Raw genomic sequence first — 71035 nt, 5'->3', positions numbered from 1 at the left:
GGAAGAGAAGCAGGAGGAAGAGCAGGAGGAGAAGCAGGAGGAGGAGCAGGAGTACAAGGAGGAGCAGGAGGAGGAGGAGCAGGAGGAGGAGGAAGAGGAGGAGGAGGAGAAGCAGGAGGAAGAGGAGCACGAGGAGGAAGAGAAGCAGGAGGAAGAGCAGGAGGAGAAGCAGGAGGAGGAGCACAAGGAGGAGCAGGAGGAAGAGGAGCAGGAGGAGGAGGAGGAGAAGCAGGAGGAAGAGGAGCACGAGGAGGAAGAGAAGCAGGAGGAGGAGGAGTAGGAGCAGGAGCAGGAAGAGGAGCAGGAGGGGATTGGATTTATACCCCGCCCTTCACTAGCCAAAGGAGTCTTAGAGCAGCTTACAATCTCCTTTCTGTTCCCCTCCCCACAAGAGGCCTATATTTCTGTGATCGCCCCATGTTTGTATATGTGTGTATACACACACATATATATATATATACATACACACACACAAACACACACACACATATATATGTATACACACAGAGAGAGATGAAGATGAAGATGAAGAAAGAAAGAAAGAAAGAAAGAAAGAAAGAAAGAAAGAAAGAAAGAAAGAAAGAAAGAAAGAAAGAAAGAAAGAAAGAAAGAAAGAAAGAAAGAAAGAAAGAAAGAAAGAAAGAAAGAAAGAAAGAAAGAAAGAAAGAAAGACATATATAGGGTGTGTGTATACACACAGATACAGATAAATACAGATGCAGATATATACAGATAGAGATACATATATATACATACAGATACAGACAGGGCTTTGTTTGTAGAGCAAGCCCAACAAGAACTCATTTGCATATTAGGCCACACCCCCTGATATCACCATCATTTTACATAGGGCTTTTTGTAGAAAAACTCCAGCAGGGACTAATTTGCATATTTAGACACACACCCTGGCACCAAGCCAGCCGGGACTGCGTTCCTGCTCAAAAAAAGCCCTGGATACAGATACAGATATATACAGATACAAATGCAGACACAAAGTTCATACAGGCACAAAGATCTGTATCTATATGTGTGTGTGTGTGTATATGTGTGTGTGTGTATACATACATACATATAGAATCATAGAGTTGGAAGGAACCTCTAGGGTCATCTAGTCCAACCCCCTGTACAATGGAGGAAACTCACAGACACCTCCCCCTAAATTCACAGGATCTTCATCGCTGTCAGATGGCCATCTAGCCTCTGTTTAAAAACCTCCAAGGAAGGAGAGCCCACCACCTCCCGAGGAAGCCTGTTGCACTGAGGAATCGCTCTAACGGTCAGGAAGTTCTTCCTAATGTTGAGCCAGAAACTCTTTAGATTTAATTTCAACCCGTTGGTTCTGGTCCTACCTTCCGGGGTCACAGAAAACAATTCCACACCATCCTCTATATGACAGCCCTTCAAATACTTGACGATGGTGATCATATCACCTCTCAGCCTCCTCCTCTCCAGGCTAAACATGCCCAGCTCCATCAACCTTTCCTCATAGGACTTGATCTCCAGACCCCTCACCAACTTTGTTGCCCTCCTCTGGACCCGTTCTAGCTTGTCTATATCCTTCTTAAAATGTGGTACCCAAAACTGAACGCAATATTCCAGGTGAGGTCTTACCAGAGCAGAATAATGTGTGTGTGTCTGTATATATTTGTATCTGTATATATCTGTATCTGTATCTCTATGTATCTGTATATATATATGTATCTGTATTTCTGTATATATATATGTATCTGTATCTATCTGTATATATCTCTATCTGTATGTATATGTATATATATCTAAAAAGAGCCCAGTGGCGCAGAATGGTAAAGCTGGAGTAGGAGCCTTCTGCTTATGATCTGAGTTTGATCCCAACAAAAGCTGGTTCAGGTCGACTCAGCCTTCCATCCTTCCAAGGTCAGTAAAATGACCGAGGGGAAAATGTATATATATACACATATATATACAGATACAGATAAATACAAATATATATAGATACCAATACGGATATATACCAATACAGATGCAGATATATACAGCTGCAGATACACACACACACACACACACATACACATATAGAGTGGGTTCAATGCAAGGCAGAGACGCGGTTGCAGTGATCATGGCTCACTTTATTAGTTACAGCAAAATAGCGTGCAAAGTGGAAGACTGGTCTCCTGGGCCAACTATATACAGTTCAAATATGTATATACATGCCTGGAGCATTGCTAATATGCATTGCTAAAGCATTGCAAATGAGCAGACTTGATAGGATCCTGCACGATTGCAGCAAGGTGTTTTCCGTACAGCATTCATGAAGCACCACAGAAAAGCAGTTCCAATGCAATTCTACATCTGTTGGTATTGAGATTTCCCCCCCTTTTTGGCCACTGTGGGAGAATATGTGCTCCTCAGCAAAACTCCACACACTCCAAACTTGAAACAATTGACATATGATCCCATCCAGACTGAACAAATACTGCAAAAGAAGAAAAGAAAAGCATCCGGAACACAGAGCTTTCCCCCACATTTCCCTCACATTGTAAGTTCCTGTTTCTTCACGGGGGGGGGGGGGGTCTGCCCTGCATGTGTTTTGGCTCCTCTAGTGATCAATCATACATTACATTGGTTTCTGTCTGGCATGTCTCCCTGTGGATTTTATCTGTGGGGTTTTATGCTGGGCATAAACTGGTGCAATATCAAATTGACCACTACGGGAGCAAAACATGTGCAGAACAAGAAGAAAAAAACCCCAAAGAAACAGAAACACACAAGTCAAGAAAATGAGAATGAGGGAAAGCACATAGAGAGGGGAAAGGGTAATGAAGAAATTGAAAACTGTCATGTTCCAGTTACAGGATTAATCTCAGAAATTGTCCCAGTTAAACCAGATCTCTGGTGAGGTAGAATGCAAGAAAGAACCAATAAAGCCAGTTTGGTGTAGTGGTTATGTGAGCAGACTCTTATCTGGGAGAGCCGGGCTTGATTCCCCACTCCTCCACCTGCACCTGCTGAAATGGCCTTGGGTCAGCCATAGCTCTTGTAGAAGTTGTCCTTGAAAGGGCAGCTGCTGTGAGAGCTCTCTTAGCCCCATCCACCTTGCAGGGTGTCTGTTGTGGGGGAGGAAGATAAGGGAGATTGTGACCACTCTCAGACTCTGAGATTCAGAGTATAGCGCAGGATATAAATCCAGTATCTAAAGGAATGGAACAAGGAAAGGCATTCTTTCCTAATCTCCCACTGCAGCCAAGAATGCTGTCTTATCTGTTGAGGTTCTTATACTGAGCGGAGAGACTTAATTTTTAAAGCCAAAAATCCTGATTTTACATCTCTCCACATGAGTGCCTTTTCACACTCCATTCATTTTTATCATCCCTGCTTCTCTGAAGGTTGGAGAGCTGCAGCACCCCACTGAGCATCTGTACGTCAGGACTAACCTTTTACAAAGAGGTGGCAAGGGGAAGGGCTGACCCTTATGGGGCACCATAACCCACCAGGCATTTTTTCCTTCAGTCTGCTTCCCCATTTGAACACTGTGGGGTTTGCATGCCACCTGCCTCTTTCACAGCTTCATTCATTTCAATCCTAGCAGATTCTGCCTTGCGGAGATTTGCACGGGATAAATTCACGGGGTGTGCGCTAATTAGTGAGTGGGGATGCAATTTGCATTTTCTGCCCCAGAGACCAAAGCGTTTGGAGTGGACTTCAGCTTTTTAGAGTCCTCAGTCACAAAGCAGGGGAGTGCAGCAATCTGGCAGTGGAAGAAGAAGAAGAGGAGGAGGAGGAGAAGCAGGAGGAGGGGGAAGAGGAGGAGGAGGAGAAGCAGGAGGAGGAGCAGGAGCAGGAGTAGCAAGAGCAGGAGGAGGAGGAGAAGGAAGAGGAGCAGGAGAAGCAGGAGGAGGAGGAGGAGCAGGAGAAGCAGGAGGAGGGGCAGGAGGAGGAGGAGCAGGAGAAGCAGGAGGAGGGGCAGGAGGAGGAGGAGCAGGAGGAAGAGGAGCAGGAGAAGCAGGAGCAGGAGGAAGAGGAGCAGGAGGAGGAGCAGGAGGAGATTGGATTTATACCCTGCCCTTCACTAGCCAAAAAAGTCTCAGAACAGATTACAATCTCTTTACTCTTCCTCTCCCCACAACAGACACCCTTATTTTTATTTATTTAATTTTAGGCAATTTATAGTTCACCTTTCCCAAGGATGGGCTCAGGGCGGATCACAACATTCTAAAAACAGTATCAAAACGACAGTTAAAACCAGAGCGATGTGAACAATACAGTTTGACAGATCATACAAATTATAAAGGGCGGCTCAGTTGGTCACATGTTATATGAACCGAAGATAGTAAATAAAATAAATTTATGTTACAGCAGAGATGGATTGCCACATAGGGCCATATGTGCCCCGGAGATCACAACAATCTAGCACACGACATCTGCTGACTGTCCCTGGCTCAAACGATGGTCTTGCCTGGCAGAATAGCTCCGTTTTACAGGCCCTATGGAAAAATAACAATTCAGTGAGGGACTGGGTCTCTACAGGGAGCTGATTCCACCAGGCTGGGGCCAAGGCTGAAAAGACCCTGGCGCTGGTTGAGGCAAGACCATCCTTTGAGCCAAGGACGGTCAGCAGATGTTGTGTGCTAGATTGTAGTGATCTCTGGGGCACATATGGGGAGAGGCCGTCCCATAGATATGTCGGTCCCAGGCTGTGTAAGGGGTAGGTGGGGCTGAAATAATTCTCCCAGAACTGCTCTTGAGCACGACAGCCCTGAGAGAACCTGTGGCTGACCCAAGGCTATTGCAGCTGCTGCAATTGCAGGAGTGGGGAATCAAACCCAGTTCACCCAGATAAGAGTCCATGCACTTAACCACTACACCAAACTGGCTCTAGTCAGTAGAGCACTCAGCTGAAGTTCTAAAGATCCATTCCCAGCATCTCCAGTTCAGAAGAAGAGCATGGAAACTCAGCCTGAGGATACCCGAAACCTCCTTATGCCAAATCATACTACGAACTTGTCGAGTTCAGTATCGTCCACTTGGAGGGCTCTCACTACAATGTGGTACGAATTGCATCTGCACAAGCAACTTGATACATCTCAGCATCAAGAGCTTTGCTTTCTGCCCTTCGGCCCTGCAATTCTGGGCAAGCAGACAGCTGAAAAAATTTGTCTCTGTGAATGCAAATCCCCCCCACGCCCAAACACACACCTACCACGCAAACGCACACCTTTGTTCTTTCTGAACCAGAACAGGGGAAGACTGAATCCGGTACCCCACCCTGCCAGTGCCCTAGGCAACCACCTAGTTTGCCTAGTGGGCGAGCCAGCCCTGAGAACAGAGATAGTATTTCATTAATTCACTGGAGCAGGATGAATTCACATGTGACCTATGAGCAGAAAGGGACACACCCGAGACCTTCCCCATACAAAGCATCTGCTCTGCCACTGAAAAACAGAGTCACTGAGACACATCTGGATCCAGGGTAGCCCAAGGGTTTTGGAGCCCCAGAGGGTTTTCAGGAGATCTCCAGCCACATCCCCTGGGGAGCCTAATAGAGACCCAAACTGGCTTTTATCATTTCACTGGCCTCTATTTTTGTCCTCACAACCCTGTAAAATAGATTACTATCTGGAGCAGAAGTCCATCAGTGGCCATTAGACTCAACATATTGCTTCTAGTCTCCTGGCCCCACTGGTGGACCTCCTGATGGCACCTGGGTTTTTGACCACTGTGTGACACTAAGTGTTGGACTGGATGGGTCATTGGCCTGATCCAACATAGAAGACATTAAATTTATAGAAGACATTGGATATATATCCCAACCTCCACTCCAAATCTCAGAGTCTCAGAGCAGCTGACAATCTCGTGTATTTTCCTCCCCCACAACAGACACCCTGTGAGGTGGGTGGGGCTGAGAGGTCTCTCACAGCAGCTGCTCTTTCAAGGACAACCTCTGTCAGAGCTGACATTGGCCTGATCCAACATGGCTTCTCTTATGTTCTTATGTCTGGGGCAGTGATGCTCTGTATTCTGGGTTCTTGGGGGGCAACAGTGGGAGGGCTTCTAGTGTCCTGGCCCCACTGATAGACCTCCTGATGGCACCTGGGTTTTTTTGGCCACTGTGTGACACAGAGTGTTGGACTGGATGGGCCATTGGCCTGATCCAACATGGCTTCTCTTATGTTCTTATTAGGCTGACAGTGTGTGACTGCTACCCAGCAAGCTCCCTGACAACATTGGGATTCAAACCTGGATCTTCTAGATCTTAGTCCAATACACAAACCACTACACGCACACTGGCTCTCATATAGCCCATAACAACAGCTAGAGCAAATCCTTTATTAAATGACACTGAAGATATAGAGCAGAAACTACACAGCAGACTTGTGAGTGGATCTTGCAATCCGTTTCAAAAGAAGTTTCTCTGGAGATACTTTTAACCCTTTCAAACACAGCACTCACAACTTACTGCAGATTTTAATTTTTTATATATATTTATTTTATCAAATGTATATCCCTCCCTCCCCTAACGGGCTCAGGGAGGCTCACAACAATTAAACATAAATTTTTAAATCTGAATATACAATAAAATAATTTCCATACATTTTACAATTGTTGCATCCAAGTAATTAAAACCAGTGTTCCCTCTAAGCTGAGTTAGCGTGAGCTAGCTCACAGCTTTTTAGCCTCCAGCTCACACATTTTTGTCTTAGCTCAGGAAGGATGACCCCAGACTACACTGAATGTATGGAGTAGCTCACAGCTTTAATGCCAGTAGCTCACTGTTGTGTCTTGCAATTCGGTTCCTGAATTTACAACACAGTGCAAAGATCTATGAAGATCTGTGGCGGGAAGTTTAATTGGCCAGGATTGGACCTGGCTGGATAAGGGAGTTGTTCTGGGAGATGTATATAATCAGAGGACCCTGTCCTGCCATGTTGTCTTTGTGATGTACTAGCCAATAAAGCATGTTGACTTCTAAATGTCTCGGAACTCAGTACATTACATTGGCAATGAGGATGGGATCCTAGCTAGGTCCGTGGGCAGCTAGTTCCCCCGTCAGGAAACTGCCAACCTGGCTGGAGACGAAGAAGGCATGCAGCCCGGAGGAGAAGGAGCGCCCGCCGCTGCTGGAGCAACCACTGCTGCCAGAGTGCCCGCCGCCACCATAGCCACTCCAAGCGGGATGACGGGCCACATCGCAGAGTTCGACCCCACCAAACCTGAAAGGTGGGAGATCTATGCAAAGCGCATCGACGGGCAAACGTGATTACAGATGACAGCAGGAAGCGAGACATGCTCCTGAGTGTCCACGGGGATACTACATTCGAGGTCACCAAAGATCTCTCTACCCCCGCAAAAGTCACCGTGAAGACTTACGAGAAGGTAGTCACACTCCTGACCGGGCATTTCTCACCGCAGCCATCCATCATCGCCCACTGGTTCCTGTTCCACAAGAGAGACGGCTGCCATCTATCTGGCCACTCTCCGCCAAATCACTAGAAATTGCAGCTTCGATAAGCTGAAGGAAGCCTGGGATCGATTTGTCTGGGGCCTCTGGGACGAGCAAAGGAAGAGCTGACCCTCCAACTCGCTTTCAATGAAGCCACCGCATTTGAGAGAGCTGCCAAGGCTCACTCCAGCCCTTGGACGGAGGCTGTCCACCACGAGGAGATGGCATCAGATGAATACGAGGAGGAAGAGGCACACCAACTCTGCCATCAGCCACAAAATGGGCCAAAATCATCCACCAGGCTGCGAGCTGCAAAGAAGCAAGCCAGCACAAAGTGCGCCAGTTACAGAGACCCACACGAGCACAGAGACTACCCCCACCGCAATGCCGAGTGCAGGAACTGTGGAAAACTGGGCCATATCGAGCGAGCTTGCCAGGCCAATTGCAGGCACCAGTCCATGCACCACGACTCGACTGATGCTCACATGACTGCATCGACCAGCATCCAGGTAATGAATTTGCCCTGGACACCCCCAATAAGGTCAAGGTGTCAGTCCAAATTGAGGGTGCTCCCTGCATAATGGAGCTGGATTCGGGATCCTCCATCTCCATAATCTCAGAGGAGTCCCTAAGAAAACTCTGCCCCCACGGCCAGCCACCCTTGCGGCCTGATGATTTCATACTACGGGACTTTCAGAAAAGCCCCATACAGATTTTGGGGTGGGCCAGTAAAGTTCAAAGATTTTAAGGGTGCGCTGGACATACTCGTGGTCAAACGCCAGCTCACCACATTACTGGGTCTGGCCTGGTTCAGACCACTGGGCATACAAATAGTCGGAGTGCAGCAGATACAAATGCACAATTTTGAAAATGTGTGCCAGGAATTCCCGGAGGTATTTGATGGGACCCTGGGGTGCTACAAGGGACCACCTATCACCTTACAGCTTCACCCCCATGTAAGGCCCATAAGACTGAAGGCCAGGCGAGTTCCATTCGCTTTAAAACCAAAAATCAAAGCGGAGCTGGACCGACTTGTGGCCCAGGGAGTACTAGAGCCGGTCTCCTACGCTGCATGGGAGACCCCCATAGTCACTCCGGTGAAGCCAAATGGGGACATGCACATATGCGCAGACTATAAATGCACAATCAATAAAGCGCTCCAGGACAACCCGTACCCTGTTCCAGTGGTCAGCCACGTCCTCGCAGCCTTGGCCGGCTCTAAGATTTTTGGGAAGCTGGACCTTGCCCAAGCATATCAGCAGCTCCCAGTGGACGCTGAGACTGCTGAGGCCCAGACAATAGTGACACACAGGTGAGCTTTCAAGGTGTGGCGGTTGCAATTTGGGGTTAGCGTGGCTTCGGGAATTTTTCAGAGCATAATGGACTCTCTCCTCAAAGGGATTCCTGGAGTACAACCCTTTTGATCGCCGCCCCGGACACCGAGGAGTTCAGCTACCATTTGCGAGAGGTACTCCGCTGCTTCCAGACTGCGGGACTTAAGGTGAAGCGGGAGAAGTGCTCACTCGGGGTGCCAAGGGTGGAGTTCTTGGGGTTTGCAGTGGACATTGTGGGAATCCACCCGACGGCCAACAAGACCTGGGCAATTGGCCACACCCCAGCACCCACATACAAGGTGGAATTGCAAAGTTTTCTGGGACTCTTGAACTTTTATCATTCATTCTTGCCCACAAAGCCACCCTTGCCAAACCCCTACATAGGCTCCTCGATAAACACGCCCTGTGGGTCTGGGGGGGAAAGCAGGTCGCCACTTTTCAGGGAGTCAAGGACATCCTGGTTTCCAATGCTGTGCTCCACCATTTTGATGAGTCCCTTCCAGTGATTCTAGCCTGCGACGCTTCCCCATACAGGGTGGGCACCATCCTGAGTCACCAACTTCCGGACGGGGGGGAGGTTCCCGTGGCCTATTACTCTCGGACCCTGACCCTGGCGGAGCATAACTATGCCCAAATCAACAAAGAGGCTTTGGCACTCATGGTGGGCATGTACAAATTCAACAACTACCTGTACGGCAGGCGTTTCACGATTGCCATGGACCAAAAGCCATTGCTGGGCCTCCTCACCCTGGACCACCAGACGCCACTATTCCTGTCACAGAGCATCCTGCGGTGGAACCACTTCCCCAATTCGTACACGTATAAGCTCGTTCATCGCCCCGGCAAAGCAATGGGACTCATAGATGCCCTCAGCCGTCTTCTACTGCCCTCAATGGACCCCAACCCAGCCCCTGCCCACCACATGATGCTATTGGAGACTCTACCAGAGAGGCCCCTCCACACGGCTGAGGTAGCTCGGGCCACGGGCAGAGACCGCATCCTTGCACGCATTTTGGACTGGGCGGGGAGGGGGTGGCCCACTGGCAAACTGGACGCTGATTTCAGGCCATTTGCATCTTGCCAGGATAGAATCATAGAATTATAGAATCATAGAGTTAGAAGGGACCTCTAGGGTCATCTAGTCCAACCCCCTGCACAATGCAGGAAACTCACAAACACTTCCCCCTAAATAAATTGAGCCGGAAACTCTTTTGATTTAATTTCAACCCATTGGTTCTGGTCCTACCTTCCGTGGCCGCAGAAAACAATTCCACACCATCCTCTATATGACAGCCTTTCAAGTCCTTGAAGATGGTGATCATATCACCTCTCAGCCGCCTCCTCTCCAGGCTAAACATCCCCAGCTTCCTCAACCTTTCCTCATGGGACTTGGTCTCCAGATCTCCGCCGCCACTTTGGAAGCAAGTGCTTGGAGCCTTGCACGAGACATACCTGGGGATAGTGTGTATGAAGGCCCTGGCACGTAGTTATGTATGGTGGCCGGGGATAGACGAAGAGATAGAGGGGTGGGTTAGAAGGTGCCAACCCTGCCAAGAGTCCTGGCCAAATCTGCCCAGCGCCCCCGTCCACTGCTGGGAGTCCAGTTGCATGCCGTGGTCCCAGCTATACCTAGACTTTGCGGGGCTATACCAGGGCCAAATATTCTTTATCCTGGTGGATGACTACACGAAGTGGTTGGAGGTGATTCCCGTAGCTTCAACCTCCACTGCGGCTGCGGTCAGAGCCCTATGAAGGGTCTTTTGCACCCACGGGATCCCCGAGACCTTAGTCACGGATAACGGTACCGCTTTTACCTCCTGGGACTTCCAGGAATTCCTGAATAGGTACCTCATCCGACACAAATGGTCCACTCCCTTTCATCCAGCCACTAATGGCCAAGCAGAGCACATGGTGCACACCACTAAGGAGGCCCTGGGTCACATAGTGCAGAAGGATTGGGACCACTGCCTGACAGCCTTCCTTTTCGGGAACCGAATCACCCCCAACCCAGTCACCGACCTAAGCCCTGGAGAGCTGCTCATGGGTAGAAGGTTAACCACTAGGCTAGATAGGTTGCATCCCGACCAGACCCCAGACCTCCGCAGCTCCTCCGAGACAAGAGAAGCCACTAGGGGGTTCTTTCCAGGGGACTTGGTCTATGCAAAGAACTTTGTGAGTGGGCCGGAGTGGCTTCCAGCCCGGGTGCTGCGGGTTACTGGGTCCCACTCATACAAGGTCTCGTCAGAAGGGGGCCAGCTCCTCCGGAGACACATAGATCAGCTGCACTGTTGCATCTTGCCAGAAGAACCGGCAGAGCCTGGGGGAGTGGGTGATAGCGGTAACGCCACCAGAAGCCACCCAGCCTATGACGGCCTTGCTGGCCCTGCCAATGGAGGAGCCCCACAGCGGCTGGAGCGATCCCTCTCCAGCGGGGGTGCAAGGAGAGCCCCCAAAGCAGCTGCAGGCACAGGACAGCGCTCTTCCGGCTTCGGCCCACAACGAGGAACCTGCGGCCCCTGCAGCAACAGCAGCCGCTCCAGTCCCCCAGATCTAACCTAGGAGGTCGAGCAGGGAACGAAGGCCACCGGCTTATTTGAAAGGCTATGTTTCTTGAACTAGGGGGGGAGGAGTGTTGTGTCTTGCAATTCGGTCCCTGAATTTACAACACAACGCGAGTGCGCGTGCACGGAGGTGACCAGTGGGAAACCGCAGGTTGCCGGATGTAAGGACTAAATGCAATCCACCTATGAAGATCTGTGGCGGGAAGTTTAACTGGCCAGGATTGGACCTGGCCAGGGAAGGGGGTTGTTCCGGGAGATGTATATAATCAGGGGACCCGGCCCCATTGTGTTGTCTTTGTGATGAACTAGCCAATAAAGCATGTTGCCTTCTAAACGTCTCGGAACTCAGTACATTACACTCACCAAGTAGAATTTTTGCTCACCTCACAAAACTGCAGTTTAAAGGGAACATTGATTAAAACAACACATTTAAAAATGAGAACTGGGAAATGTCATGTGCCAAGCAGAAAGCGAAATAAGGAGCAACAGTGAAATCCAGGGCTGGGAAGTTGTATCCTTTACAATCGAGTTTTATAATCATCAGAATCTCTCTGACGTTGATCCAGTGACAAGGATTGGCAAAGGTCACTTCTTCGCCTTTTATACTCCTCTTATTGCCTTCATCTCAGGCACTCTCAGGCCTCTTTGAATTGGCCAGATTCGAATCCGTTCTAAAGACCAAGCCAGGTATTTATCTCAAATACTCTTATAAACCAGACAATCCATCAAACGGTCTTCCCCCGTTTTCCTGAAACCAGGATTATGGAAGGCATTGGTTAGGTCTCCATTTATTTACTTGTTTTTGCAGCCATGCCAGTGACACAAGGAAATTACAGCTTGTTCAATGGCTCCCGGCCTGCCAAAAGGAAGGCAGAATTACAGGCCAGACGGCTCTTTCAAGGAGGTTATGTTGGAGAGCTGGCCAGTGAATGGAAACGATCCCTTTTGGTTAACAGACTCGTGGGCAGCCCAGGTATTTGACCCATCCAGACACCAGAGAGGAAAGCAGCAATCTGCCTTCCCTCCCTCCCTCCCCATCAGAGTTCAAAAGGGTGGGAGCAGGAAACTCCCAGCTGCCAAAATCACTCTCTGCTCTCCAAAAGAAGCCTATTTGGTTGCTTGTCAACACAGCAGATGTGCAAGCCGGCTTCCTTCTTGCAGCTCCCACTGTTTTTAAGGGCAGCAAGTGCTAAGGTTGCCAGGTCTGCGTTGGAAATTACCTGGGGATGTTGGGGGTGGAGCCAGGAGAGGGCGGGGTTTGGGGAGGGGAGGGGCCTCAGCAGGAGACAATGCCCTAGAATCCACCCTTCCAAGCAGCCATTTTCTCAATGGGCAGAGAAAATCAGCAGACGGGATTGTTCCCTTCCAGTTTCTGAGTAATTATATCGCAGTTATCTTGAATTGGCTTTAAAATTATTTTATACAGCTTGTATTTACCTGTATTGTATTTACTTGTTTTGTTTGTCTTATTGCATATACCAACCCACCCTCCACTGTATTTTAATGTCTTCCTTTTTTTTCTAATGGCAAACTACAATGGATGTTATAACCTCTCGAGAAACCAGGCCCTCTATTTAAACTAGCAAAGCCTGATTATTACCTAGATGTATGGTACTTCGCACCTACAACAGCAGTCTGCTTTTTATCGCCCTCCAGTGTTTTTTCAGCCCTGCTTTGTCCTAACACTAACAAACACAGATCCCTATTTGCGATTCTTTTAATCTGCTAAAAACATTCCCATGGTTCTACACTGTCCACTTACATTAAGAATGGCTGCTTCCATTCCCATTTTGTCTGATGAAGTCTGCTTAAGAGCATACGAAAGCTTACATTCTGAATAAAACTTAGTTGGTCTTAAAGGTGCACTTGTCTACTGCTTTGTTCTATTGCTTCAGACCAACACGGCTGCCTGCTGGGATCTATCAGCTTGTGCGTCTTTTTTTGATTCTGTTATACATGGTTTCCCCCCTTCCTTTGCCTTGTGATCCCTTGGAGGCTAAAGCCTTCCTCTTATGAAAACTTGTGTCCAGTGACATGCGTGGAGTCCTCCAACTTCCAGTAGAAAACTTGTCGATGAGAGAGTAAGGGACCATATGCCTGGGGTTCCTCACAGTTTTGCAGATTCAGTCCCTTCATCAGCCTTTTCTCCCACAAACTTAACTCCTGGAACCAAAATACATATCTCAAATGTGGATCAACACAAGTCAATTTCATTCTCTGCTCCAGGCTCTCCCAGCTTCTTAATTGCCTTCATAGAGTGATCTCCAACTTTCTGAGCCTGCAGTCACCTCTGGAATTCTGACACAGCATGGTTGGTGCAGCCACCAAATGGTCCCTGCAGCTTCGCTTCCGTCCTACTTGTGCTGCAGCAGCCACATTTAAAAAAAAATTATCTGCATGGCCAAATCAAATCTCTAGTGACCAATCAGAAGCCTTGCTGGGCAAGAGCCCCACCTGGCCTTGCCAACTGACCAAAACACTTGGCAGGTGTCTGAAGAGGTGTTGATGGGTGCCTATGGGTACCACACTGGGGACTCCCACCTTAATAACGTCTTATTTAAATGGTGGGGTGTCAGATCTGAGACTATCCTCAATTAAAGAAGGCTTCCAGTGTAGTCAGAAAGCTGGCTTTATTGATAGATGGAAACAGTAGCAATACACATCTGTGTCAGAACTGGTCAAGTTCACCTTTAAGACCAACCAAGTTTTATTCAGAACATAAGCTTTCATGTGCTCTCTAAGCACACTTCATCAGACGAGGGGATCAGGTATTGAGGGCTGAAATACATGCGGTTTGTTGATTAAGAGGGCAAACTGGCTGTGATCACATGGGGAAACAGTGTGGCTTGGCCATTTGGCCTGGATACCTGACCCCCTCGTCTGATGAAGTGTGCTTAGAGAGCACATGAAAGCTTATGTTCTGAACAAAACTTGGTTGGTCTTAAAGGTGCACTTGACTCTTGCGTTGTTCTACTGCTTCAGACCAACACAGCTGCCCACTAGGATGTGTCAGAACTGGTTCACCTTTGGGGTGGCCAATCCTTTATACCTTATCTAGGGCTGTTATGTAGCCTCCCAAGACTAGAATCATAGAGTTGGAAAGGACTTTCAGGGTCATCTATTCCAACCCCCTGCACAATGCAGGAAACTCACAAACACCTCCCCCTAAATTCACAGGATCCTCATTGCTGTCAGATGGCCATCTAGCCTCTGTTTAAAAACCTCCAAGGAAGGAGAGCCCACCACCTCCCAAGGAGGAAGCCTCTTCCACTGAGGAACCACTCTAAATTCACAAACACCTCCCCCTAAATTCACAGGATCCTCATTGCTGTCAGATGGCCATCTATCCTCTGTTTAAAAACCTCCAAGGAAGGAGAGCCCGCCATCTCCCAAGGAGGAAGCCTCTTCCACTGAGGAACCACTCTAACGGTCAGGAAGTTCTTCCTAATGTTGAGCTGGAAACTCTTTTGATTTAATTGCAATCCATTGGTTCTGGCCCTACCTTCTAGGGCCACAGAAAACAATTCCACACCATCCTCTCTATGACAGCCCTTCAAGTACTTGAAGATGGTGATCATTTCACCTCTCAGCCGCCTCCTCTCCAGGCTATACATCCCCAGCTCCCTCAACCTTTCCTCATAGCACTTGGTCTCCAGACCCCTCACCATCTTCATTGCCCTCCTCTGGACCTATTCCAGCTTGTCTATATCCTTCTTAAAATGTGATGCCCAAAACTCTTCTGATTTAATTTCAACCCACTGGTTCTGGTCTTATTTACATGGTAGGTGTCAGATCTGAGACTATCCTCAATTAAAAAAGGCTTCCAGTGGAGTCAGAAAGCTGGCTTTATTGATAGATAGAAACAGTAGTGATATACGTCTGTGTCAGAACTTGTTCACTTTTGGGGTGGCCAATCCTTTATACCTTATCTAGGACTGTTATGTAGCCTCCCAAGACTACAATAGATTACACCAGTTTGGTGTCGTGGTTAAGTGTGCTGATTCTTATCTGGGAGAACTGGGTTTGATTCCCCACTCCTCCACTTGCACCTGCTGGAATGGCCTTGGGTCAGCCATAGCTCTGGAAGAGTTGTCCTTGAAAGGGCAGCTTCTGGGAGAGTTCTCTCAGCCCCACCTACCTCACAGGGTGTCTGTTGTGGGGAAGGAAGATAAAGGAGATTATGAGCCACTCTGAGACTCTGATTCAAAGAGAAGGGCGGGGTATAAATCTACAATCTTCTTATTCTACAGTGCAAAAACCCCTTCCAACACAGCACAAACTAGTTCCCACCAATACCTTTAGTTCACTACCAGTGTTCTCTCTAAGCTGTGGAGTCTTGTGAGCAAAAATTCTACTTTGTGAGCTACTGGCATGAAAGTTGTGAGCCAGCGCTTCAATTAGTTTGTTCTGAGGCTATTTTTCCTAAGTCTGTACCTTATCCCCTCGTCTGAAGAAGTCTGCCTGCATACGAAAGCTGACATTCTGAATAAAACTTTGTTGGTCTTAAAGGTGCTACTGGACTCCTACTTTGTTCTAAGACTAAAATGTGTGAGCCAGAGGCTAAAAAACTGTGAGCTGGCTTGCCCTAACTCAGCTTAGAGGGAACACTGTTCATTGCACGTTTAGCAGTTTGGCCTGTCTCTGAGAAGAGATGAAGCAGCCTTGAGACACAGGCTTCACTCCCTTCTGCAGGGTAGAAACAAATACTTGTTGTGATTGCTACAATGGACAGAGCCAAGCCCAGGCGAAGCAGGCATAGTGCCCCCTGCCCCACTCCGAAGACAGCGAGGACCCTTGACTTGAGCACCTCCTGCCAAAATTCAAGATCCCTGGGGGAGCAGGGGTGCTTCCACCCGGAGACGCTACTTAAAAGATCTTCCATGCAGAGGCGTTCTTCATAGCAATGGAGCACCTGCTTGGCAGGATCCACCAGCTGCACTGCCCCGCTTGGCTGCCCTTTCTCACCACCCCATCACTGGATGGCTTTTTACAGCCTTTAACAAAAATCAACAGAAGAAGAAGAAAAAGATGATGATGATGATGGTGATGGTGATGATGATGATGATGATGATGATGATGATGATGATGATGATGATGATGATGATGATGATGATGATAGAATCCTAGAGTTGGAAGGGACCTCCAGGGTCATCTAGTCCAACCCCCTGCACAATGCAGGAAACCCACAAATGCCTCCCCCTAAATTCACAGGATCTTCATTGCTGTCAGATGGCCATCTAGCCTCGATTTAAAAACCTCCAAGGAAGGAGAGCCCACCACCTCCCCAGGAAGAAGCCTATTCCACTGAAGAATCGCTCTGACGGTCAGGAAGTTCTTCTGAATGTTGAGCCAGAAACTCTCTTGATTTAATTTCAACCCACTGGTTCTGGTTCTACCTTCTGGGGCCACAGAAAACAATTCCACCCCATCCTCTATATGACAGCCCTTCAAGTACTTGAAGATGGTGATCCTATTACCTCTCAGCCGCCTCCTCTCCAGGCTAAACATCCCCAGCTCCTTCAACCTTTCCTCATAGAACTTGGTCTCCAGACCCCTCACCATCTTCGTCACCCTCCTCTGGTTCTGGTTCTACCTTCTGGGGCCACAGAAAACAATTCCACCCCATCCTCTATATGACAGCCCTTCAAGTACTTGAAGATGGTGATCCTATTACCTCTCAGCCGCCTCCTCTCCAGGCTAAACATCCCCAGCTCCTTCAACCTTTCCTCATAGAACTTGGTCCCCAGACCCCTCACCATCTTCGTCACCCTCCTCTGGACCCATTCCAGCTTGTCTATATCCTTCTTAAAATGTGGTGCCCAAAATGTGGTAGTGGTGGTGGTGATGGATTTATATCCCACCCTCCACTCTAAATCTCAAGAGTCTCAGAGTGGCTCATAATCTCATTTATCTTCCTCCCCCACAAGAGACACCCTTTCAAGACAGAGATGAACAACAACCAGCACATAGATGCAGGCAGGCAACCGTGGTGGTCTGAAGCTGTAGAGCAAAGCAAGAATCAACAGTGGCGGACTGGCCAGGCTGTCGGCTTGCCCGTTGGCAAGTGGGCCCCCTTAAACATTAGGCAATATGTTAAAAATGTTAATGACCTTTTAGTAGCTTGAAAATATACTAGAAGTCCCAGTATTATTACAGTAATGCAACTAAAATGTACATTGTATTCAGGGTTGCCAGCCTCCAAGTAGGGCCTGGGGATCTCTCACTTTTACAACTGATCTCCAGCTGGCAGAGATCAGCTCCCCTGGGGAAAATGCAATCTGGATTTACATTTAGTATCTACTGTATGCTGCCAGTAATATGTACAATATATGTACACTGTAATTACATATATATATTTCACAAGTTTTTATTGTACCTTTTTCACATGTATTTTTTGAAATTTTTATTTATGTCTTACAAAAATTAAACGATATCCTTCTAGTTGTGGGTAGGCCCCCTACGTCTCCGGGCAACCAATATTTTTAGACCCAGTCCGCCACTGAGAGTCAAGTTGCACCTTTAAGACCAGCCAGGTTTTATTCAGAATGGAAGCTTCCGTGTGCTAGAAGCCCACTGCATCAGACAATAGGATGGGATGGCGAGCAGTCCTCAATATAGAGAAAGTGGGCAGTGAGTTCGTATGCAGAGTCATGGGAATGTTTTTTAGCAGATAAGAAGAGTCACAAGTTGGGGTCTGGTGTTTGTTAGTTTATGTTAACTGGCCTGAAAAAACAATGAAGGGTAATTAAGTTGGAATAGCAGTTTGATGTCCATGTACTAAACCCATTAAGTATCCTGGGTGCGAAGTGCAAGAAATGAGAATCTGTTGTAATGTTCGCTCTGGGTTAAAATGAGGGCAGAGGTTTCTCAGAGGTTTGATTTAAACTTGTAACACACATATAAACATCATTCCAGTTTTCCATATAAAAAATGTATCGGCTAAAATACATTTCCGTGACTCTGCATACTAACTCACGGCCCATTTTCTCTACATTGAGGACTGTTTGCCATTCCATCCTATTGTATGACGAAGTGTGCTTCTAGCACACAAAAGCTGACATTCCGAATAAAACTCTGTTGGTCTTAAAGGTGCTGCTGGACTCCTGCTCTGTTCCACAACCAGCACAGCTATTGTCTGAAATGAAGCAACAACACAGGTGCCAGCAAAGCAAAAGAAAAGGGGGAAGAGTCCCACAGGCTGGGGGGGCAGCAGGAAACGGGAGCCAAGGGAAAGCAATGTGGGGCAAGGCTCCCGGGGAGATCAAGCTCTGGCCATTGCTCTCTTTACAGCCTATTTATGGCCCCATCTCCACCCCCCACACACAGGCCCATCATCTGAGAGGCCTTCAGGAATGGTTAAGAAGCAAAACCTTCATTTGTGGATTTGGCTGCAGTTTGAATCAGGGAGCGGGGCGGGGGGAGAAAAGAGTTATTAAGCCCATTTGGTCAGAAGGAAGAAATGGAGGCTGCTTATTCAAAAGGGCTTTCCAGCAGGAACACTGCTCATGAGCATGCCATAAAAACGGTCCATCTGCAAGCTGGGAGACCAGCTGTCTCCTTCCCCACCTCCTGGCATGCCTCCCCAGTTCTCTGGCTCCTGCTGTTTCCTCCACCCCCCAGCCCCCCATGCCTCTGGTGAAGTCAGGCCACCTCCAAGACAAAAGAGCCGCCTGCCTCCAGACTCCTCTTGCCAGCTGGGCCTTCTTTAGCCAGCGATAAGTAGCCCGGCACAGTTAGAGCCTCTCTTTACAATGTGCTTCAAATAGCTTACTTAGCAGTAATGGCCTTCTGCTGAACGACTACTCCCCCACCACCACCACCACCATGAGATAGGAAAATCATGTGCCGCTAGGTGCACTACTGTACGGTAGAACAAAGTTGGAGCCCAGTAGCACCTTTAAGGCCAACCACATTTTATTGAGAATGTAAACTGTCATGTGCTAAGAGCACACTTCATCAGGCAATGAAATGGGGTACAGTTAGCGATGCTACATATAGTTTGTGGGTAGTGGTTAAGCATGCAAAATAGTAGAATCCAATGGCAAGGGCTCTTTTTGAGCAGAAACGCACAAGAATGCATTTCTGGCTGGCTTGGTGTCAAGGGGTATGTCAAGCATCGATATTTCTCAATAATTAGTCTTTTTGTTGTTAAATCAAAAGTTGCTTTATTGTAGAAACTCAGAAGCTTTACCAAGGACAGAATCCTTGGAAGTAATGATGTGTACATGGTTACATAGTTACTATATAGGGTTGCTTCAAAGGATAGGATACAGATGCAATTTGAGTCACGGGTTCAAAGGTTACTACATAGTATCTCTTTTATTACTAAGGAATTTAGGCTATTAAAAACATCTCCCTTCCTCACACTTCTTCCAGACCTGGTAAGAACTGTCTGTGTGAATCTGGGGGAGAGGCACCTCACAGCCAGGCTGTAGCGTAAACATCCTTGGGCTAAATGGATTTACTGCTTGCCCAAACATTGTAAAAAGGAGAGGGGCGGTGGATACTACTGGCCTGCTTTCTGTCTAAGAAACCATCATGGCACTTAGAAATATGCATGCTTGACAGGGTGTGGGCTAATATGAGTTCCTACTGGTCTTTTTCTGCAAAAAAAGCTATGTGATATCAGGGGGTGTGGACTAATATGCCAATGAGTTCCTGCTGGCCTTTTTCTGGTGCAATTAACAAGCTGAAAGAATAGCAGTATGGTCTGGATAGTATAAGTTTGCATGGGGGAACTCGTTGGAACTGGAGAATTATAGTAAATGCTTATTTATTGCCTTTTGCTATTTTCCCAGGCAACTTATATTATCCAGGCCAAACTGCTATTCTTTCAATTTGTTGATTTCACTATTTTGTTATTGGATTCTAACTTTATACTATTTTGCATGCTTAACCACTACCCACAAGCTATAGGTAGCACTGTTAACTGTACCCCGTTTCATTGTCTGAGGAAGTGTGCTTTTAGCACATGAAAGCTGACATTCTCAATAAAACCTTGTTGGTCTTAAAGGTGCTACTGGACTCCAACTTTGTTCTATTGCTTCAGACCAACATGGCTGCCCACCTGGTACAATGTTACCCTACAGACTCAGAGCATCAGCCCCCAAACGATGGACTCTGACGGAGAGCAGAATCCAAGATCTCCAGCCCAGATCTTTCAGCGAGCTTCAAGAAAGACTCGAGATGCCAGAGAAGGGACCTGCAAGCCTTTGCATGCCAAAACGTGCTTTGCATGACTGGAGACCGAGAAGCCCTAGGAGGCCAGGCCGGCCCTGCCATTCAGCAAACTAGGTGACTGCCTAGGGCGCCAGCCTTTGGGGTGCAGTGAACGAGGTGCCCCTCGTGTGACTTGGTGACGTTATCAGTGTGGGCAGGAGGCGGAAGTTAGCCTTGCCTAGAGTGCCGGACAGTTTAGGAGGAAAGGCGGAGGGACTTGGGAATGTTCAGCCAGGAGAAGAGGAGGTTGAGGGGGGACAGGATCACTCCCTAGAAGTATTTAAAGGCTCGTCACGTAGAGGAAGGCAGCAGGCCCGTAGTCACGGGGAGCCCAGGGGGGGAACGGCCACCCCATTGAAACTCCCCTTTTCTCTGTAGGGCCCCTCTATTGGGAGGGAGAGCAAGCGAGAGAGCGTGTAGGGAAGGATGGAACAGCCTCGCCTTTGAAACCCAGAGGCTCCAGAAGCCTCCCTCATTCCCATTCCTCCTGCCTTGCCCGCCCACCAGTTGTCATTGTCCACCTCAGGTACTTCTTCCTCAGCAGCCGCCTCATGCAGAGGAGCCTGCTTCCCTCCACCATCCGCCCTGCCTGCCTTGACCGGCCAGAGGAACACACCCCACCACTCTGTTCCCTGCTTGGTGTGCTGGCTGCCTTCAGGCATGGAAGGCAGCTCAGTCAGCCCTCCTCCTGCCGCCTCGCCAAAGGGGCCCTCCATTCATTGCACTTCGGTTCCCGAGGCGTGAAAGCAGCAGCAGCCGCTGGGGAAAGTTTTGCCCAGATGGGAGGGTGTGCGGAGTGACAGAGCAGGGCCTGCCGAGCGTGCCGGAGTGCGGAGAAGCTCCCCTCTACATGAGAGCCAGTTTGGTGTAGTGGTTAAGTGTGCGGACTCTTATCTGGGAGAACCGGGTTTGATTCCCCACTCCTCCACTTGCACCTGCTGAAATGGCCTTGGGTCAGCCATAGCTCTGGCAGAGGTTGTCCTTGAAAGGGCAGCTGCTGTGAGAGCCCTCTCCAGCCCCACCCACCTCACAGGGTGTCTGTTGTGGGGGAGGAAGGTAAAGGAGATTGTGAGCCGCTCTGAGACTCTTTGGAGTGGAGGGCGGGATATAAATCCAATATCTTCTTCTTCTTCTTCTTCTCTCTGCTTGGAAGTTGGTCCCCGCTTTGGCTAGGAGGGGGACCCCTGTGAGGTGAGAAAGCGGCGAGCAGTTCGAGCATCAGATCTGTTCAGCCCCAGGACTTTTTACAGCACGGAGCCTTCTGAGGCATCTTGCAGCAGGCTGCTCAGGTTTTAATTTAATTTAATTTTATTGTGACATTATTTGTGATGTCGTTTTGGGACCCACGGCCCCCCCTAACTAAAATTTATCCCCTGAGCCCCCCCACCAAATTTTTTCTGGCACAGGCCTGGAAGGCAGGGAGCTTCTCCTGTTTAAATTAAATTAAGTTAAATAATGGGTTTAAATTAAGGGTGGGAAGGTATCAACTGGACAGTAGGGAAAACCTTTTTTAAAAGTAAGAAATGTTCAACAGTGGCATCAGCTCCCGAGGGAAGTGTTGAGCTCTCCCACATGGGCAGTCCTGAAGCAGCGGCTGGACGAACACTTGTTGGGGATGCTCTAGGCCAATCCTGCATTGAGCCGATCCTGCACTTGGGGAAAGCTACATCCCTCTTCCCCTTGGGAACACCCTCCTGCAGGGCTTGAGATGGGCTGATTCTCCCCCTCCTGGGTGACTTTGCTTTTCTTGTGTTGGGCTGCTTTCAGATGCCACACCGCAAGCTCATGCTTCCGTTGTTCTCTATCAGTCTCCGCTCCAGTTCCAGTTGCTGCTGGAGACTCTCCACAAATGAGTCTGGTCGCACTTCTACAGGAGCCTCTGCACGCTGGTTATAGTAAATGAAGAGGACTTGCATATCTAGTGTTGTGTCTTGCATTTCAGTCCCAAAATTACAACACAGCGGACGCTACAGAGGTGACCAGTGGAAGTCCACTGGTCCCCGGATGTAGCTCCGCAAATACACTCCGCCAATCAAGATCTGTGGCGGGAAGTTTAACTGGCCAGGATTGGACCTGGCCAGACTGAGGGTTGTTCCAGGATATGTATATAATCGGGACCCGGCCCGCGTTGCTTTGCTTTGTGATGTACTCACTAATAAAGCATATCTTCACACTCCAGTTTACGCTTTGCACACTCTTCCTGGAGCTGCAGCTTCGTCATATTCAGGATGTCCCGCGTCTTGATATGCTTCATCCTAACTAAACTAAACTTTCCCTACTCCAGTCGACCCGAAAAAATAAAACAACACTTCTATCACTGCCTGGTGGGTACACCAGCTTAAAATGCCTGTCCAGACCCTTGACTCGGTCTTCTGTCCCCTCTGTCTGTCCAATCCCACCGCTCCCACCAAATGTGACGGAACCGGCCCGATTCTGCCTTCAGACCCTTTTGAGTTGCCAACTCCTGAAGGGAGCTTATCTTCTTCCCACCACTAGGGCACGCTGCCACCACCTGCTCAATTTAGGTGTTCCTGACCGAGAGAAACAGGACTCCCAACCCACCTTGCCAGTTCTGAGGCCTGGTCTCAAGGTCCTCTGCCAACCCAGCACCTGGATAACACAGAGACCAAAGTCCTTCTTTGGGAGACCCCTGGAGGATTGGCACCCTTGCCAACTGTATGCCTTCCCCCTTCCCTGGACTCTCCCCTTGCAGAAGCATGGTCTAAGGTGGTTGGGGAAACTATGTGGTACAGAGGGACTATCTTTTAAAAAGACAAAACATTTATTTAAAATTTACAACTATATACAGGCATTATAAAATTGGGGACTCTGGAACAGTAGGCAGTAGGATCCAAATCCCTGCTGCCCTGGTCCAACCAGAAGCCCCCCTGCTGCTTCAAACGATTCAATGGCATTCTAGCATGGGAACGAGGACTGTATAGAGCTGGCCCCATTGGCCCAGTTTAAGCAGTCTATAGTTCAGCCGTTACTATGCTTGTTGGGATATGCATTTAAAATTCAGAGGCGTGGAGTAGCAATAATTGAAAACGAGGCTTAAGTTTGTCAAAAGAAATAAAGTTTACTAGAAAAACATCAGGAAAGGTACTAGGGATAAAAGAAATACAACTTAGCTTACTAGCATGGCTAACTGTGTCTCATCTCTACATGGCTACGATTTATTACTCTTTGTCTGCTAGTGCTTGTTCCCAGAGAACATCGAGACAGGAAAAAGAGCAATTCAGCTTTGCATACAACATCAAAGCTTTTCACCCCTAGGGTGCTTTCTGACCAATACATCTTTAGAATTTTCCCGGGCATACAACATAAGAACCTAAGAGAAGCCATGTTGGATCAGGCCAATGGCCCATTCAGTCCAACACTCTGCGTCACATAAGAACATAAGAGAAGCCCTGTAGGATCAGGCCAATGGCCCATTCAGTCCAACACTCTGTGTCGCACAGCAGCCAAAAAAAAAAAAAAAAACCCAAATGCCATCAGGAGGTTCACAAGTGGGTCTAGAAGCCCTTCCACTTTGCCCTCCCCCCAAAGCACCAAAAATACAGAGCATCACTGCTCCAGACAGTTTCAATAATATACTGTGTCTAATAGCCACTGATGGACCTCTGCTCCATATTTTTATCCAATCCCCTCTTGAAGCTGCCTATGCTTGTAGCCACCACCATCTCCTGTGGCAGTGAATTCCACATGTTAATCACCCTTTGGGTGAAGAAGTACTTCCTTTTATCCGTTTTAATCTGACCGCTCAGCAATTTCATTGAACGCCCACAAGTTCTTGTACTGTGAGAAAGGGAGAAAAGGACTTCTTTCTCTACTTTCTCCATCCCATGTATAATCTTGTAAACCTCTATCATGTCACCCCGTAGTCGACGTTTCTCAAGCTAAAGAGCCCCAAGCATTTTAACCTTTCTTCATAGTGAGACTGCACCGTCAATTTATACAGGGGCATTATGACACTGGCTGATTTGTTTTCAATTCCCTTCCTAATAATTCCCAGCATGGCATTGGCCTTTTTTATTGCAGTCGCACACTATCTTGACATTTTCAGTGAGTTATCTACTACGACCCCAAGATCTCTCTCTTGGTCAGTCTGACAGTTCACAACCCATCAACTTGTATTTGTAGCTGGGATTCTTGGCCCCAATGTGCATTACTTTGCACTTGGCCACATTCAACCTCATCTGCCACATTGACGCGTTTAGGCTACAATACATCATTTCCTCATTAACTCTATAATGGCTGGAATGTAAATAGCTTGTATTCCAACAATGCTGTATGGAATAAAGTGGGCTCTGATCACGACAACCTTGTCTCTTCTATACATTGAACCCATGATATTATAGCCTGCATGGCCCCTTCCAACTCTATGATTCTGGGCATGGAGCAGGTGTCATTGGGGGTGTGAGGGGGGAGGTGTTTGTGAATTTCCTGCATAGTGGGACTAGATGATCCTGCATAGGTTGGACTAGATGATCCTGGAGGCCCCTGCCATCTCTATGGTTCTATGATTGATTCGATGTGATGCGCTCCTTTCTTGAGCTGTGGACCCCTGAAGGCAAGGGAGCAGGTGATAATCTGAGATTCCTTAAAATGGAGACAGTTACAAAAGCCATGTAGGCTAGGGTTGCCAACTTCCAGGTGGGATCTGGAGATTTCCCAGAATGAGAACTGATCTCCAAACGACAGAGATCAGCTTCCCTGGAGCAAATGACTGCTCCGAGAGGTGGATTGTTGGATATTTTAGCAGAAAACATGTAAGTTAGCTGAAAGAAAGTTTACTAAGAAAAGTCACATGATAAGGATAAATACAATAAACAGTCTAATTCAGGGGTGTCAAACTTGTGGCCCAGTAACACTGTCCAGCCATCTCATCTTTTGCTGTCCCCTTCTTCTTTTGCCTTCTGTCTGGCACAGGCACACACCTGGCCCGCCACCTTAGGCAAATGCATAGGTCCAAAGCCCAGCAGTAGCATATTAGACCACATCCCCTAATATTAACATATTAGGCCACACCCTCTGGGATAATCAAGTGCAAACTGAACTGTGACAGTAACTTTTCCAGGCCCTGCAGCAATTCTGGCCGGCCAGCCAGGCCCCAGGGAGGCTGCCGCACAGTACATCTGGGCCCTGTGATCCCTGCCTGGCCCTGGGGAGGCTGCTGCACAGCGCAGCTGGGCCCCACAATCCTCGCTGGCCAGCCAGGCCCCAGAGAGGCTGCCACATGGCTCGGTTCGGCCCAGCAATCCCCGAGGGCGCACCAAGTGAGGGCCACATATGGCCCTCGGGACAGCGGTACCCCATTTGCTCTTTTGTTATTGCAGTCGCACACTGAGTTGACATTTTCAGTGAGTTGTCCACCATGACTCCAAGTTCTCTCTTCTGCTCAGTCTCAGCCAGTTCACACCCCATCAGCATGAAAGAGAAGAAGATGTCTGGCGTTGGGGTCAGAGAAGACTAGGAGGAGTGATGCTATCAAGTCATACCCACTCCACCAGCTGCGTCTGGTTGGCCTATGTGAGTAGGGTTGCCAATCCCCAATTCTATGAGCCCCAAAAGTAGGCGCCCCTGTCCTTCCTTATTTCTAATGGACGGAAGGCATGGTGTGTGGTCCCTTTAAATGTGATGGCCAGAATTCCCTTTGAAATTCAATTGTGCTTGTCACAACCTTGCTCCTGGCTCCACCCCCAAAGGCTCCTGGCTGCAAAGTTCCCAGATATTTCTTGAATTGGACTTGGCAACCCTACGTGTGAGAAAGGATGCTGGACTAGATGGACCAAAGGTGTGATCCCCCAAGCCTCTTCTTATGTTCTTACAGCTTCCATGACCTGTTGTTAACCCTCAATAGGCCAACTGGCTGGTCACTGTGTGAGAGAGGGTGCTAGGCCAGGCAGACCACTAGTCTGATCCAGCAGGGCTCTTCTGATCATCTTTTCTCCAGTGGTTCACCCAGGACTTGATACACTCTTCCATTTTGCCTGTCTTCCTGAATCTTCAAAAACAGGGCAGTTATGCACCCACTTGCCGTTTGGTGGTTGTGTGGGTCCCTGATCAGTGAAACTGCTTTTGATCTCTATTGAAGTTGTTCCCTTTTCCCTTGGGTCCTGTGCTCGGGGGAGACAATTTCGTTCTACAGCAGTGACCAATTTTTCTGACCCACACTGTTTTTTTTAACCATCCCAACGTGACAACAACTTGGAGAAGACTCTTGAGAGCCCCTTGGACCACAAGAAGATCCAATCAGTCAGTCCTAAGGGAAACCAACCCAGACTGTTCCCTGGATGGTCAGATGCAGAAGCTCAAAGACTTTGGCCACCAAATGAGAAGGGAGCACTTCCTGGAGAAGACTCTTGAGAGTCCCTTGGACTGCAAGAAAATCAGATCAGTCAGTCCTCAGGGAAATAACCCAGACTGTTCCCTGGAAGGTCAGATGCTGAGGCTCAAATACTTTGGCCACCAAATGAGAAGGGAGCACTCAGTGGAGAAGATCCTGATGCTGGGAAAGACAGAAGGCAAAAGAAGAAGGGGACAGCAAAAGGTGAGATGGCTGGACAGCGTTACTGATGTAACAAACACAAATTTGAGCGGACTTTGGAGGATGGTGGAAGACAGGAGGGCCTGGCGTTACTTGGTCCATGGGGTTGCAAAGAGTCAGACTTAACTGTGCAATTGAACAACAACAAACACGACGACTGTTATGGAAAGTCACTGGGAGGCAGAGAAGGCGAACAATGAGATAGATTTCCACTATAGCGTTCACTAAGGGGAGGAGGGTTAGTTTTTTTCCTTATTTTATTATTTTTGCTGAATGGAACATTGTTAAAACCAGCACTAGGAAGGTTATTTTGTAACAAATACGTGTGCTGTTTTCTTTGGCAGAGACCAGACAGATCATAGGAGGAAAGAGAAGCACAAAGGTCAAAGCCATTGCCTTAGCCGTTTCAGTGGAATGAGGGGTTTTTACTTACAGAGTCTGGATTGGAAGTGCGTGGAACAGTTATTCTGCAACACCAGGAGCTGCAGAATTATTCTTACAATCAGGCCTCATTTGGGGCAGGAGCAGAGCTCCAGAACCTCTAAATTTTATTGTACTCTTTCTTTCTCCCCCCCCCTCAAAAAAACCACTTGCTTCTGGGCTCCATTCTTCAAACTCCCCTGTGTGGATTTTGCTGAATAAGATTTGACAAACTTTCTAATATTCTTCCCCACAAAAAAACCACAACATATGAGCGAGCCAGTTTGGTGTAGTGCTTAAGCGCACAGGTTCTTATCTGGGAGAACCGGGTTTGATTCCCCATTCCTCCACTTGCACCTGCTGGAATGGCTTTGGGTCAGCCATAGCTCTGGCAGAGTTGTCCTTGAAGGGGCAGCTTCAGGGAGAGCTCTCTCAGCCCCACCCACCTCACAGGCAACATTCCCTCTAAGCTGCAGAGTCTTGCTAGGAAAAATTCTACTTGGTGAGTTACCGGTATTAAATCTGTGAGCTACTGGCATTACAGTTGTGAGCTATCGCATCAATTATTATGCTCCGGGGCTTTATTTCCTCAGCTAAGACAAAAATGTGCGAGTCAGAGGCTAAAAATATGTGAGCTGGCTCACGCTAACTCGGCTTATGGGGAACACCGTCACAGGGTGTCTGTTGGGGGGGGGGGGAGAGGACAGAAAGGATATTGTGACCGCTGGGACGCTGAGATTCAGAGAAGAGGGCGAGAAAGAAATCCCATCTCCTCTTCCTCCCGGTGGTTTCATTGTCCCCAGCGCCCCTGCAGACTTATTCAGCCGGCACTAGATGGAGCCAGAGAGCTGCAAATGGGAACGCAGCGGGTGCCTCTTTCCTTTCGGTTTCGCCTCTGGGAAGCCCCCGGCGGGCCTGCAAGGGGAAGGACCCCCGAGCCCAGCCAGGGAGGGCTGCCATCTCCAGCCCGGGAGCCGGAGGGGCGCGCAGCCGGCTCGGCACTGCCTCTCCACGCGCCCGCGGGACCACGTTCAGCGCAGCCCGGGCCCTGCACCGTCTGGCGCGCGCCCCCGCCCCCGGGCCGCCCGCCGCGGAGCTCCTCCCCGCCCCTGCCCGCCCCACCGGCCGCCGCACATGACCTGCCCCGGGACGGGAGGCTTCCGAGGGCGCGGCTGCAGCGCGGGAGGACGCGGGCGCCATGCGTCTCTTGGGGGTTTCCAGGGACGCGGCGGTGGGCACGGCGGCCCTGGGCCTGGCGCTGGCGGCCGGCTACTTGGCGGGTAAGGCTCCCTCCCGGCCCCGACGGAGAGCTCCCCGCCCCAGCGAGGCTGCCCTGCCTCCCCTCGACTTTGCCCCGGCGAGGCTGGCCGGGCGGCGCGGGGAGCTGGAAGCAGGGCGAACCAGGAGGCACCGGCCTGGGGGCAACCAGCTAGGGTTGCCAATCCCCAGGCGGGGGCAGGAGATGCCCCTTCGGGGCCATCAGAAAGCGGGGGGGGGGAGGGGAGGGAAGTGTCTGCTGGGGACTCCGGTTTTCCCCAGGGAGACTTCATTCCCATAGGGCAGAGGTGGCCAACAGTAGCTCTCCAGATGTTTTTTGCCCATCACTCCTATCAGTCCCAGCCATTGGCCATGCTGGCTGGGACTGTGTGGTGTATGTCCCTTTAAGAGGGTTATATATAAGTTAAGATAGGAAGTCGGGAGCGAACTTTGCAGCTGTAGGATGTGGTTTTATGTTGTGTGTGTTGACTGACTTGGCGATAATAAAACAAACTTGAAGACTGATGTGGAGGGTTTATTGAAGAGACGTAACAAATTGGCGAGGAAGGTGGGATGGCATTTTTGCCTTTGAATCCACCAGTACCTTTTTTTGCAAAATCCAGGTGAGCCTCCAATTATTTTCACCTCACGGATCCGCATGTTTGACAATTACCTGCTTGCAATTAGTGACACTGGTGTCTGAAGAACGATGAGAGTTGTAGGCAAAATACATCTGGAGAGCTACTGTTGGGTATAATGGAGAATTGATCTGGGTATAATGGAGAATTAAAGCTGGGTATAATGGAGAATTGATCTGCGGGTATCTGGGGCTGTTTTTGAGGTAAAGGTCCCCTGTGCAAGCACCCATTGTTTCCAACTCTGGGGTGATGTCGCATCACGACATTTTCATGGCAGACCTTTTTAAACGGTGGTTTGCCATTGCCTTCCCCAGTCCTCTACGCTTTCCCCCCAGCAAGCTGGGGACTCCTTTGACTGACCTCGGAAGGATGGAAGGCTGAGTCAACCTTGAGCCAGCTACCTGAACCCAGCTTCTGCCGGGATTGAACTCCGGTCATGAGCAGAGCTTAGGACTGCCGTACTGCAGGCTTAGCACTCTGCACCACGGGGCTCTTGTTTTTGAGGTAGAGGCACCACATTTGCAGCATAGCATCCAGGACCTCTTCCCAAAATATGCCCCAAGTTTCAAAAAGATCGGACCAGGGGGTCCAATTCTAGGAGCCCTCAAAGATGGTGCCCTTATCCTTTATTATTTCCAATGGAGGGAAGGCATTTCAAAAGTGTGCAGTCCCTTTAAATGTGATGCCCAGAACTCCCTTTGGAGTTCAGTTGTGCTAAGCCTGGGCCATCTTGAGAACCCATGCCAGGAGGAGAGAGCTGGGCTGGCCCCCAGGCCTGGCTTGAATGCCCCACACTCTGGAACAGGAAACTGGACATCGAGAAACTGGCTCAACAGGTTCATTTAAAGGGGGGGGGGGGACGCCATCTAGTTACAGCCCATTGAGGGCAACCCCTTGTGGGGGTTTCAGGAAAAACAAGAGGCTTTCAGAAGTGGTTGGCTGTTGCCTGCCTCTGTGGACCAACCCTGGGGGGGAGGGTTGGGGGGGGTATCTCCCATCCCAGTGCCCACCAGCCTCACTCAGCTTTTGAGACCAGGCTGGCCTTTGCCACCCCGTGGGCTGGGTCTGAGCTGACTTGGCCACTCCCACGGATTGCCCCCTTCCTGCTCCAGAGCCCACACCCGCCTGTCGGGAGCAGCCGTTCCCGGAGGCCAGCCAGAGAGGGGAGGCGGGGAAGCTGAGGCCCGTGGGTGGAGAATTAACTCAGGATCCAACCCTGCCCCTGCAGTACAAACATCAGAATAGGATCCCTTCCTTTTGACCTAAGACAGGGATGGCCAAACTTTGGCTTGGGAGCCACATGTAGCTCTTTCACACATATTGCGTGCCTCTTGAAGGGCCCCCCCCCCCCCATCAACCAGCTTCGAGAAGGCATTTGTCTCTTTGCTTCTCCATGATAAGGAGTGCCAAAAACTGAAATGCCAACTGCATGCAGTACATCACACTTATTGTAACAGCCTCACTGCTAATATCCTCCCTGAACTACTTCGAACTGAAAAATAAGCTTAAAGATACAGTGGCTCATAAGAAAAGACAATTCTCTATTAAGAAATGAGATTTACTTATTAGTGCCTCTACTGCCTCTAACAGTAAGCTTTTCTGGTCATTAGTTACTGGTGCTTCTGATGTGAAGAGCCACTGTTCTAGACATTCCATTCCTGCCGAGATCTAGATAGACCATTTCCATCATTTATTTTTTGACCCTCTGACCATTGTATTTGATCAGCAAGAACAAATCCCTCCTGATCTACCTGAATGGCCCCCTGTTAGTCCTAATGAGATTAATAATCTGATCAATCATTTGAAGGCAGGGAAGTCCCCAGGCCCAGATGGACTCCGACCAGAATTATTTACAAGCAATTCTGACTGGTGGGCTTCCCCTCTGGTGACTCTCTTCACAGTGATCGATAAAACAGGGACCATGCCTGAATCATGGACAAATTCCATAGTTGTCCCAATTTATAAGAAGGACCCACAAGAACCAGAGAACTATCGCCCAATTAGTCTGCTTGACATAGCAGGCAAATTATATGCGAGACACCTCTTGGGAAAGCTCACTTCATGGATGAAAGAGCAAAATCTCCCAAGTAGGGAACAGATCGGATTTTGTCCCGGCAAGTCTACAGTGGACTACTGTATAATTTTTAACCATCTGACAGAGAAATACAGTGGTAGAGGGGGAAGAAGGCTGTTTGCAGCCTTCCTTGATTTAAAAGGAGCATTTGACTCTATTCCCAGGGATCTTCTCTGGAACAAATTGACATCATGGGTCTGGATAAACGCCTACTTTTTCTTATTTGTAAAATGTATTCCCTTAATAGCTGTCAAGTGCGATATAATGACCTAGGTGCATTAACTTCAAAGATAATTTCCAATTGGGGAGTCAAACAGGGCTGTATTCTAGCCCCCTATTTGTTTAATTTATTCCTGAATGATCTGGCCCCCTCTCTAAATGCTATTGATAGTCACTCTCCCAAACTTGGGCCATCCGTTATCCCTTTATTGCTCTACGCTGACGATGGAGTTGTACTCTCACGTTCGCAGAAGGGCCTCAAACGCCTGTTACTCGCTTTTACTTCATACCGTGAGACAAATTTCCTGTCTATAAACTACGTAAAATCTAAAAATTTAGTTTTTTCAAAGTCCTGGAAACCTCAAAGCTGGTGCCTCAAGGGAAATAATATTGAACAGGTAAAATCTTTCAAATACTTGGGGGTCTTTTTCCAATATAGTCATAACTAGACAGTACAATGCAAGCAAGCAGTCATCTCAGCAAGGTGTAATTCATCTGTGGTGGTTAGCTTTTTTTACAAGAACGGCAACCAATTTGTCCCAGCTGCCATTCGTGTTTTTAATGCTAAAACAGTTTCTCAGTTGTTATATGGGATCCCCATTTGGTTTGCGCCCTTAATTTCCAACTTGAGCAAATTCAGGCAGCATTTTTACGTCATATTTTAGGGGTCCCCAACTGCGTCAGCTATGCTGCAATGTGCCTAGAGGCTGGAATCCATTTGATTGAGACCAGGGAATGGCTACTAACTACGTTTTGGCTACGCCTACACTTTAGGGCAGACCCTGCTAGTTATATCCATATGATGCTAGTGGATTCCTTCGTTTCCACTTGGTATAGTCAGATCCAGAAGAAAATACATTCCATAGGTGTACCCTTGGACAACCTCTGTATGCTAAGTGAAACACAAGCATTCAGAATCGTGAAACAGAGGATCTTAGATATTGAGATATTTGTTCTTCTGGACATAAAACTTGTTCCCCTTTAGCATTTGGTATCTTCCCAGATCATGGGCTGCCTGCTGCCAACCTTTCCCAGATTACTTCACCCCAGTTACGCCACTCCTTTATGTTAGCAAGACTCGATGTTCTACCCTCAGAGGTATTGTCTGGGAGGTTTGCCAACATCCCTTATCAAGATAGAGTCTGCCCATGTAATGGAAGGCACCTTGAAACTGTCGCCCATGTCTTACTTTATTGTGATTTTTATGGGGAAGTGACTGCATAATCAAACCTATTCTGTCTAATTTTTATGGATTACCTGAAGTGAAGTTAGTTTTTTTTGTACTATCTGACCAATGTTCCCATATCACAAGCCTGGTTGCAAAGTACCTTTTGGCTGCCATAACAATCAGGGAGCAAAAGACTAGCTCCCCTTCTTGATGTTTGACTGGTTTTAATAGCTGAAACTCCATGTAAATTTGCTATGCTGTACTTTTTATTTCTATGCCAATAAAGGTATTTGGTTTTGGATTTGGCTTCTCCAAGCCAAGCCAGCTGGTGGCTTGAATAATGCACTTAAAGTTAAAGTTGCTTTCTTTCCACCTCTCCCTCCCCCATCTATTTGCCCTCCTTCTTAAGCCAGTTTGGTGTAGTAGTTAAGTTTGCGGACTCTTGCCTGGGAGAACCGGGTTTGATTCCCCACTCCTCCACTTGCAGCTGCTGGAATGGCCTTGGGTCAGCCATACCTCTTGTAGGAGTTGTCATTGAAAAGGCAGCTGCTGTGAGAGCTCTCTCAGCCCCACCCACCCCACAGAGTGTCTGATGTTGGGGGGGGGGGAGATTGTAAGCAGCTCTGAGACTCTGATTCAGAGAGAAGGATGGGTATAAATCTGCAGTCATCATCTTCTTCTTCGTGAAATTAGCCTGAAGTGCCCCCCACCCTCTGAAGCCAGCTGGCATTCTGCAAACTGCGCCCACCCCCTGGGCCTTGGGAGGAGGGTTACTTGACCCCTTTTGCCATGAGCTGCTCCAGAATACCTTGAGAGCATTCGTATCCAACTGTGTCACCATCCATAATTTGTTTATAACTTGTCTTCAGTTTACTATATTGTTTTATATTATTCTGCCTTTTTAATTGTATATTTCCTGGGAAAGAGCAGAACACAAATTGACTATAATAAATAAACAGGTGAACTTTTTTTTTTGACAGGCAGGAGATACCATTCAGCATTTGAACCTAAAACCCGCAAAGGCGAGAACAGTCCATTGCAGCAGTATGTGCTGGACCACTCCTTGCGGGAACACCCTTCTCTGAAGAAGCTGAGATTGGTTAGTCTGGATTTGGGGTGGGGCTTTTTCTCCAACAGGAGATGTTTTGGCAAATGCTGGCAGGGGCCATCTTGGTATTTGCCACTATGAAACCAGATGTCTCCTCTCTCTCCTCCCTCACCCCCCCCCCCCGTAAGCAGCCTCTAACTCTAGACGGGGGTCCCCCTTCTTTCCTGGTTTCCCCAATTCTTTTGATAAAGTAGGTGGGGCCAGTTGGGCTTTTGCCCCTCCAGGTTTCTGACTGGTCCTGTGAGATCTGATGGGCTGTGTAGATGGAAATAATGAAATTTCAGTGGCAGCTGCCTTCCCTGCCACTCCTCTTTCTTGGGGTATTTCTAAGATTACCCCACTTCTCCCCTGTCCCTGGGCTTCCTCTGCCTGACCTGCCCCACCTCCAGTGGCAGCCATATTGTCTTTGTGGCAGCCATTTTGTCTGTCAGGATTCTGAAAGTGCTCCCCAGGCTTCTAAAAGTTGGGGACCCCTCCTCTAGATGAACAAAACAGGAAACCGAAGGCACCTGAAAGGGGAGCAGGATGTATTTCAGCATGAACTGAAGGGCAACTGGAATGATTAAAGGACTGGAACACTTTCCCTATGGAGAAAGGTTAAAACGCTTGGGGCTTTTTAGCTTGGAGAAACGTCGACTGCGGGGTGACATGATAAGGTTTACAAGATTATGCATGGAATAGAGAAAGTAGAGAAAGAAGTACTTTTCTCCCTTTCACTCAATACAAGAACTCGTGGCCACTCAATGAAATTGCTGAGCAGTCAGGTTAGAATGGATAAAAGGAAGTCCTTCTTCACCCAAAGGATAATTAACATGTGGAATTCACTGCCACAGGAGGTGGTGGTGGCTACAAGCATAGCCAGCTTCAAGAGGGGATTGGAGCAGAGGTCCATCTGTAGCTGTTAGGCACAGCTTATCATTGAAACTCTTTGTCTGGGGCAAGGGGTGCTCTGTATTCTCAGTGCTTGGGGGAGGCACAGTGGGAGGCCCCACTAGTGTCCTGGCCCCACTAGTGGATCTCCTAATGGCACCTGGGGCTTTTTGGCCACTGTGTGACACAGAGTGTTGGACTGGAGGGGCCATTGCCTGATCCAACATGGTTACAGGATCACCTCTCTTGCTGCGTCCACCAAAGATGGCTTCCCTCCTCTGAGCAAAACCCTCTCAAGGTGCTGTCCCTGCGAATGGGTGAGATCAGCAGCTGTGCCTCTCTGTGGTGGCTCCCCCACCTTGCAGAAAGGCCAGCCTGAGGAGGTCAAGAGGGGCCTTGCATCCCTGCCCTTGTTCACACAACACAAAACAGAAGCATTTCAACCTCCTGCACAATGCAGGAAATTCACAACTACCTCCCCTTTCCCCACTCCCCCAGCAACCCTCTACTCTATGCCCAGAGGAAAGCAAAAAATCTCCAGGATCCTTGCGCCAGTCTGACCTGGAGGAAAATCCCTTCCTGACCCCAAAGTGGCGATCGGCATGACCTTAGAAAGGGCCACAAGAACTAAGTGCTGACTCAACCTTTCCTGCCCTTTCACTCATGATCTGTTGCTATTCTGATAGTGTGTATCGCCTTGGTTTTACTGTGTTGCTTTCTAACTTTGTAACCAACTTTTCTGTGTTATAATACCTCATCATGATTAGGCAGGAGTTCTCAGGCCTTGAATTCAGCAGGAGCTCACAGGAGCACAGCTCCTGAGCCTTTCTGAGGGTTCCCCCTTCTCCTCCCACCTACGTTGTCCATTGAATAGTAGGTGCAGCTGCATAACAATCCCTGGATAAGGAGAGCATAAGAACATAAGAGAAGCCATGTTGGATCTGGCCAATGGCCCATCCAGTCCAACACTCTGTGTCACAGAAGAACATAAGAGAAGCCATGTTGGATCAGGCCAATGGCCCATCCAGTCCAACACTCTGTGTCACAGAAGAACATAAGAGAAGCCATGTTGGATCAGGCCAATGGCCCATTCAGTCCAACACTCTGTGTCACACAGTGGCCAAAAAAAAAAACCCCAAGTGCCATTAGGAGGTTCACAAATGGGGCTAGAAGCCCTTCCAAATTGTCCCCTCCCCTCAAGCACCAAGATTGCAGAGCATCACTGCCCCAGACAGTTCCAACAATACACTGTGGCTAATAGCCACTGATGGACCTCTGCTCCATATTTTTATCCAATCCTCTCTTGAAGCTGTCTATGCTTGTAGCCACCACCACCTCCTGTAGCAGTGAATTCCACATGTTAATCACCCTTTGGGTGAAGGACTTCCTTTTATCCATTTTAACCCAACTGCTCAGCAATTTCATTGAATGCCCATGAGTTCTTGCATTGTGAGAAAGTGAGAAAAGAACTTCTTTCTCTACTTATTCCATCCCATGCATAATCTTGTAAACCTCTATCGTGTCACCCTGCAGTTGACGTTTTTCTAAGCTAAAGAGCCCCAAGCGTTTTAACCTTTCTTCATAGGGAAAGTGTTCCAACCCTTTAATCATTCTAGTTGCCATTTTCTGGACTTTTTCCGATGCTATAATATCCTTTTCGAGCTGCGGTGACCAGAACTGCACACAGTACTCCAAATGAGACCGCACCATCGATTTATACAGGGGCATTATGATGCTGGCTGATTTGTTTTCTATTCCCTTCCTAATAATTCCCAGCATGGCATTGGACTTTTTATTGCAATCACAATAAAATCGCAGCCAGCCAGCCATCAGGGGCTTTGCCACACCCCTCATTAACCCCTGGAGAAGCCTGCACCACCCTTTTCTCCACTTCTTATGTGATTTTGGGTGGTGGGTGGCTGCTGGCCTTTTGACTTGGGGGGGGGGGGTGGCCCAGGAGAGCCCCAGGCGAGTGAGGCCTGCTTGGGCTGGCTGGATCTCTAGCCAGCCCATGCAGGCCTCACTCACCCGGGGCTCTCCTTTTTGCATCGGGTTGCTTTTGGCTGGGGGGGCGGCATATGCTAATGAGTTATACTAATGAGCTCCACCACCTATTTTTTACAAAACCCCTCATAGTTCTCATTTTCATTGCTGTCTGCACTGTTTTCCTGTTCTGTGATCCAAGTTTATTGCTCTTTGAACTTTTTAAAAACAATGTACTCTGCCTTGGGTGTCACTGAGGAAGGCAGCCTATATACAAAGTGAGATAAATAAGTTTTTCCAAAATAAATATTGTCAGGCTCTAAGGTGCCCCGAGGCTTTCAATGGCAGCAGTCGGCTCCGTCGGCTCCTGCGCTCACTTAATGCGATTTGTGTGTTTACTCAGCGGTCATTAGGTTCAGTGAGCGAGCGAGTTTGCGTCAGAGTTGCCCGGAGAGCCAGTACTGAGCTTAGCATTAATTGGAACTGGAAGATCTAGATCTTGATGCTTTGGGAAGCTGTCCCTGAACAGTCTTTGGGCTATAATGTCAGACTTCCTGCCTTTGGTTTGACAAGATGACTCACGTTCCCATTTCTGTGCTGTATGAGAAGAGGAAGAGATTAGATTTATACCCCGCCCTTCACTTGGAGTCTCAGAGCAGTTTAAAGTCTCCTTTCCCTTCCCCGCCCTACAACAGACACCCTGTGGGCTAGGTAAAGGGGCTGAGAGAGCTCTTTTGAGAACTGCTCTTGAGAGAACAGCTCTGAGAGAATGTGTGACTGACCCAAGGTCACTCCAGCAGCTATATCTGGAGGAGTGGGGAATAAAGCCTGGTCTTCCCAGATAAGAGTCCACGCACTTAGCGACTACATCAGGCTGGCTCTCTTTAATTTAATTTTTCAATTCATACCCCGCCCTATCCTGCGAGCAGGCTCAGGGCAGCTTACAACATTAAAACAACATGAAAATGAATCACTTCAAAAACATCACCACCACAGCAATGTCGATTGGATTTGAGAGCAGTAATCAGTACAACAAACCACACAACATCATGTAGGCTGGAAGCTTTCAACACAGCTGCGCACCTTGATGGTCGGTGCTGGGTGCTGAGGGAGCAATGGCTGCATAGGATGCCCTCTGGATCAAGTCAAAGCCTGATGGAAGAGCTCCGTCGAAGAATCCCTGCAGAACTTGGGTAGGTCCTGCAGGGCCTGGATCTCCTAACGGGAGCTCATTCCACCAGGTAGGGGCCCTGACTGAAAAGGCCCTGGCCCTTGTCGAAGCCAGACAGGCGTCCTTAGACTCTTGGTGCTAAGTAGCCATTGACACAAAGTTCCAGTAGAGCTGACTTTGTTATCATAAAGCATCATAAAGGCTGTGTGGACCAGAGCCATCTGCTTCCCTCCCCCAAGGAGGCTGTGGGGCATCCCAGTGCTGGACACCAGAGGGTAGCCCTACCTGACTTGTGGAGAACGAAGGGAGAGGCACAGAAGGTCACCCATGAGCCCCAAGGCATTCTGGGCCACTCTGAATATGCTGCTCTAAACACCTCCATGGGCCAAGTGTTGGAGCAGCACTAGTGTGGTGTGGTGGTTAAAGGGTCGGACTAGGAGCTGGGAGACCCAGGTTCGAAGTCCCACTCTGCCAGGGAACCTCGTTGAGTGGCCTCTGGGGGCCAGTCACGCCCTCCCAGCCTAGCCTTCCTCACAGGGTTGTTGTGAAGACAACATGGAGAAGAGGAGAAGAATGGAAGCTGTTTTAGGTACCCGTTGGGGAGAAAAGCAGGATATCGATAAATAATTAGAACTTGGAAAGCAGAAATCCTGGTCAAATGATGAATATGTCACAAGAGGAAGTGTCAAGGAGGAAGTCTTCCTGTTTGTGCCACAACGTGGCCTCACTTGAAGCAGTTTTTAGGACTAATTGTCAAATAAAAAAACGAGCTGGTAGATCTGTCCTTGGGCTGTTCCACCTCATAAGGTGCAGGTGAGATGTGACAGACAGAAACCACCTAGATTAAAAACTGTTGGTTCATATAGATCAGGGGTGTCAAACATGCGGCCTGGGGGCTAAATCAGGTCCTCAGAGGGCTCCTATCAGGCCTCCAAGCAACTGGCTGTCATCTGCTTCCTTCTCCCTCTCTCTTGCTTCCTCCTGCATCACAGCTTGCTTTGCCAGGCTTGCTCAATCGCACAGGAGCTACAGAAAAAAGCCTCTTTTTTTTTCCTTTGGCTGAGGCTTCTCCATTGGGGAGGTAGGTGGGAAGGGAGAGCTTGCTTTGCCAGGCTCCCTCGATTACACAGCAGAGCTGCTGAGCCAAGCCTCTCTTCCTTCTGTTGGCTGAGGCTCCTCCCCCTCCTGGTTCCCTGGGGAAGGAAGGAAAGAGCCAGAGCTTCCTTTGCCCAGTCCCCTGGATCCCATGGGAGAGAGACAAAGAAAGCACCTTTAAGACCATAGAGTGCTAATGTTTTAAACATGTTTTAAGTTTTTTTTATTTTAAAAAATCTTTAATTGTGTTTGTGTCCTTTATAAAATTTATCTCTTATACCTAATCTTAGATAGGTACACGCACGGCCCAGACCGACATGCTCCAGACCGACAAGGTCTCATTTATGTCAGGTCCAGCCCTCTTAACAAATAAGTTCGACACCCCTGATCTAGATGGCAGAGTCTCCTTTGCAGAGGTGTCTTTTCTCGTTCAGTTACGGGATTCCTAATGTGGAGTTTGAAGCGGTAGATCCCATATTTGGGGCTTCCACCCAAGGAACATCTCCAGTGGCTTTCTCCTCCCTCCCCCTTGCATGAAACATGGCTCTGGTGGTGTTCTGTGGGTTAACAGGGCGTTGTCACAAAACTTTTAACATGGAGGTCTTGTTTTCTAGCTGACGTTGGATGTTCCCCAGAAAGTGATGTTGGTGTGTGCTGATCAGGCCCAGCTTATGGCAAACTTGGCCCGACTGATCAAAGCCAAGAAAGTGCTTGAAATCGGTAAGTGAACATATGAACATCTGAAGCTGCCTTATACTGATTCAGACCCTCCTGGGTCCATCAAAGTCAGTCTTGTTTACTCAGACTGGCAGCGGCTCTCCAGGGTCTCCAGCTGAGGTTTTTCACACCTACTTGCCTGGACCCTTTTTAGTTGGAGATGCCGGGGATTGAACCTGGGACCTTCTGCTTCCCAAGCTGATGTTCTGCCACTGAGCCACCGTCCCTCCCCTGCTCTCCAGGGTTTCAAGCTTAGGTTTTTCACGCCTCTTTGCCTGGACCCTTCTTAGTTGGAGATGCCGGGGATTGAACCTGGGACCTTCTGCTTCCCAAGCAGATGCTCTACCACTGAGCCACCGTCCCTCCCCTGCTTTCCAGGGTCTCAAGCTGAGGTTTTTCACACCTATTTGCCTGGAACCTTTTAGTTGGAGATGCCAGGGATTGAACCTGGGACCTTCTGCTTCCCAAGCAGATGCTCTGCCACTGAGCCACCATCCCTCCCCTGCTCTCCAGAGTCTCAAGCTGAGGTTTTTCACGCCTCTTTGCCTGGACCCTTCTTAGTTGTAGATGCTGGGGATTGAACCTGGGACCTTCTGCTTCCCAAGCAGATGCTCTACCACTGAGCCACCTTCCCTCCAAGCGGGGTGGGCTTTGGGGGCTCAAAGGGGCGACTGAGAGTGGTGAGACCAGCAGGTCCAGAGTAGAACAGCATTTCCATCTGGTGAATTGAGGAGAACTTCTGGTTGTCATCCAGCCAGTGTGGTGCCATGGTGTCAGACTGGGATCTGGTAGATCCAGGTTTGAAACCTCCGCTCGTGCCATGGAAGCTTGCTGGGTGACCTTGGGCCAGTCGCTCACTCTAAGCCTAATGCCCCTCACATACACAGGATTGTTGTGAAGATAAAATGGGGGATAAACAAACAAAATAAGACGCTTTGACCTTCCACTTTGGAGGAAGGCTGGATATAAATTGAAGTAAAATCAAATGCACAGTGTTTTAGAATTCCACAGCTACCTTTTCAGACTGTGGGTTTTGGTGCACATGAACGCTGGAAGCTGCCGTCTACTGAATCAGACCTTGTGGTCCACGAAGGTCAGTCTTGTCTACTCAAGACTGGCACCGGCTCTCCAGGGTCTCAGGCTGAGAGAGCCCATTTGGTGGTTAAGTGTGCAAACTCTTATCTGGGAGAACCAGGTTTGATTCCCCACTCCTCCACTTGCACCTGCTGGCATGGCCTTGAGTCAGCCATAGCTCTTGCAGAGGTTGTCCTTGAAAGGGCAGATGCTGTCAGAGCTCTCTCAGCTCCAGCCACCTCACAGGGTGTTTGCTGTGGGGAGGAAGGGAAAGGAGATTGTAGGCTGCTCTGAGACTCTGATATTCAGAGTGGAGAGTAGGATATAAATCCAATATCTTTTTCTTTCACATCACCCACTGCTGGCCCTTTCCCCCTGGAAATGCTCAGTATCGAACCAGGACTTTCTGTGTGCCAAGCAGAGGTTCTACCACAGAGCCACAGCTTAGCTCAACTTGAATCTGAATAACACAGGAATTATGTGCAACATTGCTTTAATGGAGAAGAGATGAGGACTGAATCTGAGAACCTGTGTTTGCTGGGTACTGTGGGGGCCCACTGGTGGTCCCTTTGCCTGGCGTGAGGCCCCTTCCCTTCATGGAAGAGGTCCTCTGCCGGGGCAAGATGCCACAGTTAGTGGTAGGGCTCTGCAAGATCCAGTCCTTTGCTTTTTATGAATGCGCAGGGCTGAGGTGGGCGTGAGGGTCACTGGGCCAGCTGCATCGAGGGAAGGAGGCTGCTGTGTCCCATTCCTTCCCCTTGCTCCGGCCTCTTCAGCCAAGACGGCTCCGGGCGCTGGGAATCCACAAAGGCCAAAGAAGCAATAATTGACCTCCCCATCTTGAGCCACTTACGGGAAGGGCGTAAAAGGGCCAATCAGATCTCACGTCTGAGCAAGAGAGCTCCGCGTGGAAGCAGATCGGGCCAGTCAGGATCATTTTATTTTTACTTATTTATTTATTGGATTTATATCCCGCCCTCCCCACCGAAGCAGGCTCATGGAAGCTCCTTGTGTTCCCTGGTGTGGTCTCTAGTTTTGCCCACAGGAGGGGTCACACAGCAGGGGCCTAGCAGGGCCTTCTACTGGCTGCCCCCCTCTGGTCAGGGTCTGCATGGGAGGGCCCAGAGCACCCAACCACCCCTGGAGCTTCCTTATTAGTAAATATCTCTTAGCTGTGACCAAGGAGACGTGAGGACCCAGGCAGGATAACAACAGTTCCACTTCAAAGCCATCAATCTTGAAAAAGGCAACGAAACGTTTGGCACCGACTAATGTGGACTGGCCTTTAAGTATCTGCGTGCAATCTGGATGAAAGAATTCATTACAGCCTGTTTTCTCATGATTTTGGTTTATGCGTCTCCTTATGAGCAGACTCTTAACCTATAAAAGTGCCTGCGTGCACTTAGATTTACTTTTCTGCAGCCTGTTTGAATTCATTTTAGTGCAGACGGTTTGGGAGAAGAGGTTATGCCTAAGGGCCTGCGTGCACTCTGGTGTGTCATATTGCAGTCTGTTTAAAGGTAGATGCTTGGGAATATTAACGTGCCTTTTATGCACATTTATATTGTTCATCTTAGATTGTTTAGGAGCAGAGTCTACTCAGAAGCAGAGGTCAAAAGGGTTTTCCCTGTTACATACATATGTTTTGATAGTATAGTTTCACCCTGACTTTTTTCTATTATAGGATAACAACAATGACAACAGTTTATTTACAGTGTTCAAATAATAAGTGGTTAAAAACAGTGAAATATATATACAGTCAAGGTGGTGCAAATAAACAGAAGCCCTGATGTGTTTAGCTAGACATTCCCTGCTCTAATACTAGAACTCACCACCTCCCTTGGGTGAGGGATCTCTTCCCAGCTGCCTGCCTCCAGCTTAGTCTTCCAGAGAGAACCTCCCTGCCTGCAGCCTGTTCAGGAAAGAGCACACCCTGTCTGTGCTTGACCCCAAGCCCACCCCTCTCTGGGCTAGTTTCCCTCCAAAACCTCACCACTCAGTCAGAGGGGATCCTGGGAAATGTCGGCTTTCTGTAGTAACTCCTTGGCAGGCTTCTCTGGAGTCTGTAGGCCTCACGAGGCCCAGGTTCATGACAGGTGAGCCCAAGAGATTATTTTTAGCACTTTCCTCCCCTTTGGAAGATAAGCCTTGAGGAGCCGGGGTTCCACAAGTTTTCTGTAAGTCAGGCTGATGAGGGTTGAAAGTGTGCTTGCTCGAGGTGAGGGAATGTGATGTCTAAGTGTTGTAGTTCCCCACCAAACCGACACCGCTTTCTTCTCCTTTGGTGTGTTTCGCAGGTGTCTTTACTGGGTACAACACCTTAAATATGGCCTTGGTCTTACCGGAAGACGGCCGAGTCGTCGCTTGTGATATCAATGAAGATTTTGCCCATATTGGGAAGCCGGTGTGGAAAGAGGTAAATTGACTGTCCCGGTACTCTGAGAACTGGTTGAGGATCTGAGGGGAGCGACTGCATGTGGGTCTCTAAGCTAATCCCCAGCAGCCGTGTGGGCCTAGAAAGGGGTGGCTGTACCTTCCATAGGGCAACAAAATACCTTGAACTGGCCCTTTGCTCAAGCAATATTATTAGAGGAGTACCTGCTGTGAATGCAACTGACCCGGGGGGGGGGGAGGTGGTGGATGCAATGAGTCTCCAAGGATCCTTCTTCCCGCTCGGCTTTTTTTGCAGCAGGAACTCCTTTGCATATTAGGCCACGCCCCCCTGATGTAGCCAATCCTCCTGGAGCTTACAGGGCTCTTCTTACAGACAGCCAGTTTGGTGTAGTGGTTAAGTGCGCGGAATCTTATCTGGGAGAACCGGGTTTGAGTCCCCACTTGCAGCTGATGGAATAGCCTTGGGTCAGCCATAGCTCTCTTAGGAGTTGTCCTTGAAAGGGCAGTTTCTGGGAGAACTCTCAGCCCCACCTACCTCACAGGGTATCTGTTGTTGGGGAGGGAGGTAAATGAGATTGTGAGCAGCTCTGAGACTCTGAGATTCAGAGTGGAGGGCAGGATAAATCCAATATCATCTTCTTCTTCATGGCTGAGCAGAATCCTACAATTCACCCCCCAGCCCCTGAAGCCGCACAGTTTCTTGTCTTATTTTCATCAATACTTGACAGCTGTCATCAACAAGCAACCCCTGACTTTTTCTCCAGCTTAAACACTCTCAGTTTGTTTTTACATACCCCTTGATTTCCTTTCTAACCTATTAACCTAACTTTCATGGTTTCTTTAATGACAATTAAAAAAAATACAATGAGAGAAGTCAATAAGAAGTTAGGCTCGGGTCTCCGGGGGCAGGTTTTGTGTTTGCATGAATATTCTACAAACGGTGTATAATGAAACCAAAGAAAGGCAGACTGTTGTAAGGTTTTGCTTTGGATATCACTCAAGTGGACTTCGCAGGTGAATGAAGAAGAAGCATTTATTGAGATAAATCAGCAAAGCAAACACTTATGGCAAGAAAGCCTTTCCTTGCCAGAACGAAAGTAAAATGAAGCTTAACTGTTATTTATAGACAGTTGACCATCTACAAATAGACAAATTTATAGACAAATGCTGAGCTGCTCTGAGAGTCTCATTCAGAGAGAAGGGCGGGGTATAAATCTGCGGTCTTCTTCCCCTTTTCTTTCTTCTTTGTCAGTGGAAGTCCAGTGTGGCTCACGTGGCTTTCTGCTCCGCTCTGTTGTGCCCTCAAAACAACCCTGTGAGGTCACTCAGTGGACTTCCATTGGGTCGTCAGGTGGGCTGCCACATCTTGTTGTGGGGCTGTGAGGATCTGAGGGTGTTGGCTTAGCGTCTCAAAAGAAAACGTCTTCCGATTCATAGGCCAGACAGAGTCCCTTGGCCTTTAAGTGGAGCCAGCTAGAAACTTGATTCAGGCAATGGCCGCAAGATGGAAGGGGGCGGGGCAGAACTGCATCAGGCTCCTCTTTCCAACATGGCCGCTCACCTTCCCTTTCAAATAATGTTACCTTTGTCATTTCAGGCAGGAGTGGAGCATAAAATTGACCTGAGGATAAAACCAGCCATCCAAACACTTGGTAAGTAAATGGGCATTAAAAATATATATATAAAGCTGGAGTCTGGTGGGAACAGAAGGGATGAAGAGCTCTGGCGTTGTCACTGGAGACCAATGGTTTTCTCTGCAGAAGCAAAGGAGGGGGCCATGTTTTGCAAAATTTCTCTTTTGTTCCCCAAAAGGAGGGCCTGTTTCAGCAATCTTTTCTTTGAGTTGTCCTTCCTTCATCTCTGCCTTTTGCCAGCTCACAACACAGTTTTGTGCACTTCCTCACCTGCCCCAGGTCAAGTGTGTTCTTTCCGGGGGGGCTTGCTTGTGGAGTGGAAGCCCCTCTGCCCAAACACTTTAAGATGCTCGCAATCGAACCCTGTGCCTCCCAAGGAATGTCTGTAATACTGCCCTTCTTTTAGCCTACCTCAAATCTTTCCCAGGGTTCTCAGTTGTAACAGCTCTCCTAATGAAGATCAGGAAGGCAGAAAGTACATTTCAGCCACATTTGGGACAGGGTTCTGACTGGAGAGGGTCATAGAGACCGCTTCCCACTGGTCTTGGCCCCGTCTTCGCTGACTCCAAGTTACTTCCAGGCCCAATTCAAAGGGCTGGCATTGACCTTTAAAGCCCTATAGAATTGGGACCAACTTCCCTGAAGGACAGCCCACTCACTCTGGTCATATGGGGAGGGCTCTGCTTTGGTTGACCCCCTCACCTCACACTGGACAGGCAGCAAGCTGAGAAAAAGGGCCAAAGCTATGGGACATCCTCCTCAAAGACAGTCATCTAGCTCCATCTGTCATTGTCTTCTGCAGGGCATTTTTTTTGTAACAAGAGCTCCTTTGCATATTAGGCCACACCCCACTGATGTAGCCAATCTTCCAAGAGCTTAGAGGGCTCTTAGTCGAGTGCCTACTATAAGCTCTTAGAGGATTGGCTACATCAGGAGAGCAGGGCCCAATATGCAAAGGAGTTCCTGCTATTAAAAAAAGCCCTGATCTTCTGAGAAGGAGCATTTGTTTCAGGAGGCCCTGTAAGAAGAGCCCTGTAGGCTCTTGGAGGGTTGGGTACACCAGGGGTGTGTGGCCTAATAGGCAAAGGAACTCCTGCTACCCAAAAAAACCCTGCTGGATGGGATCAAGAAGAAGCAGCCCTTTCTCTCCCTCTGTCTCTCTCTGTTGCATGGCTTGGACTCTGTTGCTGTTCCAGTGTGACATCTTCGCTGTTTGGTGCAGTGGTTAAGTGTGCAGACTCTTATCTGGGAGAACCGGGTTTGATTCCCCACTCCTCCACTTGCACCTGCTGGAATGGCCTTGGGTCAGCCATAGCTCTAGCAGAGGTTGTCCTTGAAAGGGCAGCTGCTGTGAGAGCCCTCTCCAGCCCCACCCACTTCACAGGGTGTCTGTTGTAGGGGAGGATGGTAAAGGAGATTGTGAGCCGCTCTGAGACTCTGGAGTGGAGGGCGGGATATAAATCCAATATCATCATCATCACATCTAGTGCCCAGGTGTTGGGAAGTGGCTGAGTTTGGGAGCGGGTGGGTGCGATTCCTCCCTCGCTGCCTGCCACTAGAGAGGTTTGTCCGCCTGGCGTGCATGTTTGGACTAAGGCAGAAGTGGAGACTTCAGCTCCACTGGTCTTTTCCAGGGCAGGGTTTGTGTGCTTAGCCCTGCAAGTGGCAATGTGGCCTCTATCTTCCGTTTGAGATACAAAAATCCCAGCGGAGCCTGCCCCTGCTCGAGAGGGGAGGAGGAAACAGGCTGGCAGCAAATTCTTGACATTTGAGGAAAAAAGCTCTCTTGTTTTTTCACATCTAGATGAACTTCTAGCCAATGGCGAAGCCGGGACCTTTGACTTTGCTTTCATAGATGCTGACAAAGAGAGTTACGGTGATTATTACGAAAAATGTCTACGGCTCATAAGGAAAGGAGGGATCATAGCGATCGATAATGTAAGTTTGACTGTATTGTTTACTTAGCTGCTGTCTGATAAAAATGTGATTTGCCTTTTCACCCTGTCCCCAAGGAAAGGAGAAACAACAGCTAGCACCCTTGGGAGAAACTCAGAGACCTTTGCCAGATAAACTGCTAGAGTGGCCTATCCTTTGGTTGTTTATTTAGGTATTGATATCCCCAGGGGCGGAATTCTAGCAAGAGCTACTTTGCATATTAGGCCACACACCCCGATGTAGCCAACCCTCCAAGAGCTTACAAGGCTCTTTTTTGTAAGCTCTCGGAGGATTGGCTACATCAGGGGGTGTGGCCTAATATGCAAAGGAGCTTCTGCTTGAATTCCACCCCTGGATATCCCACTCTTTACCACTAGAGACTCAAAGCAGCTGATAAACAGGAAAAAAAATTAGACAGAAAAATGCAGAAAGAGAGCACACAACTGTTGTCTCCTGAATTGGTCTTGGGTCTGTTGGGCCACCTCAGTCAAAGGCATGGTCTGCTTATTTATTTTTATTTATTTATCACTTTAGTTTTCTATCCCGCCCTCTCCGCAAGTGGACTCAGGGTGGCTAACAGTCAATTTAAAAACAATTTAAGGTTATAGTTTAAAACAATAAAATAGCAATTAAACTACATTTCCTGGTGCTGCTCAAAACTTCAGTATAGGCGGGATCATAACTTTCTTTCTTCCGACGGTGATCCTAATTCCTCATGAGTGATGTCGCTCACAGGGGAGGGTGGCAGTCCTCTCCCATTGACCCATTCAAGGCCTGTCAAAATAGTTCAGCTTTACAGGCCCTGTGGAATTGGCAGAGATCCCGCAGGGCCCTTATGGCCTCCGGGAGGGCGTTCCACATTGCTGGTGCTGCCACTGAGAAGGCCCTGGCCCGTGTAGAGCCCTTAAGAGACAAGGGCCAGACCCCTTTGGTTGTTGCCCTTCGGTTTCCGTTTGTGTGCTTAGCCCTGCCAGTGTCAATGTGGTGCCCCAGGGGTGGCCAGCAAAGATCAAAACAAACTAATTTACATAAAACGCAGAACGCGCACAGCCGTTTGTAGGGGAAGATTGTAGTATAATGTACGAAGACTTAAGAAGAAGTTATTTAAGGGGAAAAGGAAACTTATGGCATTCTTGAGGGGGGGAAAGGATGCAAAGCCTAAGGGACATTTATGTCCCTTTTTTGTGTAATTTTTGCGGGTTCTAGAGGCTGCAGTCAAAACTCTGGAGCGAGTGTAACGTGAAGGCCTGAATCTGCCAAAAGCATATTAATTAATTCAGAGTCCGGAAGACCCATAAATTTCACCAGTAAAGGTTATGGTATCCAATACTCACTTGTCTGACTGAAAGAGATATCCTGCCAGAAAATGAAAGTTATAGAGCTTTTTTGCATTTTTAAATGTTTAGAATATTCACAATGAGAGGAGATGGAAATAGATCTTATTATGTAAATTCCCAATTCCCCGAGATAACTATATGAGAGGCATTTGCTTGGAAGAAACTGATCTGTAAGAAGGATAAAAGTTTAGCTGTGAATGTAATGTTATAGGATAGATTATAGTTTTTTAAAATATGCATTGTTTTGGTTGATTTTTCACTCTCCTTGTTGTTATCTGTAAATGGTGTTTTTTTAAGAACAATTTGGTCAATAAAATTTATAAAATTAAGGAAAAAAAGCAACAGAACAAAGTTGAAGTCCAGGGGCACCCCTAAAATCAGCCAAGTTAAAAGTTCTACCTAGAACCAGGGTTGGAATGCTAGCAGGAGCTCCTTTGCATATTAGGCCACACACACCCTGATGTAGCCAATCCTCCACAAGCTTATAAAAATGAGCCTTGAAAGCTCTTTGAGGATTGGCTACATCAGGGGTGTGTGGCCTAGTATGCAAATTTGCTCCTGCTAGCATTCCACCCCTGCCCAAATCTAAACTTTGTTGGTCTTCCAGTTGCCCCCGGACTCCAACTTTGTTCTCCTCCCACGTGTATGACTGCAGGAGGGCCAGAAGTTGTTCTTTTGAACTTGTGCTGAATGAGGAAAGGCACAGAGGTCCTCCTCAACGGCTGCTGGGGATGAGTGGCCTTCCCCAGCTCCCAGAGCAGCCCAGCTCTCTTCTCCCTCTTCCTAGTCCTGCCCGTCTCAGCTACCGGAAGAGGACAGAAACAGAATACAGTAATATGCAAATCTGCTATTTTGAAGCACTGAAAATGTATAATCTATATTGGTCAAGTCCTCTTACAACGCATCTGTCAGCAAAGGGTTCATTGAAGTTTCAAAATGATCAGACTTGTCTTTGTTAAAAACTGAATTTCATTTATTGATTACAACAATGCTACTCTCTACATGGATTCATTGAAACTGATAACAGATAGCTTGAACCATTGGCATTTATGAATACACTTCAAAGGCTTGGGCTTTAAACTACTTCTCATAATAAAACTACAGTCATCCCTGCAAGTAACACTTTCACACGCCTGCTTATCTCACACCAGTGATGGTTGCATTCTCCCCCCTGGTGATGTCCTTGCTTTGCTCGGGAGGCACCGGAGAGGCTAGCTAGGCACTCTGCACTTCAAAGGCTTTACTGGCCTTTGGAGTTTCGACAGCGCTCGTTCCCACCCCTCCTCCTTCTCTTGCAGGGCACAGATATTAGTGGCATAGAACTTTATTCAGCAATGGTGTTAGTAAACATGGATTAAATACGTTCATAAAGCATAAGTAACTTCAATGAAGCATGGCCTGCCAGTATCAACACATATAACTGTATAACAATTACCAATAGCCACACTCCCATCTACCTAAGACCTCCTGCTCTAACAGTCCTTTGTAAATGTCAGTGTCCAAAACAACGTCGTAATCACTGTTGATCCAGAGTCGTGCACCTTGAGGAGTGTCAACAAAAGTCCACACAAAGAGAGAAAGAGGAGAACCTGCCTCTTCCAGAATTTAAGGCTTCGATGCTCTTCTGCTCCACCTCTCACGCGCATCATTTCTAATGGAGCCGCAGATAACATCATCTTATGCATGGGTCAAGACAATCTCTTGAAAGTTCTTCACCCGGCTCTTCGGTACATAGTCTGTTTCTGTATTACTTACACCGAAGCCTGTTTGTGTTGTTTACTGGGAGAGGACAAGCTGCTGTCTGGTGGAGAAGAAAGGCAGCAGCAGTTGAGGGAGATGGGGAACGTGCCTCCAGGCCCTGCGTGAACGAAGCCTGCAGCACAAAGATAAGGCTGGTGTGCAAAGTTTGCCAAATCCAGACTGGCTTCCCAGGCGGAGCGGGGAAGAACCTGTTGGAACCTGCTGTGGGCAGCGGCTAAGAGTGTCGTGCTAGAATCTGGGTTCAAATCCTGAACTTATGTCACAGAAGCTTGCCAGGGGGATCTTGGGCCAGTCACATTCTCTCTCCCATAGGAAGGATATAACCGAATCCTGAACTTATGTCACAGAAGCTCGCCAGGGGGATCTTGGGCCAGTCACATTCTCTCTCCCATAGGAAGGCTCAAATCCTGAACTTACGTCACAGAAGCTCGCCAGGGGGATCTTGGGCCAGTCACATTCTCTCTCCCATAGGAAGGATATAACCGAAGAGATTGACAGCAGCCCCTGTGAGATCCTCTGGGGAGACAGGCAGGGCATAAATGAATTGAATCAATAAAGTACCCCATCCCTCCCCTAAATTTGAGACAGTTTCCAGATTGTTGGTCAGTGCAGTTCCACACTAGAAGATGGGTGGAATTCTAGCAGGAGCTCCTTTGCCTATTAGGCCACACACCCCTGATGTAGCCAGTCCTCCAAGAGCTTACAGTAGGCCCTGTAAAAAGAGCCCTGTAAGCTCTCAGAGGATTGGCTATACCAGAAGGTGTGGCCTAATATGCAAAGGAGTTCCTGCTACAAAAGAAGCCCTGGACAGGAGGCACGATTTTAAAAAGCCCTGCCTTCTCTGCTGGCTATCTTGGGCATATGTAATTCCCTGGGGGAGGGAGGGGAAGAAGAGAATGACCTTGTTATCTTCATAGATGAAGTGGCAACATGGCTTCCATCTGCAGACCGTACAGGGAAAAGGGCCGTCATTCTAGAGAGCTACTGGTTTTGCTGAGCAGAAGTCAACAGCCATTTTAGGACTTGGCCATACAGGCAAATGGGTTGCAATTTTTTAAAAAGTCAGTATATTTATTTATTTTGTTCCTTCCTTCACGTCTCCCTCTCAAACAGGTGCTGTGGAAGGGCAGAGTCTTGAACCCCCGAAAAGATGACCTGGAGACCCAGAGCATCCACCAGTTGAACGAAAAGCTCTTTCGTGACCCACGGGTGAACATCAGCCTGCTCCCCATGGGGGACGGGGTGACGTTCGCATTTAAGCTCTGAAAGAAGATGACGGAAGCCCTAAAGAAGAAGTGTGTGTTCTGACTTTCTCCCAGTAAAATAACCGAAGCTGGGAATCCAGCCATAACCAGAGCTAAGCCAATCAGTGTGGAGTCTTTGTGGGGTGAAGAAATGTGTCTTGCGTATCCTTAACCCAAAATATAATTTTTCATTCATATAGAAAATTGGTCAGCAAGCTGCGTTTTGTCAGTCCTCTCGTATTATTTTTAAATGGATAGATTTCCATCCTCCTGTTTTCTAGTCCCGTTGACTGGAGAAGTCAGGAAAAAGCGTCTGTCTCTCCCTTCAGCTCGTGGGCCCAGAGGAAGGAGGCACCAGGCAGTGGCCCCCACAGCTGCAGAGCCAGTGTGGTGTAGTGGATAAATGCGCAGACTGTTACCTGGGAGAACCAGGTTTGACTCTCCACTCCTCCACTTGCAGCTGCTGGAATGGCCTTGGGTCAGCCATAGTTCTCACAGAGTTGTCCTTGAAAGGGCAGCTGCTGTGAGAGCTCTCTCAGCCCCCCCCCCACACACCTCACAGGGTGTCTGTTGTGGGGGAGGAAGATAAAGGAGATTGTGAGCCACTCTGAGACTCTTCAGAGTAGAGGGCGGGATATAAATCCAATATCAGTTCAGTTCAGTTTATTATTACAGGCACTGACCAGAACATTTTAGTCATCTAGAACAACCTTAAAAGTACCTTATAAAAAGTCCCACAAAGAATCTGCATATTAAAATTTGATGACTTGAGTAAAAAAAAAAAAAGAATTAAAAGATTATTATTTAACCTTTAAACCATTTTAAAAAGTCACTTTAAAATTTGTTAAAAGATTTACGGTTTGGCCTATTTGTCTCGCTTTTTGCGTTCTTTATAAACCTGGGAACAGAACCTAGCCACTTGTCTTTTTGTTTGGTGGTTCCTGCCTGACAGAGGATAATCTAATTTGAGTTTATTTGATCTGCCAGGGAACCTTTCCAACAGCAGGCTAATAATTTCCCTTCGACTCACCATATGAAAAGAACAATTAAAGAATATATGCTCCAGAGAATCTATTTCAGGCTGGGAACAGGAACAGAGCCTAAGCGCACAAGGAATCCCTTTATACTTCCCCTCTACAACTACAGATCGCAGGGACATACTCCTAGCTAAAGTGTTGTGAGTTCTAGTGTTGTGAGATTCAAGAAAGTATAGATAGGCAACGGGGGCAACTGTGTATCTACTGTTTGCTGAAGAAAAATCTTTCAGCTTGTGGGCACCTTTGACATTCTGACACAGAGCCACTAATTGGTTGTAGGAGGTGAAGCCACACACACACGCCCCAGAGAAAGGCCAAGTTCAGAGGAGCAAAGGGACAGTTTGAAGAATGCACTGCGAAAGAGGAGTGAAAGACTGCAGCTGCAGCGTTCCCTCTAAGCTGAGTTAGCGTGAGCCAGCTCACCGTTTTTTAGCCTCCATCTCCCACAGTTTTGTCTTCGCTCAGGAAAAATGGTCCCAAAGCAAACTAGGCGGTAACTCACAGCTTTAATGCTAGTCTCTCACAAAGTCGAGTTTTTGCTCCCGAGAGACCACGGGTTAGAGGGAGCATTGGCTGCGACGTGATTTGACTCCACACAGCCAATCCCATCCTCAGAAGCCCACCTGACCCCCTCCCACTTCCTGAGAAGGTGGCAGGAAATGTGTCATCGGTGCCCAAACACATCGGGGGCCTCTGGCATGAGGGAATTCCACTTCCTGGCAGTAGACACCCGCTCTCTCCCACAGATATTTTGCACTGTAAAGAATAAAACCAAATCTAGACTAGTGCTGCACAGAATGTATCTGGGACTCAATTGTGCTGCCACCTTACGGGTGCAAATGGAGTGCCCATGCATCCACATGCCTACAGCCAGGGGTGGAATTCTAGCAGGAGCTCCTTTGCATATTAGGCCACACCTCCCCTGATGTAGCCAATCCTCCAAGAGTTTACAAAAAAAAGATCCTTGTAAGCTCTTGGAGGATTGGCTGCATCAGGGGAGGTGTGGCCTAATATGCAAAGGAGCTCCTGCTAGAGTTCCACCCCTGCCCATTGCTTCCTCTGAGCTGTCGGGGGAGAGGGAGAGGGAGAAACCACGCCACTCTTTCCCCCTCAGCCGGCTCTGCCTTAAAGGAGGGGCTGCAAGGAGAACTGTTGTGCTTTTTTTTAAAAAAAAAAGACAATACAATAAGCCATCTTGAGCAGGACTTTGAAGAGGCAGCATACAAATGGCTTGAATTAATAAATAAACTTGAAGGGAGGAAAACTGAAGCCCACTGGAGAAATGGGAAAAGACACATCCCCCAGCCCAGAAGCATGGGTCTTGTGGCTCCCCCCCACCACCAAAAAAAAAAAAAGGTTCCCTTTGTCATTTTTAAGGAGCAAAAATGTTGGGTGTAGACTTATGTGTAACCAGGGCTTTTTGTGTAGCAGGAACTCCTTTGCATATTAGGCCACACCCCCTGATGTAGCTAATCCTCCTGGAGCTTCCAGTAGGCCCTGTACTAAGAGCCCTGGAAGCTCTTGGAGGATTGGGTACATTGTGGGGGTGTGGCCTAGTATGCAAAGGAGTTCTTGCTACCAAAAAAGCCCTGTGTGTAACCCATCACTACAGGTAGAACCCCAGAGTGGGCTCCATTGCACCAGCAGGGCAAATCTCAGATGGGGGGAAGGCCCAAACCCTCTCTCTCGCCTCGTGCTCCAGGGCCCCAATCCCAAAGGACACACCAGAGGGGAACCTGCCCCTTCCCTCTGACGGAGGGCCCTCATGGTGGGCCTGGCCGTGTCCCAAGAAAAAGGCCCAAGCAAGCGTCTGAGAGGCGGGAGGGCCTCCGAGGTCCAACAGAAAGTGGCCCAGCTCCCCTGAGGAGGCCCTCCGTGAGGAAAAGAGCTCCCCCCACCGCTCCCCAAAAGCCTTCCCACTGTTGGACGGCTGTCCCAATTAGGAAGTTAAATATTGTACATGGTACCATGTTGATACAATGGATATGCAAGGCCAACTGGGCAGCCCCCCTAAATACCAGCATCTACATTTTCAATCCACTCGGTCACAGCTGTGGAGTATTTGAAGAACTTGCTCACATCTCCCTGGAAAGCGTGACGCTCACATTCCTGTGACAGATGGAAAATACTTTGGGGGGCTGCACCACAACTGCATTTGTCCGGGCATTTTGCACCATTTCAACAACAGGTCTGCAAAGCTGCCAAGACCTGTTCATATTTATTCTACTAAACATCTTCCATACTTAGTATCCTGCAGGCCTCATTGGTTTTTCATAGAATCATAGTGTTAGAAGGGACCTCCAGGGTCATCTAGTCCAGCCCCCTGCACAATGCAGGAAACTCACAAATACCTCCCCCTAAATTCACATATGAAGCTGCCTTATACTGAATCAGACCCTGGGTCCATCAAAGTCCGTATTGTCTACTCAGACTGGCAAGACCTCAAGCTGAGTTTTTTCACACCTATTTGCCTGGACCCTTTTTAGTTGGAAATGCCAGGGATTGAACCTGGGACCTTCTGCTTACCAAGCAGATGCTCTACCACGGAGCCACTGTCCTTCCCAGAATCTTCATTGCTGTCAGGTGGCCATCTAGCCTCTGTTTAAAACCTCCAAGGAAGGAGAGCCAATGGCCCATCCAGTCCAACACTGTGTCACATAGTGGCCAAAAAATCCAAGTGCCATCAGGAGGTCCACCCGTGGGGCTAGAAGCCCTCCCACTGTGCCCCCCCCAAGCACCAAGAATATAGAGCATCACTACCCCAGACAGAGAGTTCCACTGTCTATATCCTTGCTAAAAGCCACTGATGGACCTCTGCTCCATATGCTTATCCAATCCCCTCTTGAAGCTGTCTATGCTTGTAGCCACCGCCACCTCCTGTGGCAGTGAATTCCACATGTTAATCACCCTTTAATCAACTTGTTAACCAAGTCCTGAAAGGTAAGATATAAACGGCATCCAAACTGAATCAAAAGAAGTACTATACGGTTCCGATTCGAACACCAGGTTAGTTATTGCAAAATAATCTCTGCTTGTGTCTTTCTCACTGCCAATGTTGCAAGGAAATTATGGGTCAAATTACTGCCAGCATTTACAAGTATTATGGTATGTCTTTAAAAAAAGCCCCCACAGCAAAGGGTGGGGGAAAACTTTCTCACTTTATTGGCCATCCCAAGATGGGAAGGGATCTTGAATGCAAATTTAGCCAAACATGGCTCCCTAGGGGCGCTGTAAAACAAATACATTGAACAATTAGGTGGATTGGGGCAATGTGGAAAATATGTGGGGTGGGAGTGTTTTGCTTCAGTGGGATACAAGTTCAGAATAAATTGCTTAGGAAAGAAGAACGGCTTTTTAATAACTGCCTGAAATCGGGCCTGAAGGGTCCTTTGGGTGGGGAGAGTGAGGTCCGTGTGTGGAAGGAGAGAAGAGTGTCTTCTTTACATGAAAAACCCCAGGTTCATTCCCTGGTGTCTCCAGTTGAAAAACAGCAGGCAGTAGGTGATGGGAAAGACCTCCGCCTGAGACCCTGGAGACAGCGGCTGCCAGTCTGAGTAGGCAATACTGACCTTGATAGACCCAGGAATTGATTAAATATAAGGCACCTTCCTGTATTCAGTTAAGGAAATGGGGAAGTGAAGCTGCTTATGACGTGGGGTCGTCCATAATATCGCCTGATAAATAAGATCCTATTAAGCTTTAAGAGCCAGTTTGGTGTAGTGGCTAAGTGTGTGGACTCTTATCTGGGAGAACTGGGTTTGATTCCCCACTCCTCCACTTGCAGCTGCTGGAATGGCCTTAGGTCAGCCATAGTTCTCGCAGAGCTGTCCTTGAAAGGGCAGTTGCTGTGAGAGCTCTCTCAGCCCCACCCACCTCACAGGGTGTCAGTTGTGCAGAAGGAAGGTAAAGGAGATTGTGAACCGCTCTGAGATTCAGAGTGAAGGGTGGGATGTAAATCCAATATCATCTTCTTCCCTTAAAGAGACAGGGCACTTTTTTCTCCAGGCTGCTGGCTGCGCCATAGGAGAACTGAGGTGTGAAACAGCCCAGGAGCCCAAAGAACCATGCAGGTCCTGCAGTGCTGGCCATCACCACACGGTGGCGACAAGCTCACGGAGAACGATGCTTACACTTTCTCCAAAGTAGGAGTCAAGTCTTTAAGACCAACAAAGTTTTATTCAGAATGTCAGCTTTCGTGTGTGCATGCACATTTCTTCAGACGAGGAATCAGGTACAATGAGCAGAACTACATATAGCTGGTAGGCAGTGGTACAAATTTAAAATCCAATGACAGAATAGTAAAATTAACAAATTGAGCAAACCTTTGATCTGGGTAGCATGAGCATGAGAAACCAGTAAAACAGTAGCATGTCAAAATGTGAGAATGTCTGTTAATCACTCTATTGTTTATAAGCCTGGACCAAAAGGAGGACATTTCTTTCTCAGAAGTTTTTCCCATCCAACTAATTTACCTTTTAACATGTAACACACATATAGTTTGCCATTGGAAGAAAAATACATTAAAATATAGTGGAAGATGGGTTTAGTACATGTAATGAGATAAACAGCCAATATCCCCTGTTTGAGTATGGCAATACAGCTGAGGCAGCTGAGAGGTGATATGAAGGGCTGGTATGGAACTGTTTTCTGTGGCCCCAGAAGGTAGAACCAGAACCAACGGGTTGAAATTAAATCAAAAGAGTTTCCACCTCAACATGAGGAAGAACTTCCTGACCGTTAGAGCGATTCCTCAGTGGAACAGGCTTCCTCAGGAGGTGGTGGGCTCTCCTTCCTTGGAGGTTTTTAAACAGAGGCTAGATGGCCATCTGACAGCGATGACGATCCTGTGAATTTGAGGTAGGTATTTGTGGGTTTCCTGCACTGTGCAGGGGGTTAGACTAGATGACCCTGGAGGTCCCTTCCAACTCTATGATTCTATGATATTTTAAATATAAAACAATCTAAGAAGGATGAAAGAGAGGGAGTTCCCTTTTTTTCTTCTTTCCTGCTGAGTGAAAAAACAACTTTGAGACGGAGCTATTTAAACTGGAGAAAGCGTATAGATCCAAGTGGGCAGCCGTGTTGGGCTGAAGCAGTAGAACAAAGTAGGTGTCAAGTTGTGCCTTTAATATGACCATTAGTCTGCTTTCTGCGTCAGTGTGAGCAGAGCACAATCAAGTATAAAGTAGGAGTCCAGTAGCACAAAGTTGGTCTTGTCTGAGGAAGTGTGCATGCACACGAAAGCTGACATTCTGAATAAAACTTTGTCGGTCTTAAAGGTGCTCCTGGACTCCTACTTTGTTCTATTGCTTCAGCCCATCTGGATCAACAATCAAGTATGAACAGACAATTGTAAGATGCCTAAACCATTAAGCAGAAAAGCCACCAGATGGCACCATTGCTCCACATTATAATTGGCCTCTGCTGCATTTGGCAATAAAGTCTCAAAACTTTCCAACTGAGGCAAATCAAGAGGGTTTTTTTTTTCAGTCAATCAGTCAACTCATGAATACTGGCAGCTTTCTTTATAGTCTGACTTTCTCACCTGGACTCAAAGCAGATTACACATATGTATAAGAACTATTCAATCAATCAAGTGCATTATAAAGTATTGTATAGAATCTATTCGCAACGATTTCTAGAAAAACAGAAATAACCCAGTGGGATCGGTAGCCATTTAACTGTCAGACGCTACAACAGTTGGAGTCTCAGCTGTGCTTAAATGACTCCTTTTACAAATTTTGCTGGTAGGCTTGCTTTATCGAGAACAGTTGCATAGGGAGAAAAGGAAGTTTTAATTCCTCATTCTCTTGCCTTTTCCCTGAGAAGAACCTCAGAAGAGCCCTGCTGGGTCAGACCAGTGAGGGTCCATCTAGTCCAGCCTCCTGTCTCACACAGTGGCCACCCAGTTCCTCTGAAGGGCCGCCAACAGGGCAGAGAGGCCGAGGCCTTCCCTTGAGAAGAACCTCAGAAGAGCCCTGCTGGGTCAGACCAGTGAGGGTCCATCTAGTTCAGCATTCTGCCTCACACAGTGGCCAGCCAATTCCTCTGGAGGGCCAACAACAGGGCAGAGAGGCCGAGGCCTTCCCTTGAGAAGAACCTCAGAAGAGCCCTGCTGGGTCAGACCAAGGAGGGTCCATCTAGTCCAGCTTCCTGTCTCACACAGTGGCCACCCAGTTCCTCTGAAGGGCCGCCAACAGGGCAGAGAGTCCAAGGCCTTCCTTTGAGAAGAACCTCAGAAGAGCCCTGCTGGGTCAGACAGAGAGGCCGAGGCCTTCCCTTGAGAAGAACCTCAGAAGAGCCCTGTTGGACCACACCAGGGAGGGTCCATTTAGTCCAGCATCCTGTCTCACACAGAGGCCAGCTAGTCCCTCTGGAGGGCCAACAATAGGACATAGATTAGGGGTGTCAAACATGCGGCCTGGGGGCCGAATCAAGCCCCCAGAGGGCTCCTATCAGGCCCCCTCTGCGCCATGGGGCTCTATACCAGAAGTGGCCAACAGTAGCTCTCCAGATGTTTTTGCCTACAACTCCCATCAGCCCCAGTCAGCATGGTCAATGGCTGGGGCTGATGGGAGTTGTAGGCAAAAAACATCTGGAGAGCTACCGTTGGCCGCCCCTGCTCTATACCATTAAGAAAAGGAGTCAGCAAGGGTTACACTTGGGTTGGTATCAGCCAAAAGCTTTGTAATTGCTTTTTTGTTTTGAAACCTGTCCCCACTTCTGAACGTGCCCTGCGATCCATTTATCTCTAATGAGTTCATGCTTCTTGCAGTCAATAAAGAAACGCCAAATAGTGTCTAGATTCCCTGATCTTACAATGGCAAAATCATTCAGAAAAGGGAATCCCTAGGAACCTGCCTGCTAACTCCCCCAATGGTAAAGCATTCACTCCTCCCCCACACCTCAAAGGGAGCTAATCTCTGCCATCTGACCAGTTGTGTTGACTCCCCTATCCCCCAATTCTGAGCGATCTCCAGTCCTCACCTTGAGATTGGCAGCAGTAGTTCCCAGGAGGAAATGGCTTGTTTGGAGGGTGGAGTTTATGGCATTGTACCTGTCTGAGGTCCTACCCCTCCTCAAACCCTACCCTTTCCAGGCTCCACCCATCAAATCTCCAGGAATTTCCCAACCTGGAGTTGGCAACTGCTCAGTAACACTGGCTGTCACACTGGCTGTCCAGGAGCAAGCAGACAGGCCTAGTTAAGTCATGCCAGTCAGGCAGCATCAAGCCACCCAGAGGCTTAGGGTAGCCAACTTCCAGGTGGAGCCTGAAGATCTCCTGGGATCACAACTGAACTCCAGACAGCAGATCTCTCTCCCCCTGGAGAAAATTACTTCTTTCGAGGGTGTGCTCTAGGGCATTCTATTCAGCGGAAGGCTCTCCCTTTCCTGCCTAGCGACAGCCTCCGACTAGCAACTTCCCAGTGGCCCAATCCTCGTTTGTCTTGGAGGTGAGGTCGATAGGAATAGGAGGGAGTTACAGGAAAGAGGCAGCCACCATGGCCTCTTGAGGAAACACTTTGTGTGGTCACAGTAGAGCAGCAGCCCTTTCTGAAGACTGTTGATGGAGAGGATACAGAAGCATTAGAGTCTGTGAGGTAAGACTGTTTTGGTGGTTTGTTCAGTGTTCCTGGGCCTGCAGTAGGTGGGGGATAGGGGAGTCAACACATGGGAACCCATAGGTGGTGACTAACACGATGGGCCAATGGTTTGTTGTGTGCACCCATCAGCCAATGGGACCACTCCATTTGGCCATCACCATAGGGGAATTATCTATGAAAGTCCCTCCCCTCACCAAGCCCCGCCCTCGTCATGCTGCACCCCAAAATCTCCCAACCTGAAACTGGCAACCCTCATTTTATTTTTGATCCCTTTTCTAATAATTCCCCTCATATACTTTGCCCTTTTCAACACCCGCTTAACTGGATCCATATTACTGCTGTCCCCGCTTTCAAAAAGCTGTTTTTCACTGGCTGGCTGCCCACAACTCACCCACTTCTCCTGTTGCTGCAGAAGAGTGTGAGTGACTGAGTTACATGGAACTTGTTCCAGGTGGGTATCCACGCTGGTCTGCAGCAGCAGTACAAAATCGGAGTCCACTGTGCGTGTACACAAAAGCTTATGCCAGAAATAAAACTCAGTTGGTCTTCAAGGTGCTCTTGGGCTCAAACTTGGTTATGGAGTTTGTCCTTATATTTACTATCCAATGTGGGACAACAATAAAATCAAACATGCACATTTAATATTTGCAGCATAATTCAAAAAATGGGGAGTGCTTGATTGTTTGAGAGCGCTGCTTGGAGTCTCGGGAAGGAAAGGAATAGAGCCCAATCACTCTGTTTGGCCAAAGCAATGAGATATGGCCTTAGAGCCAACACCTGCTCTCTCTATGGATCTTAAAGGTAAAGGTAGTCCCCGTGCAAGCACCAGTCGTTTCCAGCTCTGGGCTGACATTGCATCACGTTTTCACGGCAGACTTTTTACAGGGTGGTTTGCCACTGCCTTCCCCCATCTACACTTTCCTCCCAGCAAGCTGGGAGGGATTTTACCAACCTGGGAGGGATGGAAGACTCTAGTCGACCTTGAGCCAACTACCTGAACCCAGCTTCCGCTGGGATCGAACTCAGGTCGTGAGCAGAGCTTGGAACTGCGGCTTTCCCACTCTGCACCAGGGGGCTCCTGAAGTTGAGGCTTATTCAGCAAAAAAAGGTTTTCAATCCATTGGACACCAGTGATTCTTTAGCGAAAGATTAAATGAAGTGTGTAATTGCTGGCACTGTAACTTAACGGAGAACTCCCTTAAATGTATTCTTTGGGCATGCCTAGTGCCTGTTTTTCTGGAAGGAAATAATTCCTCCAAGTTGAACTTCGCTATTGGAATGGGCCTGCAAAGGAAGTCTTCAGACACCAAGACCTCTGGAGACCCAAGGCTGCCTGGCACCTCAGAAGCTCTGTCTGGGGCAGCGATGCTCTGTATTCTTGGTGCTTGGAGGGCAACAGTGGGAGGGCTTCTAGTGTACTGGCCCTGCTGATGGACCTCCTGATGGCACCTGGAGGTTTTTTTGGCCACTGTGTGACACAGAGTGTGGGACTGGATGAGCCATTGGCCTGATCCAACTCTTATGTTCTCTTATAGAAGCCGCCCTGGGGAGAAAGGCGGAGTATGAATGAATAGACTCCCCCAGTGAGTTTCCTGCCAGAACAGGGATTTGACCTGGTACCCCCCCGGTCCCAACCCAGCACTCTCAGCACCTGGCCAGGGGTCTCCACTGGGGCTAAACATAATTGCCAAGGGCTGGGGAGCACTGGGGAGTAATATCTTGCTAATGGGACAAAGCAGGATTGTGAATGCTGCTTCCAGCTAGGCAACAGTCCCCAAACAAAGAGGCACCAAGATCCTCTTCCCACACAAGTCAAACTGTGGCTACTTCCTACCCTGTGGGGCAGGAAGGAGGTTAGAAGATGGTAGATTTATATCCCGCTCTTCTCTCTGAATCAGTCTCAGAGCAGCTTAGAATCTCCTTCATCTCCTTCCCCCTCAGCAGACACCCTGTGAGGTGGGTGGGGCTGAGAGAGCTCTCCCAGAAGCTGCCCTTTCAAGGACAACTCCTGTGATAGCTATGGTTGACCCCAGGCCATTCCAGCAGCTGCAAATGGAGGAGTGGGGAATCAAACCCGGTTCTCCCAAGGCAAGAGTCCGCGCACTTCATCACTGCACCAAACTGGCGCTCTGGTTAGAAAAGCATACTGCGACACCCTCAAGAGAGATGGCAACACCTGCTTCCTACACAGCTACATGTAGCATGAAGCATTCTTAGGTTACTGGAACGCCCCACTCTGGTCAAGGCCAACTGAGATGGGAATGCCATGCAGGAGACACCTGCTCCAGCCCCACCCATTGGGCTCCTCAGGAAGTTGCAACAGTGTGGACTTTAAAAGGGTCTGGAACAGAAGGGTCCGGGGGGGAGGGGGGAGCACATGGAATTGGAGGAAGCCTCAACTGGGCGGGGGGGGGGGGGGGCAGGGCAAAGGCCAACTTTCTCCCCTTCTTCTCAGCAACTTACATTTAAAATATCTGGAGGCACAAATATATATGTGTGTATTTGTTTTATTCATAATTTTGAATTGCCCTGGGATACCAAAAGTATTTCTAATTAAGGTGATTTTTTTTAACAAAAAACAAAATAAAAAACGGTTGACCTCTCTTTTCAGGACAGCCGCTGATCCATTTCCTTATTCCAGTGGTGGTATAGTCATGTGTTAAAAGAAACGTAACATGCACACATTTGTACAGGTTTTTCATAAAGTCTATTTCATTATTTGTGGGTAGCGCGTTCAACAGGTAAATACATTTAAATAATGTATTGCGTAGTGACTGCACTAGTGCAGAGTTAAGAACTAGGTAGGTAACCAATTTAAACTAAAAACCAGCTAACTAGAAACTGCCTAAATACTCCGAATACAGCTCTTTTTTCTGGGCCATCCCACTGAAGGGGGGGACCTTTGGGTCACACTGGAATTAAATTTTAAGGCCATATTCTTCTGATATCCCGTTTCCCGTGGCAGCTTCCAGTCTCTTTAAGCCTCTAATTCCAGGCCGAGACCAAGTTTATGGCCTCCTGCGTTGATGTTCTTGCCATCTATCAGGGCAGACAGCGTCAGCTTCACACCTGCAAGTGAACACAACCAAGGAGAAGTTAGGAGCCAACAAGAAAACATGCCCCTTCGTCTTCACCTCCAGCTGAAGCAAAAATTAAAGGCATCCGACCCCTCCCCTGGGCAGGAAAGAAGACTGCAGATTTATACCGTGCCCTTCTCTCTGAATCAGACACTAGAGCAGCTTACAATCTTCTATATCTTCTCCCCCCACAACAGACACCCTGTGAGGTGGGTGGGGCTGAGAGGGCTCTCACAGCAGCTGCCCTTTCAAGGACAACCTCTGCCAGAGCTATGGCTGACCCAAGGCCATGCCAGCAGGTGCAAGTGGAGGAATGGGGAATCAAACCCGGTTCTCCCAGATAAGAGTCCGCACACTTAACCACTACACCAAACTGGCTCCCGAAAGCGCAGAGGCTGCCCACCTAAGCAGTGACCCTAAATCTTGAGTGCAGACAGGAACACAATCAGAAGGCTGCAATAATTGGTCCAGCTCATTATTCCTTATCTGATCAGAATCTTCTGTTAAAAAGGTCAAGGTAGTCCCCTGTGCAAGCACCAGTCGTTTCTGACTCTGGGGGTGACGTCACATCACGACGTTTTCACAGCAGACTTTTTACGGGGTGGTTTACCATTGCCTTCCCCAGTCATCTACAATCTGATCAGAATCTTCTGTTACACCAAAGGTAATAACCCTGTGCACATGATCAAACCAGTGTTCCCTCTAAGCTGAGTTAGCGTGAGGCAGCTCACACATTTTTAGCCTCCAGCTCACACATTTTTGTCTTAGCTCAGGAAGGATGACCCCAGAGCACAATCATTTTATGCAGGAGCTCACAACTTTAATGCCAGGAGCTCACAAAGTAGAATTTTTACTCACAACACTCTGTAGCTTAGAGGGAACACTAGATCAAACCCAGTCAAGGGCTCATAAACCCACCGTGTGCTTAAGCAGTCAGAAGGACAACCTCAAAGGCTGTGTTTCTCCAGCCACTACACGGTGAGCCAAATGCTACCCTCAGAGGTTAACACACAGCATCATCTGCTCTCTCCCCACCCTGAACATAAGAGAAATCATGTTGGATCAGGCCAATGGCCCATCCAGTCCAACTCTGTGTCACACAGTAGCCAAAAACCCAAGGTGCCATCAGGAGGTCCATCAGTGGGGCCAGGATTCTAGAAGCCCTCCCATTGTTAACCCCCCAAGCACCAAGAATACGGAGCATCACTGGCCCAGACAGAGTTCCAGCAATACGCTGCGGCCAATAGCCACTGTTGAACCTCTGCTCCAGATGTTTATCCAACTGTGCCCAAAACAGGCTTTACTAATGACTTGGACACTAATGAAGACACCCAGGAAACTGCCTTTGACTGAATCAGACCATCAGTCAGCGCTGTCTAGTCCGAGTGGCAGCTGCTCTCCAGGGTCTCAGGCAGAGGTCTTTTGCATCCCCTTCATCCTTTTAACTGGGGATGTTAGGATTAAAGCTGGGGCCTTCTGCATGCAGAAGCAGATGTTCTCCCCCCCCAGCCATGGCCCCTCCCCTTCAACTGCAAGAGGGCTCCTGATGTTCACTGGGGAGGGACATCTACAAAAGGTGATTGAGTGACCAGCATATCCTGCAGCTCAGCAAACTGTAATAAAGGTAAAGGTAGTCCCCTGTGCAAGCACCGGTCGTTTCCGACTCTGGGGTGACGTTGCTTTCACAACCTTTTCATGGCAGGCTTTTTACGGGGTGGTTTGCCACTGCCTTCCCCAGTCATCTCCACTTTCTCCCCAGCAAGCTGGGGACTCCGTTTACCCACCTCAGAAGGATCGAAGGCTGAGTCAACCTGGAGCCGGCTACCTGAACTAGATTTGTAGAGCCGCATAAAATGGAACTGGGCCTGAATGCAAAGGAACCACCCTTTGGGGAGGAGCACCATTCTCTGTCTCTCCCTGGGAGCCGCCAACTGCACTAGGTCAACAAATACCACCTAGAGCCACCTTCGGTTTTGCACACGTATGAAGATCTTAAGCTTCGCCTTTCGATCTCATGACAAGCATTCATTTACCTGGCCTCAGGCTCTGGGTGTAACCAACTCCAACTAGACTAGAATTGTTCACTTTTGCCTGCAAGACAATAAAGGAAAAAATCTCAACTGAAAAAAAAAAAGAATGTTAGCAATCCTGTTTTGTCAGCTGGGACCAAGAGCTCTAATCCCTGCCTTAAATAAGCAAGTCCTGACTGAAGTGAGAACACAGCCCAATGAGCAAGAAGACCCCACAATGAAGCGGATCTTTTTATGATCTGTCTTGCTCAAATCCCACCCCCCTCCGAAATGTGAACACACAAGCGGTTCAGGGCCTTCAGTGTAAATATGCCTGTAGGCCAGGGTGGGGGTGGGGGAGAATGGACTTTGGAAAAGCCTGGGACTATCCCCCACAGTAGGGGTCCCCAAATCCCGGGCCCTGGACCGGTCCTGGTCTGTGGCCTGTTAGCAACCGGGTCGTGAGCTGTATGATTATTTAATTATATATTACAATAAAGTGCACAATTGTATCCTCCCAAAACCATCCCCCCCCCCCCCCGGTCCGTGGAAAAACTGTCTTCCACAAAAACCAGTCCCTGGTACCAAAAGGGTTGGGGACCGCTGCCTTACAGGCACAGCTCTCAGACTCTGGCAGAAGAGACAGAACCCTCCCCCTACTGGCATTCCATCGATACTTTCCTTCCCTCTGCTGTTCAGGTTGGCCACATGCCCGTTTTGTGGGTGGGGAGGCAAGAATGGGGGGGTGACACGCCCAAGGCTATCAACTCCAAAGAGAACTCCCAAGCTCCTGCCCCTTTCACTATTACAACCTTTTCCATTAGTCGTTTTGGCAAGCCTTCACAACGATGCCACCCAGGATCCGAACCAGGGGCTTCCCAGGTCACAGCTCAGCCCTGCAGTCGTACCGGCTGTTGCCAGGAGAGCGCAAACCACGTGACTAAGCCCCCATCCAAGACTACCAAACCTGACAGCAACAGAACAAAGGTGGATTCCAGTGGCACCTTGAAGCTTTTGTGTGCATGCAGAATTAAACGCTGCTGGTTTGAAAGGGGTCCATAAACTCCACCCTTATTCTGTTGCTTCAGACCTGGGGTAGCCAAACTTGCTTAATGTAAGAGCCACACAGAATAAATGTCAGATGTCTGAGAGCCTCAAGACGTGAGCATCAAATGCCTGAGAGTCGCAAGACATGTCTACTGGCATGCCAATTAATCTCCATCTGGTAGCAGGATCTTGCTTTCTGGACAAGCCGGAACCCACTAAAGATCTTCAAGGGCAGACCCACACAAAGCACCCTGCAGTAGTTATCATCTCAACATCATGTAGAACAGATATGGATTGCAGGTGTTCAAAGGCTTTGGCTTTGGTTTAAGAACACCCTCTCTAGAGCAGACCAGTGTGTCCATTCAGTCCAATCAGCTGTGGCAGTTGGACAGATGCCTCTGAGCATCCACTAATGCAGGGAACTTGCTTAACATAAGAGCTACACAGAATAAATGTCAGATGTTGGAGAGCTGAAGGAAGGAAGGAAAATGGGGGATGGCGGAGAGGTGGAAAGAAAGCAACTTTAACTGGAAATGCATTCTCCAAGCTGGCATGGCTTGGAGAAGTGATTTAAAGAGAGAAATGCCTCTCCAAGCTGGCTGACAGGGCAGTGGGGGCTTCGAGAGTCACACAACCTGTGTGAAAGAGCCACATGTGGCTCCCGAGCCGCAGTTTGGCCACCCCGATGCAGACTAACGCGGCGACCCGCCTGAAGCCTTACAGCAGGCAGACACAGGCCACCAATGCAGCCGAGACCGAGGCACTGCAGGATGCAGTAAGTGGAAGTTCGCTGGGCCTTTTCTTTAGCAGCCACTCTACTCACCGAAACGGAAGCAGTCGAATCCAGCTGGTACTTGGCTGCAATTCCAAACCGAGTGCTGTTGCTTCCGGCGGTCCAGTTGAGGTTGACGGCAGTCTCTAGGCTGTCGCTGACTTTTTGGTAAATGGAGCCGCCAAATTCTGACCCATCGTTGCTGGAAAATATTTTCACAGTAAATGTTTAAAGCCACATTGCAAAATCAAATCCCACAAGAACATGATTTTTTAAGCTTTCTCTTTACCAAGCTCAAATCCTCTAGATTTCAAGACATCATTGGAGAACCCAGTGATTCTGTTTTAGCTTTGAACTTTGAGTCTGTGTAAGAAATTATTGAAATCAGGTTCCATTTTAACAGCCTGATAAACTGAACACCAGTCTTGAAACGTCTTGAAATCTAGAGGAGACGTCTTCTGAAGGCTGCAAGGGTTTCCTGGCCCCTCCATTGGGAAGAATTTCACAAGACGTTCTGGACTGCAGGATGAACTTTGTTTATCGGAGGGAGGATTTCTGAAAATTCCTCTACTGAAAAGTACTGGAACAAATTGTTGTTCATTAATTTGTAATTTTTTCTGGAGGGAAGAAATTGGAAATTGTTGATATTTGTATGCACTGGTTTAAAGTGGCATATAGGATAAATCATATATAAGGACTGAAGCATACTCATTGTTTTTCGGTGGTATTCTATCTGCTTTGACTTTACACTGAAACCCCTTCTCTTGCGGTAAGTTTTCTAAGGCTCAGAACAGGGTGGCTGTCCGAAGCCAGGTCTACCAATATAGTGAAGGGGTGGGCCAACGGTAGTTCTCCAGATGTTTTTTGCTTACAACTCTCATCAGCCCCAACCATTGGCCATGCTGGCTAGGGCTGATGGGAGTTGTAGGCAAAAAAACATCTGGAGAACTACCGTTGGCCACCTGATATAGTGGAAAAGGTCGGATGAAATTTGACTTGAGTCTGTTTTTTTATAATGTTTATTTTATTCTTAAAATATAGTTTTAATATGATTTAAAATAAATCATTTTGAGATTTTTTCCCAAGGTTGTGGAAGTGATTGTCTACAAAACTAATTGTTACCTGCTCAGAGCCCACCCGGTTATAAATAGAAAATAAATAAATAAATTTACAGAACAGTCAAACGTAAACTTTAACGCTACTAGCTTTTTCGTTCGTAAGGTAGAATCTCTGCTCACAACACTGTTGAGCTCAGAGGGAACACTGGCTCCAGTTCAACCAAGAGTAACACTCTAGAGAACTGACAACACAAAAATAACGCATGACATTTGAGTGAAAACCTGATTAATGGGAAGAGCGATATGACCAAATTATGGAAAGTCTCATCCTTGGCAGCATTTCTGAAAAGTGCTGAGGTCAGACTGCTGTTATTACTACAGGAACCGTGAACAACACAGCTGAAAGCTGAAGAAGTTTGTTGCAGTCCTTCGTGAAGCAAATCAGAAGACTATGCAATCAAACAAGACAGTTCTGCGCTATACATCATCCTGTAAAGGCAATGCAAGGCTGCTGGGAACAGATGAACAAGTTATGAAAAGAAAATCTGTCTCCCAACACGTTTTTAAAAGACATATAGGAAAGCTGTACTGTGCCCACAGAACGAATGAAAACTTTTAGACTAAAGCTTATGGTTGTATTCAGAAAAGATGGCAAACCAGGACTTGGCTTGTCACTAAGGCAGTCCACCCTTCTTATCTATGTGGCTTGGAGACTGAAGACATCAGAATTCCCCAGAAATTAGTTCTTCACAATGGCCCAGCCACACAAAACACTGAACTGTGGTTTGCTACACTTGTCTATAAGCCGGTATTAAACTGTGCTTTGAATTCCATAATATAAGGGAACCGTGGTTTGCATTCTATAACGTCATTTCATATAACTCTAGTTCATGGACTACCAACTAGTGGCTCTGATCACACTTGCACAATATGCTCAAGTATTTATTTGATTTGATTTATATCCCGCCCTCCCCGCTGAAGTAGAACTTCCAAATTACAGAAGGCATTTTTTAAATTATAATTTACTGATGCTGCAGCTCCAATAATATTTCCCCACACGTTAAGTTTCAGAGTTTCTGCTGGTACTTTTGCATGGCCAACTTCTGCCGAATACTTACACGTTGGTGTGCAGCTGGAAGTCCCCAGTCTTGTAACCCACAGAGAAATTTTTCCTTGTCAACTTGGATTTGGCACTATCGAAGGTTGTCTGGAAACCGGCGAGCCAGCCCTCGTAGCCAAAAACAGCCGCGCCGTGGATGGCAGGGCCGGCAAAATCAAAGTCAACGTCGCAACCAATATTCATGCATTCCCGTTTATAGGCAGACTTGATCTTGCCACTTTTCTTCCTGAAAGAGAGGATTTTTTTTCATGCAAGGTTAACTGTCGCTCTGAAACACTTGAGCTACATCGACTCATCCACTGGCAAAGGAAACAAAGGCGATGGTTATTGAGATGAATGCTAGACACAACTGCAGTCCTGGAAAAACACCTGTACATCAGGAAAAGAGACACAGATGGAGACTCTAACACAGGGGTGTCAAACAGGTGGCCTGGGGGCTGAATCAGGCCCCCAGGGGGCTATCAGGCCGACGGGCACGTCATCTGCTTCCTTCTCCCTCTCTTGCTTCCTTCTGCATCACTGCTTGCTTTTTCAGGCTTGCTCAATCACACAGGAGCTACAGAGCAAAGGGGGGGAAGTGGGGGAAGGAGAGCTTGCTTTGCCAGGCTCTCTCAATTGCACAGCAGAGCTACTGAGCCAAACCCTCTCTTCCTTCTGTTGGCTGAGGCTCAGCAAGCCAGTGAGGTGGATTAGGCTGTGGGTGTATGTTCTGTCAGTGTCCTTTATAAAGTTTATATCTCCCTGACCTGGAATTACATTTTATGACACACATGGCCCGGCCCGAAAAGGACAACATCCGACCCTCACACATCAGGGGTCTAGCCCTGCCACCAAGCACGTGATTTGGTGGTCGGGCCTCCCTCCCCCATGGACCACCTTCAATCATAGGTGGCTGCCACCTTGTGGGAGGGCTGTGACTGTCATCTTTGGGTATGCTGGTTACTGGGTAGCCTGGGGCCTCTGCCAGACACGCAGCTTTGTGCACACAGCGCCACTCCCCCATCAGACGATCCAGCAGCTTGAGATGGCTGCTGCCCCATGCCTGCAGCTTGCCAACAATATCTCACTTGAACTCCCAGCACAGCCCCACCATGGTGGCCTTGTGGCAGCAAGGGCATCTCCAGCTTATCAGACTCTGATTGGTCCCACCATGCATTTGGCCTCAGACCTGGCCATTCCGTAGGTGGGGGAGGGGGAGAGTTAGTTCAACTGGTCTTCCCCCAGTCCCCTTCCATGGTGGTTCAAGCTGCAACACCCAGCTGTGCTTCGTGTTTTTGCCCTGGGGCCCACGCTCACAGCATTGGGTCAGCAGGGAGGGACGGTGGCTCAGTGATAGAGCATCTGCTTGGTAAGCAGAAGGTCCCAGGTTGAATCCCTGGCATCTCCAACTAAAACGGGCCCAGGCAAATAGGCAAGAAAAACCTCAGCTTGAGACCCTGGAGAGCCACTGCCAGTCTGAGTAGACAACAGACTCGGATAGACCGAGGGTCTGATTCAGTAGAAGGCAGCTTCATATGTTCATATAAATGGGGAGGGACAGTAGCTCAGTGGTAGAGCATCTGCTTGAGAAGCAGAAGGTCCCAGGCATCTCCAGCTAAAAAGGGTCCAGGCAAATAGGCATGAAAAACCTCAGCTTGAGATCCTGGGGAGCAGCTGCCAGTCTGAGTAGACAATACTGACTTCAAAGGACCGCGAGGGTCTGACTCAGTAGAAGGCAGCTTCATATGTTCACAGCACTGGCAGTGGGATAGGGAAGGGGTCTGCCTCCCTCTCGGAAGTGTGGGGGCATCTGCCCCCAGCAGTGCACCCTTGGCTCTCCAGTCCACCCCTGTGGGTTTTCCTCTGCACCTCCCCGCAGCCCATTGGGCCCTGCAGAGGAAAACCCACAGGGGCGGACAGGCCACTTGGAGCTTACCGGCTGCTGTCCTTTGCATCTCTGGTACTTGGAGTCACTTTTATGTCACATCTGGTCCTCCTAACAAATGAGTTTGACACCTCTTTGCTAGACTAGACCTTCCTGGTGATTTCACAAAAGGATTCTTTGAGCCACACAGGGGTAGGGAGAGAAGGGAGATAGAATGCCTTGACATGGAGGAACCAGGATCTATTCTGTGGATACCTGAGCTCCGTC

The 71035-nt window shown here is 48.4% G+C and overlaps 2 protein-coding genes across 6 annotated transcripts in view; one reads left to right on the top strand and one right to left on the bottom strand.

Annotated features, from left to right (window-relative positions):
* The first annotated feature begins 28624 nt into the window (after positions 1 to 28624).
* COMTD1 (catechol-O-methyltransferase domain containing 1) lies at positions 28625 to 51384 on the top strand. Its single transcript, XM_060236703.1, has 7 exons — positions 28625 to 28781; positions 33838 to 33956; positions 39699 to 39804; positions 43173 to 43291; positions 44867 to 44921; positions 46708 to 46841; positions 51050 to 51384. Exons 1-7 carry the CDS (start codon positions 28700 to 28702, stop codon positions 51200 to 51202), a joined length of 768 nt encoding a protein of 255 aa, XP_060092686.1. The 5' UTR covers positions 28625 to 28699; the 3' UTR covers positions 51203 to 51384.
* A 10928-nt stretch (positions 51385 to 62312) lies between these two features.
* Positions 62313 to 71035, bottom strand: part of VDAC2 (voltage dependent anion channel 2) — a 23568-nt gene continuing 14845 nt past the window's right edge. For all 5 annotated transcript variants that reach the window (XM_060236698.1, XM_060236701.1, XM_060236700.1 and 2 more), the window contains 4 exons: positions 68903 to 69130; positions 66778 to 66928; positions 64932 to 64989; positions 62313 to 62890 (listed from right to left, as the gene is read on the bottom strand). In XM_060236698.1, coding sequence (XP_060092681.1) covers positions 62799 to 62890; positions 64932 to 64989; positions 66778 to 66928; positions 68903 to 69130 — 529 coding nt within the window. In that variant the 3' untranslated portion in view covers positions 62313 to 62798. The remainder of the gene's footprint in view (positions 62891 to 64931; positions 64990 to 66777; positions 66929 to 68902; positions 69131 to 71035) is intronic.

This window comes from Heteronotia binoei, chromosome 4, assembly GCF_032191835.1.
Source record: "Heteronotia binoei isolate CCM8104 ecotype False Entrance Well chromosome 4, APGP_CSIRO_Hbin_v1, whole genome shotgun sequence".
Lineage (NCBI taxonomy): Eukaryota > Metazoa > Chordata > Lepidosauria > Squamata > Gekkonidae > Heteronotia > Heteronotia binoei.
Note: the sequence above shows the minus strand (reverse complement) of the source record. Positions and strands in the feature narration are given on the sequence as shown.

Bases quoted from the DNA above. Each gene is read 5' to 3' on its own strand.
- COMTD1 (XM_060236703.1), top strand. From the start codon at position 28,700: ATGCGTCTCTTGGGGGTTTCCAGGGACGCGGCGGTGGGCACGGCGGCC. The intron at 39,805-43,172 runs GTAAGTGAACAT...TGTGTTTCGCAG, and splicing joins CAAGAAAGTGCTTGAAATCG to GTGTCTTTACTGGGTACAAC. The intron at 44,922-46,707 runs GTAAGTAAATGG...TTTCACATCTAG, and splicing joins ACCAGCCATCCAAACACTTG to ATGAACTTCTAGCCAATGGC.